Below are 72,089 nucleotides of genomic sequence, written 5' to 3' on the forward strand. Positions count from 1 at the left end.
ATACTACCCTATTGCAGCATTTTCCCTTGTATCCTCAACACCACAAGCCTCCAAATAGCACTATTTGTGATAGTGGTAAGTTGGCAGCGTAATTGCCTCATTGCCTTTCGATAGAATATCCACGGAGAGACTCGCTTGCTGCTTCTTCTCTTGTCAGCAGAACTAGCATCAATACAAGTGCTGCTCTCAATTGCCTATGCCACAACTACCCACACTAAGCCGCTCACGTACAACTTGCTGCCAAGTCACCATCGGAAGCCACCCCAATGAGCCTGTGCGCTCTCATCTTCGGCTGCACAACTACCTACCTGTACATTCTTGGTTGCCCTTGACTCCTGCTTCCCGGACTACCCACCAAACCTGCAACTCATGCCTCCCTAGGGTTTCGCTGAAAATCGGCTCTCAAGTTAAACTCTCCCACTTTACGCATCTAACTCGAAAATGATCAATTGAAGAGGGCGAAGTGTGCGAGGCTGCTGCAAGCAGTCCAAGACTCAACACTAAAAAGGGTTCAACGAGGGTTCAACCCGCCATCTTCAAGATTTTTTGATATGCAGCAATCTGAATTGATCAATTAGTGGGTTTCTCTTTAATATATTATTCTTTTATCCAAAGAACCTTTTAATTTTTTTGTCATCTCTATTGATGAGAAAGGGTTCTTACTGCAAAAAATCCCAAACCCCTATTGTGCTCTTCACTTAACCTTACCTGAGCATTGCTCAATGAGGAGTTGTAAATATTCTTCTTGCTTTTTCTTTTCTTTTCATCTTTGTATATCAATCGGGCATACTACCATAGAAGGGAGGATACCTCTATTGGTAAGAGCCCCAGCTTGCATCAAGCATCTCTTTTTAGTTTTCACATTTTGCATCGAATAATCATGAACGTGAATCTCTTCACACTCGACCAATTGGATTGAAGAATACCATGAAGACAAAGACAAAGATAAAGACGAACCGATGATAATGAAGCATTATGGAATTCAGACAGTCGATCCGTTTGAACGACATCAACTACACATGAATGAAAGAGCGACATAATAATTGTCTCTTTAGGACTACCTTGTGAGCCTAAGATGAGTACTATTGAACCATGAGTGATGAATCCATTATGAATCATGTACTACACCTAGATGTATCAGTAGTATTCTAGGAGTACACTACCCATGATAGCCATGAGCCATTATATCAAACATTGTAAAACTACCTAAGTTTGGCTTAAGGGAATGTTCGTTGGGGTTAAGCCCAACTTGATGAGTACAAGACTGCATGAAACCTCTCTAGTCATCTCGGATGGATGAAATGATTAGTTGGACCTATAGGAAAGTGATGCAATGCTTCTAGCGAAATGGATGTTAACTTCAAAGTCTATATATGAGGTTCACATGTATGGAAGTTTATATGAGATTTTATGAATGGAGTTATATTTGTATATTTTCATTTTCTCACCCTTTAAATTCCTACAAACATAATTCATGAAGATGACGTTGCTAGTGAGGGGATGTTGGAGAAAGATGTTGTGCTTGGCAATGCTATGGTTTATTTGTATGTCAACTTTAGTGCCCATTATAATGAGGATATGCGCATGCCATGCGTGCAAGAATGGTGGGTGTGTAAGAGAGACGTAAGACTTGTCAAAGGATGCACTTTTTACCTTAAAAAGGAGCCATTCTACTATAGTGATTGCGCTAGAGCTTATGAATTGAGAACTCATCGCTACAATAAACCCTACACCATCTATGCCAAGAACATAAAGCTAACTCTGCTTCTCTTGAAGTTAAATCTATATCCTGCATCTTTTATATTTGTGTTAACTCCTATTTTGTGTGTCACAAAAAGCACATATATTCACAAGGACGGACGTTTTGACTACACAACCACGAGTCCATCTTGACAATACTGCAAGGCCCATTATCTGAATCCAATTCCCCTTGCCTATGCAATTTCTTGGTCAACACATAAAGCCTACGAGGCAAGGTACAACTTCCGTTTCTTATAATTTTTGGAGAGACCATAGTGCCAAATCTCCACCATACTTTTGCATCACACCTCTGCATGACATGCACTATATATTTAGCATTTTCACTCTGTGACACTTCATTGTGAGAAAAAAATGTTTAACTATTTACATTGCTTTTATGTAGCTTGACGCAAATATTATCCTCCAGCTTACACATTAGACGACACTCGTACAAGATTATTAGGTCGCTAGTGCAGTTTAATGTTTATAGTATGTTGATGTTGTCTATATTTTTTGAGTTTGTCAATGCTTCCTTAAGTTAAGTTTAGCTATGTGTTTTCTTGAATATTACATGCTCAATCTCAATCATCATATCTATATATCAAATAGACGCACACTTCTTTTCTCACAGTCGGACAATTCAACTTATGTATTGTAGTACTCAATGCACTATGTACATGTTTATTTTATTTCTAGGTGGTTGATGTCAATCTACTAATGTTTTTGTTTGGCATTGCATCTTATGTATTATAGCAAAACGTTCTCCACTGCATAACCATTCTGTAGCATGAGGACAACCCTTTATCCTAGCGTTTTCCTCCTTAGATATGTTTTGCACCAGGTTCTGTGATCGACAACAAAAACTTCTTGCTCCCTCCAATTATGACAACACGTATCTCTCTCTCTCTCTCTCTCTCTCTTCTCTCTCTCTCTCTCTCTCTCTCTCAAGTTCTCCAAGAAATAAGTCAAAATTGACAACGCTTGATCTAGAGTAAGATGGATGCCTCAAAGATGGGTCCCGATCTAGAGACTAAATGACTGATATTACTAGGCTGAATGACAATCTACAAATAGACTACCAAAGTAGGCTAAAGAGTAGGGTTTGATAACAATGATTAAGTTGCAACCCTTCACTCGACCCCCTTTAGTAGCACTCTATTGTATAGTGAGCCCTACAGGACACAACTTGCTTCTTCCCAATGGTCATCAAGTCCCAATCTCAGATATTGCTGTTACCTATCAATTAGTTCTAGTCAGCCGCTCGTGTTCCACAACAAAAGCCGAGGCAAAAACAATCATAACCAACGAACCAAGTAACCAACCATGCTCCAAAATCTATTAGAACACGTACGACAAGAGCAGTGCCTTAGTCGCACTACTCAAACAATTGTAGAGAAAGCCAAGAAGTTGGACCATTTTACAGACAACTATAGAGGTAATCAGTTATCACTTATGTTTAATAAATACGCATACAATTCTTTTTTAAAAATTTGCCAATGCACTTTGTACTTGTTTACTTTAGTGCTAGATGCTTGGTGTCAATCTGGTAGGTATTGTTATGTTCTGTAGCAATGCCCACCAAGCAAGACTAGTTTTTACTTGGTAAGTCTAATGAGGTTTTTTGGTTTGTGGAGCCTAGAAGTGGCTACTTGCATGATTGAAGCCATTGCCCACGGCTTGAAGCGCATGGCCAGGAGGCCATGCACGCAAAGTTGAAAAATGTTGAAATAGCAACAACAACGTTGCTTTTCACTTGCAATATTTGTCGATTGAGATCCAGTAAACAACTCTATGCTTTTTTGATCGCCTGCATTAACTCAAACTTTTCAGTGGCACATGCTTTTGAAAGTGCAATGCTTAGCAACCTACAGACGGGTGACGATGCCTGCAAAGCTTTAGACTCTCATTTTGAAGGTCTGCACAGAAGTGGAAGCTAGCTTCACAATGAGAAGCTGATAATTGAAATGATGAAGGTATTTACAGATCCTAGAAGAAGTTTGGGAGTTGACCTCACGTGTTTTATGATACAACCAGCCTGTATCAAAGGACTTGTGGAGGCAAGCCAAAGACAAGCCGTTTCCATACGAGTTTAGAGAGATAATCTTAGGGAACATATACAAAATAAAGGGGCACGGATTTTAGTTGATGATACTCCAAATGGAATAATCTACACTTCGCAGACAGAGCCCTTGATAGATGATAATGTGGCAATGTTGTTGGAAGAAGCCAAAGTCATCAAGATTATTGGAGCTTACATGAGTACTTTGAAAGAAATTGCAAAAGATGTCCCGGATCTATATTTTGTTGAAAAGAAAAGTAGAAAAGAGGCTTGCATTTGGTGCCATTGAATCCCATAAGAAGATAAAGGCTTTGTTCAGGCCAACTATACAGTGACTCGTGAAATAATAAAGGATGTAATTGCTAGCATGAAGCGGTTGTCTCAGCAGGTTGAAGACCTACACGATGCCATATTGTTGAGATTGTGTGAGCTCGTCACTTTTGCAAACGAGGGAGAAGCAAACAAGCTCCTATGGATGTTTGTTTTGACAGAAGAGGAGGGGCGTGTCCATAGAGTGGTATGCGGAATGGTTCTTGGTCTTCACAAGTTGTGTCTTGAGCTTTTGAGCGAATGCCGTAATGAACGAGCCTACTTGGTGAATGGGCCAAGGTCTACATTCAAAGAGGCTGTCCTACTTGAGATGATTATTCTGCAGGTCAAGGTCTACATTCAAATAGGTTGTCCTACTCATCAACATGGAAAGAACATGACCCACAGGAGGCGAGAACATAGCATCGCCAAAAGGTAAAAAAGGGCCAAAAAACAACCATCATTGAAAAGCACAACACATTCCTTTATAATCACTAGCTGCAGTGTTGTTGTTGAGACCCTTCTCTGTATATGTCCCCTCGGCCACTACATATGGTAGACAACATCGTGGAAGTAGCGGTGATGGTAGACAAAACGTGACAATTGACACGATGGCAGAATTCATGGAAGGGGTGAAGATGGAGATTGCATTAGACATGATAGACACCATGACGAAGATGAACGTGAGACAAGGTAGGAAAGACGAAGAGACCATGCCAAAGAAGATCAATATAGAAGGGATTGTAGCCATAAAGATGGTGATTGAAGGATTCACGGAGAGCATGATGATTGCACGGATAGATACAAAAATATGCTGGGAGTGATGATGCAAAGGCCAGAGTAGGAGGAATTGAGATGATAGCTCTTCAAAAGGGCACCAATTACATGAACTTGAGCAAGATGTATTGATAGTTTAATAGTAAGTAATAACAACCTTTGGTCCTACTCCTACCTACAACAGGCTCAACCATGGATGCACTGCTCACCTGTTAACGACTCCAGCTTGACAACACTATAAGGTCCGTTATCTTTATCCAATTTCCCATGCATATGTGTTTGCTTGGTCCAACACATAAATCCTATGTCGCAAGACACATCTTTCATTTCTTATAGTTTTTGGAGAGACCTCAATGCCTCTTCACCATACTTTTGTATGGCACTTCTGCATCACGTGCACTGCATAATTAGCATTTTCACTCTGTGACGTTTCATTGCAAGGCGAAATGTTTAATTATTCACATTGCTTTTATGTAGTTTGACACAAACATTGTCCTCCGGCTTGCACAATTGGACGACACCTATACACAATTATCAGGTCGGTAGTGCAATACTTTCTGTATTTTTTGAGTTGTCAATGCTTCCTGAAGTTTAGTTTAGAATTGCACTCCAAAATCTATCAAAACACGTACGACAAAGAGCAGTAGTGCCTTGGTCTCACCTCTCAAACAGATGTAGAGAACGCCATGAAGTTGGACCATTTTAGAGATAGATATAAAGGTAATCATTCATCATGTATGTAATTCTATTTCAAATATTAGCCAATGCACTTTGTACTTGTTTACTTGAGTGCTAGATGCTCAATGTCAATCTGCATATGTTCTCTTATGTTCTATAGCAACACCCACCACCAGTTTAATAACGTCTCTCTCTCTCTCTCTCTCTCTCTCTCTCTCCGTGCAGGTTTACCTTGTCTAGCACTTCGTTCGTTCACAACTCACCTCCAAAAAAATATTTGAACTCTAAGAAACTTGCATTGCGCGAGGGAAATGGAGACATGGAGGACACCAGGAGAGCTTCTAGGGCGGTCGTCTCAGTATACTTCTGGTAGAGGAACTTACGTTTGGAACAACAAAATCTACTCTTCTGTTGTTGGCGTCGAGAGGGTCTCTCAGCCTCCCCCTTCTGCTCAGGAGAAGGTATCCCCTCAAGCTCTCCACTTTCATCTCTTCAATTTGCTCAGTTTCTTATCCCTTCAGTCCTGCAGACTCCTTCCATTGAGGTCATTGGAGAAAAACAGCATGGAGCCGTTCCAGAGCCCGGACTTGTGATTACCGGAAAGGTATTGTTAATAGCTTCACGAGAGAGAGAGAGAGAGAGAGAGAGAGAGAGTTTGGAGAGGGGTTGTTATGCGGATCGAGGATGCTATCTAAAAAAATGGGCACTATAACGACTATGGCGGCTGTGTGCTCTCTCTCTCTCTCTCTCTCTCACACACACACACACACTTTTTTGTAAATTTGCTTTGATTAATTTACAAGTGGGAAACCTCAAAGCGAGGAAAACCCAAGAAAAGAAAGGGATACAAAACGCGGAGCACTATGAGGCTCCGAAGGCTAGAAGTAAATCTTGTAGGTATCAAGAGTGATGTGCTTGACCAAGAGATAATTTGAAATAGGGAAAGGGGTCAACAAAAGTGCCTTGGAACATCAAGGAGTTCCTATGGTGCGAGATGGCCCACATAGTTCAAAATCTGACCCAGGTGAAGAACACCGCAAATTGAGATTGCAGTGACCGAAGCACCCCAAACATCCAAAATCGTCTGTGAAAAGAGCCGGAAGGAAAACGCGAAGAGCAATCGACACTTGCCGAATGAAGGCTATGGAGTGATGCCAAGTGTGGCAGGGTCTCCTCAGCTTCAGGCATCTGGGGCAGCGGGAAGGCGCAATATGCCGAGCATGCAACACACTGCCAACAGGTAGAGCTCCCACCAAGCACCGCCACAAGAAAACACGTTCCTTTAAAGGCAGACGACTGCCAAATGTGAGACAATGTGTGTTGCCACCACAAGGATGACTCAGGAAGCGACCACAGCTAATTACCCTGATGCACAATCCATACAAGGATGGCATAGACACTGGCGGCTGAGATGCAGTCCAATCTAGTAGAAGCCAGATTTCAATTAGAGAAGCGAGAGTCCACATCCATAGGAGGAATGGGTGAGTAAGCAGCAAGCATCCTTTGAGTCTCCCGCCAGAGAGGAGAATAGTGAAGGCCCAATCGAAAGCGGGAGACGACATCAGTGAAAGAAAGAACATAACCGGAGTCATCAATCACCTGATGCACCTGACAGATTTCTTTTTGGGAAAGAAAATATGCTTGGCGAGGAGACCGTTGAACCAAAGTCGAAGCGAAAACCCTGCTCTAATGTAGACTCTCCAAGCGAAGAGAGTTACCCCAGAGGATTGTCTACCATCCCAAGCCAAATGTGAAGTGACAACCTTCCAATCAACAATTAGAGAAGAAGTAAAGGGACATCCAGGAATTGTCCTTCAAGCTTCTCAAAAACAACATCCCAATAAGTCGGTTTCCAATGACCAAAAGAAGGGGTGACAATGTGCGTACACAAACGTGTGACCATGAGAGCCGAGGGTTGTTGCTGCTCCACCAAAACTAGCAACTACATAGCTTTCTGAGCCAGAAGATGAAGTCTCAAGTCCAAAATATTTAACCCTCCAAGCCACTTGGGAGAACACAGCTTGTCCATAGAAGCCGAAGGCCCCTCTTGCTAGACGAGGTCCGCCAAAAATGCTCTAAAATATTGGACATGAGGGACTGCAAGCGCAACCGAGGCAAGGATAACAAAGGCAAGTAAAACTGCACATAAACCCACAAGGATGCATTGGACAATCCTGAGACGCACATGAAGTGGCCACGTGGACAATTTCCAATATTCAACTTGGAATGCAGATGTTGGAGCACCCAATCCAGTTTTTGCATAGCCGAGACATTCCAACCCAGCGGATAAGCCAAATGGCGAACCAGAACATGTGGAGGAACAGTCTCCCCAGGCCACAATATCTTATGCCAGTCACACTCTTTCAGAGGCAATAGCTTGGATTTACAAAAGTGAACTTTGAGACGTGCTGCCAATCCAAACAAGTGAAGAGTATGCATAATTTGCTGTACATCATCATAGTTATTACGAGGCATGAACAAAGAGTCATCCGCATAAGCCTGACCAGCAAATTGCCGACCAAAAGGTAAAGTCAGACCATGTAGCCTACCAGTGGAAGTCGAGGAATCCAAATACATAAACAAGGGATGAGTAGCGATCGCATAAAGCAAAGCACTCAGAGGGCAGCCCTGCCTTACCGACCGTCCCAAAGGCCAAGATTTTGTGAGAGAACCATCCAGCAAGCCTGCAGAGGTATTGTGTGCATACAAGAAAAGCACGACACGGGATAACCTAGGCCCAAAGTCCAAATGTCGCATGGTATCCGCAATGTAATCCCAAAGAACAGTATCAAATGCCTTTTCAATGTTGATCTGCATGACCAAGACATCCTGTCGAGTATATTTTGCATATTTCATATCAATGATGACATTCGCGAGGTTATTAGTAACTTGACGTCGCGGAATAAAGCCGTATTGAGATTGATGCAAGCTTTCATGCAGAAAGCACTTGAGTTGGTTAGCAAGCATTTTTGCCATTAATTTATATGCCACATGCATGAGTGTAGTAGGCCGCCAATGTTTCACACAATGCATGCTTAGGTATCAGCTTGAGCAAACCTTCTTCCAAGAGGAGGGCAATTCTTGTTGTTCCCAAGCTGTATTCATCATGAACAATAGAGGCAACTTCAAATAATCCCAGAAAGACAAGAAAATTCGACAGAGAGACCATCCCAACCAGGAGCTCTCCATCGACCTAAATCAAGCAAGCTGGCATACAATTCTGACTCAGTGAAAACAACTTCCAAGTCTTGAGCCTGCCGCATCGAAAGAATGGGAGTAACATGCGATAGAAACATGTACGCGCTTGGCGAGCTTCTCTCGTGGGAGAAGAAGGGGCCTCACAAATCTTGCCATAATGAGAGTGTAGGACTAGTGCTAGCTCTCGGAAAGTGGAGGTCCACTCCCCTGACGGTAATTTAACTCTCCGTATAGCTTGAAACTACTTCGAGTGATGCAAATGTTGGAAGAATTGTTTCGAAGCACATCCTTTATCTGCAAAAGCCTGTTGACGAGCTTGAGTCTGCCATTTGGCCAATTTTTTCTCATCATTGTGCCTTAACATAGCGCGAGCAGAAAACAACTCAGTCATTTGAGCGTCAGTAAGAGAAGAATGATTAGCCAAGTGCATTAATTGGCTACAAGCATCCTTTGCCTGATTAACTTGTTCCCTTAATTGTGACAAATAATGCCTGCCATAATCTTGGATAATCGATTGAACACGCATAACAAAACGGAACCAGGCTATGTACATATCAACATATATCTGGGAGAGCAAAGGCGGGATGATATTCACAATCATAGCGCGAAAAGGCTCATGCTTGAGATAAGCATTATTGACATGCAAAAGTCTCTTCTTGGGTAGGTGATCATTGACATCAAAAGAGCAAAAACGAAGTTTCAAGCATACGGGAAAATGATCCGAGAGACACATAGCATAATTAATCCTCATCTCGCATACAAAGTCATCATTCTGTTGTACATGAAAAAGATACCAGCGATCCAGCCGAGCGCGATACATAGATTGAGCATTGTGTTGAAAAGTGAATCTTGGATCAGTCGCATGCAAAAAGGGCCACAAATCAAGCCTATTACAAGTCGACATAAATTCGTCCCATGATTGCCGTTTCATATGAAGCATGTGAGAATGGCCAGTAGTATTATCCGCAAGGTTTTGTGCATTATTAAAATCCCCGCAGAGAAAGGCATTGGAATGCCAACAATAAGAAGAGATAGCACTCCACAACCGTGCCCTATCTGCAGAAGTTGTGTATGCATATAATCCTCCAAATTCGAAAACTTCCCCATTAACAATACATTGGATGACCATCCATCTCCCGGCCGGGTCATTAAAAACCAAGGTCGGAAAGAGTTCATGTCACGTGACACATCCAACCCTATGTGTCCGTGGACAAGCTACTTCGATAATAAGGGTTCCGTTAGTCCAGTCAGTCTAGATTAGAAGTGATCTGGCACCTTTGTGATTCTATTCGTAGACCGTGCATGCCTAGTCACTTAGTGTAGATGCACATCCTGTGGTTGCACACAGCATGATCATAAGCATTCCCATCAGAATCCATCAAAATCCTTCAGGGAATTTTCCAGTGCATTTAGCCTATTTTACCTATTTTTGACATTTTTCAGTTATTATTTTGAAGTGACTTTTGTTGGAAAGTAGGTAGGGCAAATTGGGTAAGATAATATATAAGCAAACCAAGGTTAGCACTAATGGGCAGATGAGCAAGGAGAACAACAGGCTTCGGCGACAGGTTCCTTCTCTCTGAGCAAGACTCCCAACTCTTGGTGCTTCCATCAAGAAGGAGGCCTAGCGTTTTTCATCAAGTAAGCAATCTAGCGTTTTTTTCATCAAATCGCCTAGGCTCTCTCTCTCTCTCTCTCTCTCTCTCTCTCTCTCTCTCTCCCTTGCGCTTTCAGCAATGGCCTCACCGCCGGCAACCTGCAAACCTTAGCGTTTTCAGCCCCTTGCCATCGCCTCAGGTCCTCAGGCATAGTGTTTTTGATCCAAGCAAAGATAGCCACAGATTTCAGCCTTTGGACAATTTCAGCAGGTGATTTCAGCCCCTTTCCCATAGCCATTTCAGCCCCGACACAGCAGCAGATTTTCAGCCATAAAAGACCATCAAATCAGCGTTTTCCATTGCGTTTTGAAGTGGAGCAGAATTCAGTCAGCAGCGTTTTTTGACAGCAGATAAAAGGTTGTAGATTTCAGCCCTTAGGTCGGTCTCGCCATCCCCGTCGTCATCGCCGACATAGCCTCGAATTGCATCATCACATGCATCCACTTTGTACAAGTTTGTGCAATCAATAGTAGACCACTCTCGCCGACGAGAGTGGGGCCTTGGAGGAGGGTTTGACAACATCTCTGGTGTCGTATTCTCTTCTCTCTCTATCCCTCAGTCTCATGCACTTTCATGCACAGTGTCCATTCACTTTGTTTGTGTCCATTGCACTCTCTCATTAAGAACGGAATGCTCTCCCTTCCATAAGAACAAAAGGAACCTTGAGCACAGTTTGGAGCACTCATCTTGAGCAAAGTTCATTCATTCGGCTGCACCTTACAGTTCATGTCGAACAAGCATAAGCACTCCAGAATGGACAACTAATCCTGCATAAGCTATCCAGTAGCCCGCAAAGTAAGGAGTCTGTCCTGCAAATTGGTGCTGGTTATATTCTTGAAGAACCACAATGTCCGCTTTACATGTATGTACATAGTGCCAGGTAAGCCGCCACTTGTTGTGATTGCATAACCCACGCACATTATAGGAGATGCAATTCAAAGAACTATGCATTCTATATGGTATATACAGTGGGCGAGGAAACAAGAAAAAAAAGGGGGGAGAAAACTCAAGTACCAGTGTCCATCGACACATCCTCACCAGCTGTAGGTGCCTGAGAAGGTGGGTCAAGACTTGGACCTGGATGATTGAAAATAAAGGCACCTTGCGATGAAGAGGCTTCTCCTGTAACAACTTCCTTGTAAGAGCGAACCACCTTGTCCCAAGCTTCAGCCAAAGAAGTGTTGTCATTACAAGGGAGTTTTTTCTGAGCAACATTCTTCAAAGGAGGCACATAATTACGAGAAGATGCCGGAACACGAGCTGTAGCAGCTTTGGCGGGTTTCTTGGGCACTATCCAAGTTTGGGAGGTCGAAACCTATTCTTTTCCTTTGTCTTTAATATTTGGAGAATAAGAAAGTGCAGACAATTGTAATTGTTTCCCCTTGCCTTTAATCACCCCAGCTGTCGGGGAGGAGGTTGAAACTCCTTTGGTTTGAACCTCTATAAAAGATTTCGGAGGTGAGCAAGGTTGAGGAGCAATTGGCTGAAGGGGGTGGTTGCAGATTTGGTTCTGGACATTTGGACTGCATATGACCAAATTTGCCACATCGAAAGCAAGAATTTGCAAATTTGCCCCATTTAAGCTTAAATGGACGCTTTCCAACCACTACATCCCCAGAATCGATCGAAATACCTGCTGGTGTGGGGATATATGTGTCCCACAAAATACAAAAACGGTTTGTGTTTGCGTCCAGCTTAGGAGGGCAAATGACTTTGCCCAGCTGAGCAGCCAACAAAGGAAGAAAGTGACGCCAAGTGCGAGGAAAGTCGACCACCTCAACCCAGACGGGACACCTGCGAATGAGACTATGATAGTCCTTGGTAAGAGCCCAGGGCAGCACATGAGTCATTTGCGTGTTGAAAAAAAGGAGACATTTCAAGCAGAGCATCCCGAGCATCTATGACGGCCAGCAAGACTTCGTAGAACCCTCGCGCGCCAAAGTAAACCCCTCGAACTGGTTGCCGTTTGAATAGGAAATCAACCCATTGGCCTACATCTTGAGCCGTAGGCATTCTACCTGGGAAAAAAAGAATCACCGCGTTAAGTGCATATTGAGCAACAAGATCCATAAGCTCCTGTATAGGGATGCGTACTTCCATGACGGGAGCGGATCCTTCCCAGGCTTGACGTGCATCCTCGAAGTCCTCATGCAGGCATTCTTTGATAAGGCTTACAACATCCATATCCGAAGATTCCATGGCTTTCCGACGCTTATATATACACTGAGCAGTCGAGTCCATGTGAAGCTCGAACACACTTTTTTTTTTGGGAGGTTTTTGATATTTGACTGCTATAGACACAGACAGACACACAGAGGCTAGCTGTACAGAAACACTCACACCTCTCTCTCACACAAGACGACGGAAGGACTGCGTGCAGGCGAAATCAAACTTCAACCACCGGCGCGCTGTGAAGGGCCTGCACAGGGTAGATGTTGTGCAGAACAGAGTCGCGCGACAGACGAGTGGCAGAAGGATTCACCACACACCCAAATCCCCCACGAGCATACATGCACACACGCAGGTTGGCTGTACATAATTTCACCCTCACAAACACTGACACACCAACAACAACACACGAGCTGTACTTTGGTTGTACTTTGAATCGAGACTGACTGTGCAGGGGCAAAACGCCACACCAAGGGCTTACTGCTGCAAGGAGTTTGCGCAGAGCTCGTGCAGGTTAGGTCTTGCAGAGCACGCATGTAGGTCAGGTCGCGCAGGCTCGTGCAGGTCAATTCGCATAGAGCGCGTAGACAGACAGTTCGTGCACACACGCGCACACACACTCACACACCCCCGCGGGTGCAGGCACAGTGAGCGCAGCAGCGTTCAGGAGATTCCCGCGACCGAGCAGAAATTTCACTAATCACTCTCACACTCTCTCTCTCTCTCTCTCTCTCTCACACACACACACACACACACACACACACACACACACACACACACACACGACTAAACCGCCTCGCCTCCTTGGCTCGTGGGTTGCCTCCACCTACCGCCCTTGTATCAGGCCAAAGTCGACACTTGGCAATTCAAGACTTATCTTCGTTGGAGCTGGTTCCCACCAGCCACAACCCCTTGCTCCATTGTGTGTGGCCCCTTAAGAAACGTTGTTGTCCTCAAAAACGCAATTGGAAGGTTGTATGTTAAAAGTCCAAATAATGTTTACTCGCTTCCATGTTGAACTCTCTTCAACACAATCTTTCCACTTAACTAAACACTCTTTATAAATTGTATTTCTAGTTCTTTTTTTAATCTAGTGTCCAATATTTTCTCTTGTTCATGTGGAAGAGATTGAGTATTTATGAGTTTCACTGTCAGATCATCTTGAACAAGATTATCAGATTGCGTGAACTTCTTTTTGAGTCTGCTAACGGTGGAATATTGGGTGTATACCAATATTTTCTCTTGTTCATGTGGAAGAGATTGAGTATTTATGAGTTTCACTATCAGATCATCTTGAACAAGATTATCAGATTGCCCCAACTTCTTTTTGAGTCTGCTAACGTGGAATATTGGGTGTATACCATTTGTCTCTAGTAATAGGAGTTTATAAGCCATATCTCCAACCTTTTTAGTATTGTGAAAGGTCCACAATACCTTGGTGATAATTTTGGACATGGTTTCAGACTTTTCCCGACTTCATGGTTTCAGACTTTTCATGCACTTTTAAATAGACTTGTTTCCCTTCCTGAAAGGTAAGGGGCCTTCTATGCAAATTAATATATGCCTTTGCTCTATCTTGACTCTTTTTAATATCGTCTTTAGCTGCTTGAACTTTTCCTTTTTCAGTCCTACTCCATAAGGAGCAGGATTTGATTAACCCTTTCAGATTGACCATTTGTTTGAGGATGCTCAATCGTACTCATGCTTAGTTTAGTGTCCAAACTCTTAAATACAGCTCTCCAAAAATAGCTATTAAACTTCCTAAACTTCCTATCTCATTTTAACACAATGTCTGTTGGTAAACCATATAATCAATAGAGATTTTTGCAAATACTTTAGCTAATTCAAGAGTTTTAACATCGAATTTGGTTTGATTAAACCTAACCATTTTGGTTAATCCATCCACTATTACCCAGATAGAGTCATGTCCTTGCTGTGTTCTAGGTAAACTAATTATAAAGTTCATGGAGATACTCATCCATTTCCCTGACTAATGGATGGAGTAGTCCTCTCATCTTAAGCCTTTCAGCCTTATTGGTTTGTCATTTATTACATTTAACCACATGTTTTAGGACGTCCTTAATACATTTACGACCAATAAAACTGCCTCTTAACAAGACTACAAGTCTTGTTTATACCTAGGTGTTCCGCACTTGGACCATCATGACACATAGAGTATTTGGCGCTTAATCTCTTCATCTTTTGGGACACCTACCCTGCATTTGTAGAGTAAATGGTCATCATCTATGGCGAAATTCTTCCACTTGAATCCTTCGAAAGCACCCATAGATGCTTCATTCTCATTGAAAACCAACTGTTATGAATCCCCTTTTTGGATGGTTTTCTATTTTTTGGAATATGCAGGATCAACCTAACATTTTTCTCTTGATGATTCAAGCAGATCTCTATTGGATCGAGTAAAACTCAATTTATTTATCATAGGTATCTTGCTAAGTAAATTTGCTACTACATTATTTTTTCCTTTGCAATACCTACGCTAATAATCGAATTCTTGTAAGAGTTCAACCCATTTGGCCTTATGAATTTTCAATTTCGCTTGATTAGAAAGGCTTTCTTGATCAAACACTATCATAACTTTAGCACCATATAAATAGTGCTTCCATTTTTTCAATGCATTGACAATAGCATACAACTCCCTCTCATATATTGAGTAATTTTGGTGTGCATGGTATAACTTTTTACTTTCAAAAGGTATTGATCGACCCTCTTGAGTTAGAACCACATCTACAACAAAGTTACTAGCATCTGTCTCAACCACAAAGGGTTTATTGGGATTCACTATATATAAAATTGGGACTGCAGCTATTGCTACTTTTAATTTGATTTTCCCCCACTCAAAAGTTTTTACTTTTCCTTTGGGTTGGTCTGTCATGGGAATCGCTATCTTGGCATAATCTTTAATGAATCTACGATAAAATCGAGACATTCCTAAGAAGATTTGCAGCTCTTTTAGGTTCTTACGTTCAGGCCATTGCAAAATAGCTTGAACATTTTCGTGATTCATTCCGATTCTATGTTTAGAAATGATACGACCAAGGTATTTCACTTCTTCAACAAACAATTCACATTTGGATTCCTTTGCATAAAGGGAACTTTGTTTGAGCAATTGGAACACTTTTGATTTTCCCCCACTTAAAGTTTTTCCTTTTCCTTTTCCTTTGAGTTGGTCTGTCATAGGAATCGCTATCTTGGCATAATCTTTAATGAATCTACGATAAAATTGAGACATTTTTAAGAAGATTTGCAGCTCTTCTAGGTTCTTAGGTTCAGGCCATTGCAAAATAGCTTGAGCCTTTTTTCTGAATCCATCCCGATTCTATGTTTAGAAATGATACGACCAACATATTTCACTTCTTCAACAAACAATTTACATTTTGATTTCTTTGCATAAAGGGAACTTTGTTTGAGCATTGGAACACTTTTGTGAGATGTTCTTAATGCTCCTCCCGAGTACGACTATAGATGAGGATATCATCAAGAAAGACTACTATAAATTTGCCTAGATAGGGCTGTAGACTACTATTCATGAGCTTCATGAAGATAGCTGGTGCATTGGTAAGCTCAAAAGGCATTACCAAAAACTCATAATGCACATATCTAATTCTAAAGGCTGTTTTTGCAACGTCTTCAGCCTTTATTCTAATTTGATGATAGCTAATTATAAGTCGACCTTGGTAAAATACTTGGCTTCCTCTAACTAATCAAAAAGATCTTTAATTGTGAGATTGTTTAGTCCTCTATAGTCGACACGAAGTTGCATAAAACATCTTTTTTCTTCATTAATAAGATTGGCGAAGCCCATGGAGAATTTGTCATGGGACGAGCACCACGTGCCAACGGAAAAGAATAGATTGAACAGACTTTCAGCACTTCAATAACAACTGAACTGAAAGAAAGAAAGAGCACACGCAACACAGTGGCGTAATTCCACCTTAGAGAGTATTGGTCCCAAACCTTGGTTTATATTACTCGAACTCAGTACAATGTAGGTACTCACGCTCTGCACCTTCTCACCGAAGCGTGCCAGAGAATGAGCCCTTTGCACATATTTAAAGGCCCTTGGCCTTGAAAAGCAGTTACATGAATAGCAGTCAAACTCAAAAGCAACTGGTCCCAAAATCTGGTGTTGAAAATTGTCCAACGTAAATCACGAAAATCTGTATAGGCTGCCACGTCAACAGGTCAGCGTAATCCGTATAGGCTGTCACGTCAGCAGTCAGGGAAAAAATTCGGAAATCCGTACTGCTGTCATGTCATCAGCTTCTACGCAAATAAGCTCGTGTGTGTGTGTGTGTGTGTGTGTGTTGTTCCTGCTTTATTTTACATCTTTAGGTCACTTGGGTCCCATCGGACGGGGTCCCATAAGTTGGTGGGAACTCTTCTTTAAAAATAGGCCACTCGGCAAGACTTTGCAAGTTGGTAAAACTTCTTTTTCTGCTTCTGCTTCTTCACTTAGGGTTTAGGCTCCTCGGCTGGGAGTTGCAGGTTGGCTCCGTTCTTCAGTGGCTTGACATGTTAGCAGTTTGTGACAAAATTGCCGGGTAAAATAAAACCTTTATCTACATAGTCTTGCAATTGTTTTTCTACTTCTAGTGTTGTGCTTGGCCTATTCTATAAGGTGGTTTATAGACAAGCTTTGCATCTTTAACTAAATCAATAGCATAGTCTACTTCAGTTTTTTCAAGAGGTAAACCATTTGGCAAATCAATAAGAAAAACATCGTTAATTTCTTTTAGCAAGACTTTTAAATCACTTTCACAATCACTACGAGAAGGCAAAGCCCTAATCTTTCTTTTCCACATCAGAGTCCTTATTTACAACAGATCGACACCAAAACATATATATATATATATACATTACAAGATCTTTTATTTATAAGCTTTTGCAACACTAAGAGAACACATTAGAGGATTATTCTGCACATCATGTTCACCTTGTATAACAAACTTTTTACCTTCTTTCTTAGATTCTAGTGAGTTTTGCTGATAACTCCGTTTCAAAGAAGATCCTTGTCTCCATAACCATTTCCTTCCCAAAACCAAGTCCGCAGGATCCATATTCATAATCTGGAAGTGAAGTTGATCCTTGAGACCATCTAGAGTAGCAAGGAGAGTCTACAATTGTAGTTCTATGTTTTCTACCCTTTCTACCCTATGTACTATCAGACTTCAGTTCGTGCTGCTCACGGGATGGCACATCCCACTCTTCCCCTATGTCCTCAATCCCATACATAGTTTGGTCTTGATTGGTGTCGGTCTCAAATTGTTTCTGATTTTGGTCTTTTTTCATTTTTTAAGTTATAAAAGCAAAAACTTTGAAAAAGACGGTAAAGTATGCTAAGAAAGCTATGCACAAATGTACAAAACTTCACTGACATGGAGTCGTTACCGAAGACATGCGATTCTTCGTATCCTCGTTGATCAGTCGTGACCATTTCCCTTACTGCTTGGTTTTATTTCTTTAGCACCCTTTGTACTTTATGGAATGAGGATAATAGTACTTTATGGAAGTGATTGAGTGGGAGAGTTGGGTGGTTAGATAATTAACTAGATAAAAACTTCCATTGATAAACTATGGTTAGCCTTAGTGTGTAGCCGCCCCATAGAGGAAGCCGAAAGCTTGTGGGTAAGATGGCCTATTGACAGTGCTCCAAGGTGGAGTGTGAGCCGCCCCATAGAGGAAGCGGACGCAACCAATGTTAGGTAGCAGGCCTAGCTAACAAAGCATACTCTTGGTGCATCATTGTATCAAGATGGACGTCTTGTTGCGTTTGAACGTTGCAATGCTTTATTCAACATATGAAAAAGCGCTTTACGCCGTGGTCCACGCTTTGAGAAAGTGGCGACATTATTTGTATTGCTCTACCTTTGTTGCATGGACAAACCAAAACTCTTTGTGCTATGTCTGTGATCAGGGTGATCTTAGAGGCCGGAAGGCTAGATAGGTTGAACTTATGCAAGAGTTTGACTTAGGGATTCGCTACAGAAAAGGATTAACAAGGTCGAGGCAGGGTGTGACTCGCATACAGGCTTGGGTGATCGAAGACCCAAGCGAGTCATGTTGGAGAGATGAGACATAGACAATATTCCATTAAAGATGGACTATTGTTTAGAAATGGAAAAGTATGCATGCTGGAAATCGATGAGGTTCAAGAAAGGATTTTTGTTCAAATGCCATCATGTTCCTAGCGCTAGGCACCCAAGCATCCAAAGAGCTTTAGCATTGGCCAAACAATATTTCTATTGGCCAAGGATGTGCTTTTTACATAGAGAGCTATGTGACTCAGTGTCAAGTCAACAAGGCAAAGCGCCTTAGGAAAGTTAACCTACTACATCCATTGGAAATCCTTGATGCCAAGTGGTAGAGTATTTCTATGGATTTTATTGTTGGTTTGTTAAATACTAGTCGGGGCAACTAGGTTGTGGTTGATCGACTCACAAAAGTGACAAAATTTATACCAATGAAGTCAACAATAAAAAGCCATGAGTTGGCGGTTTTATTTGTCAATCAACGTTATAAGCTATATGGTTTGCCAGAGGATATTGGCAGTGATCGAGATACCAAGTTCATTGGGCGACTTTGGCGAGATGTGTTTACTCACCTTCGAACAAAGTTGAGTATGTCGTCCTCTTCGACAGACAAACTGAAAGGATGAATCTAACGATGGAGGACATGTTGAGGGCTTATGTCTCTCACAAGCAGTCTGATTGGGAAAGGTACATTCCACAATAAAGGGGCTATTCCTTCGGATATTAGTGTACATCCAATGTTTCATATCAATTGCCTTAAAGAAAAATTAGGTGAAGCTAACATTGTTGTGGCTATCGAGGCAAATGTACGGGAAGATATTTAAATTGAATATATTTCTCGAGAACCAGAGGCCGTTTTAGATCGCCGTACTCGTCATTCGCACCGAAGTGCTTATGATGAGTATTTAATTAAATGGAAGGGTCAATCTGAAAAGTTTGCTACTTGGGAATCAATTAGAGCTTTGAAAGCTCCGTATCCCCACTTCATTGATGAGGACATCAATGGTTCTTAAGAGGGAAAGTATGTTATGTCCCGCTCACAGCAGAGGGGATCTAGTCTATGACACTATCGTGATGGGTGTCCAGTGTTGAGGCGAACATAGTGTGAACCCGGCTAGTGTGGCCGATCACTTTTATAAAAGGAGGCTAAGGCTTTATTTGTAGTTACGGACCCCCGTTGGCAGAGTGCCAATGGTTAGCTCGTGAGGCTAGGAGTGCACGAGGTCACCTCAAGGAGGTGAGGCCAAGTGGTACGGGACGCTCCGTCTTACAGGTGCATGCCTACATCCTCCGATGATGGCCCAACACGGGGGAGTTGCCGGGATGGCGGCTATGGTTGGTGGGTAGTTCGTCCAAGCGTGTCCATAGGCGGTCTGTGTAGCCGAGAGATCCTCTCCACGTGTTCGTTTCAGGAGCGTAGTCTTGTCATCCTTCAAGAGTTGGCAGCCCGCTTGACTGCATCCCTTGACTGCGACCCAAGAGGAGGATAAGCGATTCCGGGGGGCATGGCTTTCTTATAGCGGATGTAAGAGCATCACCCATGTAGCCATTGCAACAGGCTCGATAGGAGCTGATCACCATTGAGGAGCAACGCCACAAGTTTGCCTTCCATCTTCAAGCATCTTAATGGACTCAAGTGGGAGACAGAGTTACTGGTCAGTTTTTTGAGATGCGTCCTCGTCATGCGCACATCAGTGTTTGCTAGTTGAGGAGACCGGATAGGTCTATGGCTACAGAGCCCAATGATATGCGTGTAGTTACTACTGACTTTTATCGTAAGTTGCTTTCAACCGAGCCATAGTCAAAGATCTGGGATGCATGCAGAGAGCAAGTGTGGGCTCAGATGCCTTGCTTAGTCATTGAGGAGATGTGCCAAAGACTTCAGAGCCCACTTAAGCCAAAGGAGCTATGTCGACGACGACGACGACGAGGTACTGCTGGGTTCTATGTTGACGACGATGTCGAGGGGTACTTGTACTACGGTGCTGCTGAGGTACTAATGGGGTATGCTAGAGATGCGACGACGACGACGATGACGAGGCTGTGGGCTGATCCCCTATCGCCAGGGATGGCAATGGGTTGAAAACTGAAAACGTTAAAGATGAAGATGGCTGAAATCTGAAAATGCGGGTGGTAATGTGGCAAGGATTGCAGCCGCGACGAGGCTATGCTGAAAATGCCAAGGGCTGAAATCTGATGGCGATCATAGGGCTGAAAATGCTGATGAAAAACGTTGGCTGATGGCTGATCTTGGAAAACACTGGAGGTGATGACATCCCCGGTGCTTGGTACTGCTTGGTTCTTGAGAGGCACCTTCACTGCTCCTTTGGTTTCTACTGGTGCACCAAGGGCTGGTTAAATACGTACAAATGCCTTGGTCGGGCAGCCATCCCAACCAGGGTAAATGAAAAGTCAATTATTAATAAAATGTACTCTAAGGGATGGTTCACGCGCAGATAATGCCTAAGTGCTAAAATGCAATCGTGTGCAAGAGAGGGTATGCAACTATGACTGGCCTAGATATGCACGTCCTGCTAGAGGCTCATAAAGGTGCTAGGCTAGGTTCTAAGCTAACGACTCATGCTAGACTTTAGCAAAAGCATGTCCACGTAGCACAAGTGAAGGTAGCGCAAGTGAAGTGCGCACGTGACGTCTCCCCGTTATAGGTGGGGCACAACTGCCGAACTTCGATCTTTGGATTCTTTCTGGACTTCTGATGTTGATTGCTTCTGATGCTTGTGGATGCACAAACCGATGAAAACTCCTTCAAACGGGTGGATATTGCGGATGTAGATCGGCCTCGATGTAAACACCGATCACACGAGTTACTAGGCAGGTGTCACGTGCACATCTAACCCTATGTGCATGTGGACAAGCTATCTCAGGTCCAGGGTTCAGGTTAGCCTAGGAAGTGTTCTGGCACCTTTGTGAGCCTGTGCGCAGGCCGTGCATGTCCAAGCACTTAGAGTAGTTGCATATCCTCTGATTGCACAACCCGGTATCAACCAGCATGTTCACTTTCCGGTCAAGGTACCCAAATTTGGGGCAGTACATTATTTGGTGATTTTATTATTAAATTTCCCATTTTATGAGGTCGTGGGGCTGTTGGGGAGACTGCTCGACCCAGCCTTGTCCAAGTATATAAGCGGGGGGGGGGGGCGCTCAATACAGGCAGAAGAGGCAGCAGAAGAAGCTTAGGCAACTTGCAGTGCACCTTCTCAGCAAGATTGGCGGAGAGCCTCAACGTTTTCAGTTATTGGTAGCCCAATCCAGCCACACAGTCTAGCGTTTTTAATATTCAGCCCTTAGATATTGCAGATTCAACTCTTAGCTTCGCAGATCTCACCTACCCGCAACAGATCCTCACCGTACCATTGGATCAGCCTGCTGAATTCAGATTTCAACATCTGCATTTTCAGCGCATCGTCATCGAGTCGTTGCCATCCTCATCCTCGCCGACACAATGTCAGTATTCAGCAACAAATCAGCGTTTTCCAGATTTCAGCATTTCAGCCCTAGCGTTTTCAGTTTTCAGCCCATCCTCATCGTCGTCATCATTGTTGTCGAAATCGCCAACACAGTGTCAGTATTCAGCAGCAGATCAGCGTTTTCCAGATTCCAGCATTTCAGCCCTAGCATTTTCAGTTTTCAGCCCGTCCTCATCGTCGTCATCATTGTTGTCAACATCGTCGGCAATCCATTGCATCTAGACCATTGTACCAGATTTGTGCAATCTATAACATAGACCTCTCTCGCCATAGAGGGGGGGGGCCCTTGGAGGAGGGTTTGAGAACCGTTTGGTGTCGTATTCTTCTTTCTCTCTCTCTCTCTCTCTCTCTCTCTCTCTCTCTCTCTCATTCTCAACACTCTCATTCACAGTAGCATTCACTTTGTTTGTGACCATTGCACTTGTACTCTCTTTCTAAGAACAACGGAAGGCTCTCCCTTCCATAAGTAAAAGGAACCCTTGAGCACAGTTCGGAGCACTCATCTTGAGCAATATCAACATTCACTTTCGCTGCACCTTACATTGGTATCAATTCTTTTTGGCAGTGTTCTGTATCACTCAAGGAAAGAACCACAATAATTTTTTTTGCTTGTTGTGGTCGCATGTAACCCAAGTCCACTTGGGCATGTCGATTTCTAATCGTGTTTTTGAAGAGTGACAGGTAACCCAAGAAAGAAGGGCTTGTTCAGCCTCCCCTTGCTCCTCTTATCACTCATTGAGAGCGGACCGTGCACTTAGCGGCAGGCCAATCGACATGAGGTGGGGAAAAGCAACTTTGGTGTGAGCGCAAGGTTGCCAAGGGGTGCACCCGCCGCAGGAAAGAGTCGAGCTCGGGTAAGAGAAAAGCCTTCTCAAACACCGATTGCAAGCTAAGAATCCAAGAACCTCAAGAACCCAAGAATCTCAAGATTCAGGTACCCAAGATCTCAGTGTATGGTCATAACCTGAAGCGGAATGGATACTTTGCGTGAAGGTGATGAGAGTGGAGTTGGAGAAGAAGAAGTTTCTACACCAGGAGGAGTGTTCCCTGATCCTCCCCTATCCCTATCTACGCCACTGATTGCACCAAATCCTACGGAGGCTTTGGTCAAGTCAATGGTGGACATGATGCTACAACAAGAGGTGCAACGCGTTGCCATGGATCGCAATCGCGAAGAAAGAAGGGCAGCTATGGAGCTTGAGCGCGCGAAGCTCAACGCATAGCGGCCGAAGAAAGAAAGGTAACCATGGAGCTCGAGTGCAAGCAAGCCCACGAAGCTCTACGCATAGCGGCCGAAGAAAAGCGAGCGGCTATGGCAGTAGAGCGTGAGGCGTGGAGAGACCAACGCATGCAAGAGTTGGTCCTACAGGTACTCACCTCGAAATCCGAGCCACTCAAGGACGTTGGCGGTTCATCAGATACTATAGGTAGAGATGCAGATTCCAAGAACCAAGTCATTGAGAAGTTGACGTTTAGTAAGTATGACGGTAAGATGGATGCTAATGTTATTCATTCTTGGTTGCACCAATTTAATGCTTACTTTGCGACAACTAAGAAAACAGGGAATAGCAAAGTTTTGTTGACCTTAGTCATGTATCTTGCCGGTGATGCCATTAATTGGTATCACGCATGGCAAGAGGCACAATTGGTCGCGCACCTAGAGGAAGTTGAGGAAGGCGTGCCCCTTTCTTTCAATTGGGCCGACTTCTAAGACAAGCTCAAGACGCGGTTTATGCCACCTCAGTACTTAGCGTGGTTGAAAGAAGATTGGCACAATCTCAAGCAAAATGGTATGCCGGTTATGTCTTTCTCTAACCGTGTTTTGCAGCTCGGCACCCAATTACGCAAATCGGATGATGAGCGCAAAGAGGCATTTCTTTTCGGGTTGGACGAGTATATCAAGTTCGATGTCGAAGTCCTTGATCCCATAGATCTCAACAAGGGGGTAGCGATCGCTCTCGCTTAGGAGATGAAGCACAACAAAGGAAAGCCTAAGGAGAACAAATATTCTTACAATACCTCTCAGACTTCTCAGAACCCACACAACGGTAAGAATGGTAACTCTTCTAGCCCATATTCCTCTACCCCTTCGGAAAAGAACTCTCAAAATGAATCTAAGGGTAAAGCTAAAACACCTGCTAAACCTAAGCTAACTACTAATGAAAAAGCTGCATAAGGAATTATAGGAGAATATATAACGCCAGAAGAACAAATCATTTATGCAAAGGAAGGTAGATGTTATCAATGTCACGTCAAGGGTCATATAAAGAAGGCATGTCCTAAGACAACACCACCTAAAGAACCCAAAGCACCAAGAACTACCACAAGCACTTTTGTGAACCAATCTGATTCTCCACATGTCTCTGACACACTCATTGACGAGTGACGAGTCTCTCTTTAAATGTTATGGTCATGTGAAGGGTCAGTGTTTTGTCATATTGTTTGATTCAGGTAGTATGTATGATGTGATTGGTGACTCTCTTGTAGAGAGAGCTCGCCTGGAGGTTAGCTAGACAACTCCTCTCGAGGTGTCGGGCTTCGCTCCCGGTATGGACTCTCTCATTACACAAGCGTGCCTTGATGCGTTATTCATTGTTCAGCAAGCTTCCTGCCATAGAAAATTTGTTGTGTCTTCTCTCCCAGGATGTGATATGATTTTGGGCATTAGATGGTTTCGTGAGCATAACCCTCTCTGCAAAACAGATAGAGGCCATAAACTATCTTAGTAGACACTGACTGTTAGTACCGACGCACTAGACACAACTCATTTAGCACTTGTACAAATTGAAAGTCACGTCACCGGACATCACATGACAAATCACTTACAAATTCATTCCAAATCTCAGACCATCATTAATCGGCAACGTATTTAGTAATCGCTTCTAGATCCATTCATGACCTCATAGATGCCAGATTAACTAATCCTTATTGCAATCATGTCTATAGAGATTTATGAGACTGAAATGTTGCAATCATTTCGTCTTTTAGTTCCTGCACTCAAATAAGTTAAGTACAAATCAATCATTTTTATTTTCGGGAATTCCTGTTCATAAAGTCAAACGGTAGAATACTGTCAGTCCATCAGTATCCCTGAAACCCAAAGGGACATCAGTGACTCTATTCAAAATTGGGGTAATCCGTTGACAAAGGAGCGGAGTGACTCCCCTCTTGTGCAAGCCCGCTGCACTAGAGTTCACCCATGCTGAAATCGGGGTTCTATTGGAGTAGACTATGCGAAACCGAATGCTTCAAGGTAAAGGTCCAAAATCTGAGGAGTATCTGCTAGGTCCTCTTGCTCCATCCACTTCGCATCCAATGCAAGATAGTTCTTGAATTTAACCAAGAACCGCCTAATCACTTTACCTTTAATCTTTCTATGCTTGTGTGCCAATATCTGTTCTGGAATGAGTATCTCCTCGTTTTTCTCCACTTTGGGTTGCTCATCTGGCTCCCCATCATCGGGCACATCGCCTTTAAAATGCTTCAATAGACTCACATGAAATGCATTGTGAATCTTCCAACTATCAGGAAGCTTGAGTCTAAAGGAAACATTATTTATCTTTTCTTTTATCTGGAAAGGGCCATAGTATCTCATGCTAAGCTTTGGAAAAAGCCGCTCCTTTCCCTTTTTCTTTCTTAGGCGTGCTTTCTCAAAATGTAAGAGCAGCCAATCGTCTTCCTTTAATTTCAAATCGCGACGGTGTCGATTTGCTCTCCTTGTGTCTTTCCTGAGATTTCGCTAAAGCCTCTCGAACCTTGGAAAAAGCAGTGTCCAAGTCCCTCGTGTACTGATCGGCTTCAAAAATCTTATCTTTCATGTGTTAAGTGCAACGGAATGAATGTTGTTCTTTCTCAAGATGAGTGATCCATATTTGCTCAAGGTTCCTTTTAGTTCTTATGCAAGGGAGAGCCTTCCGTTCTTAATGGAGAGTGCTATGATCACGAACAAAGTGAGTGGACACTGTGCGTGCAAGTGTATGAGACTGAGAGATAGAGAGAAGAGAGATACGACACCAGAGACGTAAAACCCTCCTCCGAAGGCCCCACTCTCGTCGGCGAGAGTGGTCTACTATTGATTGCACAAAGTGGTACAATGATGATGTATGGAAACTGATGCAACTTGGGACTATGAAGGTGACGACGACGGGGATGGCGACGACGACCTAAGGGCTGAAATCTGCAACCTTCTAACTGCTGAAAATCTGCTGAACTTGGGGCTGTTTTGGGTGGCTGAAAAACGCTGATCTGTTGTGCTGAGAAACGCTGATTTGCTGTTGTGCTTAGGGCTGAAAACACGGCCGGATCGGATGCTCTTCAAAGCTGAAAACGCTGCCTGTTTTGATGCCAAAAACGCAGCCTGATCTGGTACCAAAAAACGCTGGATTGGGCAGCTTTGATTGCGATAACTGAAAACGCTAGGTGCATGTGGCTGTCGCGGTCTATCCAATGCTGAAAACGCCAATGCAAGGGAAGTGCTGGCTATGCTACAAACGCTAGGGCTGAAGCTGTGGGAAAAACGCCAATGGCTGTGAGAGGGAACTCGCCAAGGCAAGGGAGGTTCTTGATGGTTCTTGCTGAGAAGGTGCCTGTTGAGCGTGGAACTCCTGCTGCCTCTTTTGCCATTTAGTGCTAACTTTGGTTTGCTTATATATTTTCTTACCCAAATTGCCCTATCTACTTTTGTTGGAAAGTCACTTACATTAATAAGTGAAAAATGTCAAAAATAAGGAAAATAGGCTAAATGCATTGGAAAATTCCCCTGACTGATTCTGATGGATTTTGATGGAAATGCTTATGATCATGCTGTGTGCAACGAGAGGATATGCATCTACACTAAGTGAGTGGGCATGCACGGTCTACGAATAGACTCACAAAAGTGCCATATCACTTCTAATCTAGACTGACTGGACTGACTGAACCCTGTTATGCTGTAGCTTGTCCACGGACACATAGGGTTGGATGTGTCACGTGACATCCCCTCCTTTTCTAAGTGAGGTATTGGTACCGAACTGTATGGTGTCGAGGGAGACGCCAATAACATCCGGAATCCTGGAAGGGACTCTTCGCCAGCCCACTCTGATGTGTGGGTCGTGCGGTACTTGAACTTCATAAAGGTCTGCAACGCTTGCTTCCTTGGGCCGCGCCGAAAGCGACACAAAGTCATCTTCAATGCTTCAACTTCATCGAGAGTCATGCTTCTTTCTTCTTCAAGAATCTCCATGGCTGAAAATTCTTGAAACCACTTCTAACACAAAAACATGAACATACCCATTCCATGTAAAGTGAGTGGAAAAAATCTTCTCTTCCTCAAAGACTGTGCATGCAATGTAGATGAACAATTAGACGGAGTGCCAAACCGTTCACCACACACATGCAAACAATGAGATCGAATCTTGTCTTTCTGATCTAAATCAATCAACTGTGGCAATTCACAACGGAAATGCCCATACTTGGTGCTCATACTGCCATGTGCTCTTTCTACAACTGTGTCATGCCAAGGAAGAGACATGGAATGTGACTTCCTTGAATGCATACTTTTCAGATTTTCATGAACAATCCGCATACATTCGTGCTCATTCATGAGTGAAACGTGCTCAACGTGCAATATGTCATGCCTAGGAAAAGGGATCACATAAAGATGCTGACTAAAATACAGGAAACGATCACGAATGAAACACTCGAACAATGCATGCGTATGAATCATGCGAACACATAATACTTCCTGGGGGGTTTCTGTGGACCTAAGCTCGAGAGCCAAGATCACTTCTTCGGGATCTATCGAATCTTGCTGTGGGGGATCTGTGGATCTCGACTCGAAAGCCAAGATCGATTCTTCGTGATTGATCGAATCTGCAACGAGGTTAGCTTCGCTAGAAAAAGCATCAACTAACTCATCCTCTTTGTGAACAATCACATCAACTTCATGCAACTCATCATGCTTGTGAGAAATCACATCTTGATCATGCCAATCATCATGCTCGTGAGAAATCACATCTTGATCATGCAAATCATCATGCTTGTCATTGGCATCCAAATCATCATGCTTAGCAATATCATTCAAATCAACATGCTTATCTTTGTCATCCAAATCATCATGCTTGTCATTCAAATCATCATGCTTATCATCATCATTCAAATCATCATGCTTCTCACAATCATGCAAATCGTGTGTGTCATGCTTTGGAGAAGAAGAGACTGAGAGAGTCTCCTTTCCCTAAATCTCCTGCATCTGTGCCTGAACTTGAGAATAGAGTCGTCAGAACTCTTTGTTTTGTCGGTCGCTCTGTTCTTGTATTGCTTTGGCTTCCTTCCTTGCTGCTTCTCTTTCTGCTCTTCTTTCTGCGTGTCTGCGTTCCATTTCTGCCATTCTTTCTGCATTTCTGCGATCCATTTCTGCTTTCCTTTTTGCATTTCTTGCTTCGCGTTTAACTTCCTTTCCATAAACATCTGGTCCAAAGCCTCCATAGGAGTTAGTGCAATCCTTGACGTAGATGGGGAAGGGGGAGGGTCGGAAAAACCTCCGAAAGATCTTCTCTTCACCCGAGTTCTACTCCTTTCCGCGGGCGCATCCCTTGGCGGCCTTGCGCTCACACCAAGGTTGCTTTTTCCCACCTCACGTCGATTGGCCGCCCGCTAAGTGCACGGTCCGCTCTCAATGAGTGAAAAGAGACACAAGGGGAGGTTGGACAAGCCCTTCTTTCCTGGGATTCTTGTCACTCTTCAAAAACACAATTAGGAATTGACACGCCCAAGCGAACTTGGGTTCGTGCGACCGCAACAAGCAAAAAAAAATTCTTGTGATTCTTGTGGTTCTTTCCTTGAGTGATACAGAACACTGCCAAAGCTCTGATACCAATGTAAGGTGCAGCGGAATGAGTGTCGTTCTTTCTCAAGATGAGTGATCCATATTTGCTCAAGGTTCCTTTTAGTTCTTATGGAAGAGAGAGCCTTCCGTTCTTAATGGAGAGTGCTATGATCACGAACAAAGTGAGTGGACATTGTGCGTGAAAGTGTATGAGATTGAGAGATAGAGAGAAGAGAGATACGACACCAGAGACGTTGTAAAACCCTCCTCCGAAGGCCCCACTCTCGTCGGCGAGAGTGGTCTACTATTGATTGCACAAAGTGGTACAATGATGATGCATGGAAACTGATGCAACTTGGGACTATGTCGGTACGACGGGGATGGCGACGACGACCTAAGGGCTGCAATCTGCAACCTTCTAACTGCCAAAAATCTGCTGAACTTGGGGCTGTTTTGGGTGGCTGAAAAATGCTGATATGTTGTGCTGAGAAACGCTGATTTGCTATTGTGCTTGGGCTGAAAACACGGCCGGATCAGATGCTCTTCAAAGCTGAAAACGCTGCCTGTTTTGATGCCAAAAACGCAGCCTGATCTGGTACCCAAAAACACAGCCTGATCTGCTCTCAAAACGCTGGATTGGGCAGCTTTGATGGCGATAACAGAAAACGCTAGGTGCATGTGGTTGTCGCGGTCTATCCAATGCTGAAAACGCCAATGCAAGGGAGGTGTTGGCGATGCTACAAACGCTAAGGCTGAAGCTGTGGGAAAAACGCCAATGGCTGTGAGAGGGAACTCGCCAAGGCAAGGGAGGTTCTTGATGGTTCTTGCTGAGAAGGTGTCTGTTGAGCGTGGAGCTCCTACTGCCTCTTCTGCCATTTAATGCTAACTTTGGTTTGCTTATGTATTTTCTTACCCAAATTGCCCTACCTACTTTTGTTGGAAAGTCACTTACATTAATAAGTGAAAAATGTCAAAAACAGGGAAAATAGGCTAAATGCACTGGAAAATTCCCCTGACTGATTCTGATGGAAATGCTTATGATCATGTTGTGTGCAACCAGAGGATATGCATCTACACTAAGTGACTGGGCATGTACAGTCTACGAATAGACTCACAAAAGTGCCAGATCACTTCTAATCTAGACTGACTGGACTGACTGAACCCTGTGATGCTGTAGCTTGTCCACGGACACATAGGGTTGGATGTGTCACGTGACATCATGCTAAGGAAGGGTGGAACCTTCGGAGCACCTTCAATGATCTCAAATGGTGCTTGCCCCGACGAAGAGTGGATCGTGTTATTGTAGGCAAATACCACCAAGGGCAAATTTTTCTCCCATTGAGTCTTCTGATAAGTAATGTAAGACTTCAATAAATTCAGTACGACTGAGTTTGCAATCTTTGATTGCTCATCTGTCTGCGGGTGGAAAGGTGACGAGAATTGCAACTGTGTGTCAATGTTCTTCCAATTAGCCTTCCAAAATAAACTCGTGAATCGGGGATCTCTGTCATAGACGATTGTCTCAGGCATGCCATGTAATCTGAAAATTTGTGCAATGAATAGTCTCGCTAAATGATCCGGCTTGACTGTTTTCTTCACTGGAATGAAGTGAGCTTGCTTGCTAAATCTGTCGATGATAGTCCAAATGCCATCATGCCCACTTTGCGTCTCCGGGAGATCAAAAATGAAATCCATAGCAATACTTTCCTAGGGGCAGTGAGAATGGGTAAAGGCTGTAACAATTCCTGTGCTTTATGCCTGCCAAACTTGACCTTTTGGCATACCAAGCAACTGCGTATAAAGTCGTCCACATCCTTCTTGAGTCTCGGCCAAAAGAAGTAACGCTCCACACTTTTCAAGGTGGTGTTGCCGCGGTGACCCGTAAAAGGTGGAGAATGGCATTCAGTCAGAATCTTTTCTCTCAACGGCTGTGTAACGCACAACATCGTTTTCTTCATCAAGTAGCCATCTCGTATGGAATATCTTGCTACTACCTCCCCATTCTGTATTTGAGTGAATACATCGGAAAAATCTGGATCTGTGGTGTACTGATCAACCATGTCCTCGAAGCTTCTATGATGTATTGCGGAAATAGCCAAGACTAACGGCTTCCGGGACAAAGCATCTTTGCCACCAAGTTCTTTTGTCCCTGAACATGGACAATATGGAAGTGAAACTGTGACAAGATCTTAGCCCACCGCATCTGCTTTTTTGAAAGCTGCTTCTGTGACAAGAAGTAGCGAAAACTCTGATGATCAGTGAAGACCGTAAAATCGGCTCCGAGTAGGTAATGTTGCCATTGAGTAAAAGCATGGAGAACCGCCAAAAATTCTTTCTGATAAATCTGTGCTGTCAATTCCGGCCTTGAAATCGGCTCTGATAGGCAATGACATGGTCGTTTTGCATAAAGACCGCTCCCAGACTACAATTACAAGCATCACAATACACTTCAAATGACTTTTGCAAATCCGACAAAGTCAATACTGGTCTCGTAGTCAATTTCTCTTTCAGTGTCTGAAAGACACTCACCTCTGTGGGTCCCCACGAGAAAGGTACCCCTTTCTGTGTCACTATGTGCAAAGGGAAAGCTACCTCTGCAAACTTTCGAATGAACCGCCGGTAGTAAGAACATAAGCCCAAGAAGCTTCTAACTTCATGAACATTCTTCAAATCGGGCCAAACATGTATAATCTCACTCTTGGCCGGGTCGGTTCATCTGTACTCCTGCTGTTGAGACTATGTGTTCCAAAAACTGTATCTTCGGCAAGAAAAATTCACTCTTTTTGGCATTGATAACTAACTTGTGATCTCGCAATGCCTGAAAGACCTGAAGCAGATGGTGTCTATGTTCTGCCTCATCCTGGGAGAAGACTATAATGTCATCAAAGAAAGTGCCGACAAACGATACTCTCTGAAAATCCTATCCATCATTCGGCTGAAAGTTGCTGGAGCATTGGTAAGGCCAAAAGGCATCACCAGAAATTCATACAAACCGAAGCTGCTCTGAAAGGCTATCTTGTAGATATCTCCCGGTGCAATTCTGATATGATGATATCCGCTTTTCAAATCAATCCTGCTGAAACAAGAGGATCCCTGTAGTCGGTCAAGAATATCGTCGATCCTTGGAATCGGAAATCTGTTCTTGATGGTGATTTTATTGAGAGCTCTGTAATCAATGCACTTTCTCCAAGATCCGTCTTTCTTTATCACCAACAACACCAGAGAGCAGTAGGGTGAAGTAATCGGCTGGATAAGACCCTTTTTCAAAAGGTCTTTCACTTGGTTCATAATCTCTTCATTCTGGGCTCGGCTAATACGGTAACGTGGCCGATGCGGTGGTGTGCTTCAAGGTATCAGATCAATGGTATGATCCTCCGGTCGAGATGTTGGCAACTGTTGGATTAAAGGCAAACTTCTTTATGTCTTGTATCCATCCTGTGTCACGTGACACATCCAACCCTATGTGTCCGTGGACAAGCTACAACATGATCAGGATTCAGTCAATCTAGTCAAGTCTAGATTAGAAGTGATCTAACACTTTTTGTGAGTCTATTCGTAGACCGTGCATGCCCAGTCACTTAGCATAGATGCATATCCTCTGGTTGCACACAACATGATCATAAGAATTCCCATCAGAATCCATCAGAATCAGTCAGGGGAATTTTCCAGTGATTTTAGCCTATTTTCCCTATTTTTGACATTTTTCACTTATTAATTTAAGTGATTTCCCAACAAAAGTAGGTAGGGCAATTTTGCTAAGTTAATATATAAGCAAACCCAAGTTGGCACTTTCTGGCAGAAGAGGCAGCAGGAGCTTCCCGCTCAACAGGCACCTTCTCAGCAGGAACCCCTATCAACACCCTTGGCGTTTTTGGTCTCCATCCTCGCCACAGATACCCCAGCGTTTTCCAGCTTGGATCATCGCCAACAGTACCAGATCATTGGCGTTTTTGCACCAGCATCTCCTTGCCATCACCAGCATCCCTAGCGTTTGCCTTATCAAGGGAAATCGCCAGCAGATTTACCAGGCAGCCTAGCGTTTTTACTAACGCTAGCAGATCAGTTCAGCGTTTTCATTTTCAGCCTGTTTTGAAGAAAATGCAGTTGCGTTTTCAGCCTTCAGATCGGTAGCAGATTCAGCCCTAGAAGCATTGCAAAAGACCCCCATTTTCAGCCCTCGAAAATGTAGCCAAAACAGTCATTTTTAGCCACCCAAAACAGCCCAAAGATTTGCAGATTTTCAGCAGCTAGAAGACCACAGATTTCAGCCCTAAAGTCGTCGTCGTCATCACTTTCGTTGTCATCGGCATAGTCCCAAGTTGCATCAGTCCATTGCATCTGCATTGTACCACTTTGTGCAATCATAAGTAGACCACTCTCGCCGACGAGAGTGGGGCCTTTGGAGGAGGGTTTTACAACGTCTCTGGTGTCGTATCTCTCTTCTCTCTCTATCTCTCAGTCTCATACACTTACACGCATAGTGTCCACTCACTTTGTTTGTGATCATAGCATTCTCTCATTAAGAACGGAAGGCTCTCCCTTCCATAAGAACAAAAGGAACCTTGAGCATAGTTCGGAGCACTCATCTTGAGCAAATCGCAAACAATCATTCCGCTGCACCTAATATTGGTATCAGAGCTTTGGCAGTGTTCTGTATCACTCAAGGAAAGAACCACAAGGATTTTTTTGCTTGTTGCGGTCACACGAACCCAAGTTCGCTTGGGCGTGTCGATTCCTAATCGTGTTTTGTTGCAGAGTGACATGAATCCCAAGAAAGAAGGGCTTGTCCAGCCTCCCCTTGTGTCTCTTTTCACTCATTGAGAGCGGACCGTGCACTTAGCGGCCGGCCAATCGACGTGAGGTGGGAAAAAGCAACCTTGGTGTGAGCGCAAGGCCGCCAAGGGGTGCGCCTGCAGAAAAGGGTAGAACTCGAGTGAAGAGAAGATCCTTCTCCAACGCGATTTGCAAGCGAAAGAAAACCTCAAGACCCTCAAGAACTCAAGAACCTCAAGAACCCAAGACTCTCAAGACTCAAGAACTTCAAGACCCTCAAGAACCCAAGTTCCTTGTGAACTTAAGAACCCGTGACCCCCAAGAACCCAAGTTCCTTGTGAACTTAAGAACCCACAAGAATCCACGATTGCAGAATGGTCATCACTCGAAGCGGAATGGATACTTCGCTTACAGGTGATGAGCATGAGAGAGGCGAAGAAGAATTTTCCCAACCAGGAGGTTTTTCCGACCATTGCGCTAACTCCTATGGAAGAGTTGGACCAAGAAAGAGAAGCAGAAAGAAAGGACTATGAAGAAGAAATGGTCGCCATAGATCGTGACTACGAAGAAGACATGGCAGCCATAGAACGTAAGTACGATTTGGTAGAAAAAGAAAGTCAAGCAAGATTTGATCGCGAGAACAAAGCAATAATGCAAGTGATGTTGCGACTCTTTTCCCAAGTTCAGGCATAGATGCAAGAGATTCAGGAGACGGAGACTCTCTCAATCTCTTCTTCTCCAAAGCCTGACACACAGGATTTGTATGATTGTGAGAAGCATGATGATGATTTGATTGACAATGATTTGCATGATGATCAGCATGATGGTTTGAATGATGATGATAAGCATGATGATTTGGATGCCAATGATAAGCATGATGCTTTGCATGATCAAGATGTGATTTCTCACAAGCATGATGAGTTGCATGAAGAAGATGTGATTGTTCACAAGGATGATGTGTTAGTGGATGCTTTTTCTAGCGAAGCTAACCTCGTTGCAGATTCAATCAATCACGAAGAAGCGATCTCGGCTCTCGAGCCTCGGTCTCAAGAACCCTCACAGGAAGTATTATGTGTTCGCATGATTGATACGCACGCATTGTTCCAGTGTTTCATTCGTGACGGTTTCATGTATTTTAGTCAGCATCGTTATGTGATCCCTTTTCCTAGGCATGACATATGTATGTTGAGCACATTTCTCTCATGGATAAGCACGAATGTATGCGGATTTTTCATGAAAAGCTGAAAAGTACGCATTCAAGGAAGTCCCATTCCATGTCTCTTCCTTGGCATGACACAGTTGTAGACAGAGCACATGAAAGTATGAGCACCAAGCATGGGCATTTCCGTTGTGAATTGCCACAGTGGATTGCTCTAGATCATAAGAGAAAGATTCGACCTCATTGTCTGCATGTGTTTGATGAACGGGTTGTCACTCTGTCTCTATGTTCATCTACCTTGCATACACAGTCTTTAGAGAAGACTATTTTTTCCATTCACTTTACATGGAATGGGTATGTTCATGGTTTTGTGTTGGAAATGGTTTTAGGAATTTTCAGCCATGGAGATTCTTGAAGAAGAAAGAAGCATGACTCTCGACGAAGTTGAAGCATCGAAGGAGCCACAGAAGACTCTGAGTCGCTTTCGGCGCGGCCCAAAGAAGAAAGCTTTGCAGACCTTTATGAAGTCCAAGTATCGCACGACCCACACATCAGAGTGGGCCTGCGAAGAGTCCCTTCCAGGATTCCGGATGCTATTGGCGATCTCCCTCGACGCCATATAGTTCGGTACCAGTACTCACTTTGAAAAGGAGGGGATGTCACGTGACACATCCAACCCTATGTGTCCGTGGACAAGCTACAGCATGATCAGGATTCAGTAAGTCCAGTCAAGTCTAGATTAGAAGTGATCTGACACTTTTTGTGAGTCTATTTGTAGACCGTGCATGCCCAATCACTTAGCATAGATGCATATCCTCAGGTTGCACACAACATTATCATAAGCATTCCCATCAGAATCCATCAGAATCAGTCAGGGGAATTTTCCAGTGATTTTAGCCTATTTTCCCTATTTTTGACATTTTTCACTTATTAATTTAAGTGATTTCCCAACAAAAGTAGGTAGGGCAATTTTGCTAAGTTAATATATAAGCAAACCCAAGTTGGTACTTTTTGGCAGAAGAGGCAGCAGGAGCTTCCCGCTCAACAGGCACCTTCTCAACAGGAACCCCCATCAGCACCCTTGGCGTTTTTGGTCTCCATCCTCGCCACAGATACCCCAGCGTTTTCCAGCTTGGATCATCGCCAACAGTACTAGATCATTGGCGTTTTTGCACCAGCATCTCCTTGCCATCACCAGCATCCCTAGCGTTTGCCTTATCAAGGGAAATCGCCAGCAGATTTACCAGGCAGCCTAGCGTTTTTACTAACGCTAGCAGATCAGTTCAGCGTTTTCATTTTCAGCCTGTTTTGAAGAAAATGCAGTTGCGTTTTCAGCCTTCAGATCGGTAGCAAATTCAGCCCTAGAAGCATTGCAAAAGACCCCCATTTTCAGCCCTCGAAAATGTAGCCAAAACAGTCATTTTTAGCCACCCAAAACAGCCCAAAGATTTGCAGATTTTCAGCAGCTAGAAGACCACAGATTTCAGCCCTAAAGTCGTCGTCGTCATCACTTTCGTTGTCATCGGCATAGTCCCAAGTTGCATCAGTCCATTGCATCTGCATTGTACCACTTTGTGCAATCATAAGTAGACCACTCTCGCCGACGAGAGTGGGGCCTTCGGAGGAAGGTTTTACAACGTCTCTGGTGTCGTATCTCTCTTCTCTCTCTATCTCATACACTTACACGCATAGTGTCCACTCACTTTGTTTGTGATCATGGCATTCTCTCATTAAGAACGGAAGGCTCTCCCTTCCATAAGAACAAAAGGAACCTTGAGCACAGTTCGGAGCACTCATCTTGAGCAAAGCGCAAACAATCATTCCGCTGCACCTAACATCTTGTGCTCGAGATCTTGCTTTTAAGTGTCTTTTGAACTTTTTTGTTTGCTTCCCATGCAATTGTAGGAAGTCGATGTGAGGGGTTTTGGCGCATCTTTATCATGTACTCCACAACCCTTTCCATGTCTATAACCTCAATCGGAAGAGATAGCGACTCAAGAAGTAGGAGCATATATGGTGTTTGTGTCTTAACTTGGAGAAAGTTTGTAAGAAAACGATTTTGGACATTCACAAACTCTTTCCAAGTAGACACATGTTCTCAAATGCCAAATATGCTCTCTTTCCCGCTTCCAAACAATGCATAACACATTCACGCCACTTGTGATTGGACGGAACCTCAAGGTCAAGGTACTTAAAGCTCTCAACAACTTGAAGTGTCTAATCATTGTACACAATGCATGGCTTCTCCTTATGGTTGGTTTTCACAAGCATAACCTTTGTTTTGGATTCATTCACAATCAGCCCACTATGCAAACAAAAGTTCTCAAGGACAACCATATGCTTTTGTGCATCTTCTAAAGTGTGTGCTAGAAGCACTACATCATCCGCATACAACAAAAGCATGATTACCGCATTGCAAATAGTGACCTCTTCAATGCATTCTTTTTGCATAAAGTGAAGTACTATTTGTTCCTATTGATCGATGCATAGACCAAAGAGAGTTGGTGACAACGAATATCCTTGTTTAACTCCAATAGTTCTTACAAAAAATTCTGAAATTTCTCTTCCCATGCGCAATTGACAAATCACCTTCTCATAAATTCGAGAAACCGCAAGCATAAACTCAATTGGCACTTAGAGTTCTTTCATCGTTCTCCACAAATTGTTACGTGTAATCGTATCAAAGGCTTTCTTAAAGTCCACAAAGCAACAATACAATCGCTTGCCTTTCAACCGACTTGCCTCCATGAGGACACCAAGAGTGACAAGATGATGAATGGTGCTATGGCATTGACAAAAACCCGCTTGCACGCTTGTCATTCTCTCTAGCTCAATCACTCAATTTCATATCCATTATGCACCAAAACAACTTTGCCATAAGAGACCCAATCATTATAGTTCGGTAGATGTTTACATTCTTTACATTGCCTCCTTTAAGCAAAAGCTTAACCCAATTAGTACTCCAATCATAAGGCATACCATGTTGAAGTGCAAGGTTGAACATATCACAAATCCACTCATGGGTAAAATCTCCCGTGTATTTGATCATCTCCTGCTTGATACCTTGAAGATCTCCCGCTTTGCGAGTGGCCAACTTTTCAAGCCCACCGCATACATTTGCAATAGTAAAAAAAGAGGGCATACATGGGAGTGAATAAAAAAATGACATTTTTTCAGTATTTGCTTGCTCATATAATTGCTTACAATGTGTGTGTATATCTACAAAACTCAAGTTACCAAAATTCTCAACCTGCTTGTCCCTTAAGTTTCTCCAAAATCTTCCACATGCATGTGCCTTTTCTTGGACTTGAAAAAGTTGTTGCTTTACTTTCCATCTTCTTCTCTTCTTTTGAATGCCTTGTATGTATGCAAATGACTTTGATAGTTTTCTTTGTCCATAGTTGCATCAAGCTTTATCAAGGACTTTCGAGCATCTTGACATTCTTTATCAAACCACTTTTTACGTGATCTATCTTTGTTGATACCATGGAGATGCTTTATGGCAAAACATTCTTCGGCTCAAGAACAATTAACTTTCTTGAAAGCTTCCCATTTAGTTTTCAACGGTGCGTTATATTAAAGCCTTTGTCATCCATAACTTTTGCTCAACCATTTCAATGTACATTGGTGCTCGTTTGAAATCCATACATAGTGATAATTTTTCTTTCCTTTGGCGAGATTATCATGCTTAGTTGCTTCTCCATATAAAAGATCAATATATAAGATCTGACGGTCGGATTTTGGGGTCCATTGGCCAAACATAAAACTCTTTATGCGATACATGATGGCTTCGAAGAGTAGTATATTGTCAATTACATTATCCCCATTATGTTTCTTACATGTAAATCCATTTGTTCCACTCCACAAAGATACACCATTGGCAATGAGCATATTCGTGCTATTACACATGTGTAAAAGTAACTTTCCATAGTGATCCGGCTCTTTCTATCTATTGAAGTACGATTATACTAGTGAACTTCCTCCAACTCCTTTGAAATGTATGACATATCAAATTGTTGAGTATCATGTTGCAATTTTTTTGTGCGAGTATTCATATCCCGAAATACAATAACATCACTTTCGTCTTTGAAATAAGCAATGTTCTCTTCTAAATCAAAAAATGATTGATCTCTATCGATGCAAGCATAAAAGAAGAAATCATAATGAGGAATGTAGCAACCGGCATAAATAAAAAGGTGCTCTTTTTTGGTGTCATAATTTTTAGCTATACATAACGTTTGTACTTGTCATCTTTCACAATTCATACAAAATCTTCGTGTCCATTCTTAATCATACATGCTAACCCTCCGTGCCCTCTTCGTTGCTTTGAGATTCTTTGACCATATCAATAAATGTACATTATAATCCTCTAACCCGTTGATCAGTTGTGTGTCATGCTCCGAAGTTCAACAAGAAGTACAAGTTCATGTATGCAAACCCTGACATTCGATGGGTATCCATTGCGATTTCAAAAGTATACTTTCAATTGTAACTTAGTCTCATAGGCCGCGCATCCCTATTTGCTCGAGGGACTTGCCTCCTCCTTGGGCATGTTTTTGGCCAAAAAAGAGAAGGCATCTCTATAGCCTTTGCCAAAAACATGCCCAAGGAGGAGGCGAATCCCTCGAGCAAATAGGGATGCACGGCCTATGAGGTCAAGTTACAATTGAAAGTATAGTTTTGCAATCACAATGGATACCCATCGAATGTGAGGGGTTGCATACATGAACTTGTACTTCTTGTTGAAACTTGGAAGCATGACACACGACTGATCAACGGGTTGGAGGATTACAATGTACATTTATTGATATGGTCAAAGAATCTCAAGCACGGATGGTTAGCACGTATGATTAAGAATGGACACGAAGATTTTGTATGAATTGTGAAAGATGACAAGTACAAACGTTATGTATAGCTAAAAATTATGACACCAAAAAGAGCACCTTTTTATTTATGCCGGTTGCTATATTCCTCATTATGATTTCTTCTTTTATGCTTGCATGGATAAAGATCAATCATTTTTTGATTTAGAAGAGGACATTGCTTATTTCAAAGTCGAAGGTGATGTTATTGTATTTATGGATATGAATTGTAACATGATATTCAACAATTTGATATGCCATACATTTTAAGGGAGTTGGAAGAAAATCACTTGTATGATTGTATTTCAATAGATGAGAAAGAGCCGGATCACTATGGAAAGTTACTTTTACACATGTGTAATAGCACGAGTATGCTCATTGCCAATATTGTATCTTTGTGGAGTGGAACAAATGGATTTACATGTAGGAAACATAATGGGGATAGTGTGATTGACTATATGTTACTCTTTGAAGCCATCATGTATCGCATAAAGAGTTTTATGTTTGGCCAATGGACCCCAAAATCCGACCGTCGGATCTTATGTATTGACCTTTCATATGGAGAAGCAACTAAGCATGATAATCTCGCCAAAGGAAAGAAAAATTATCACTATGTATGGATTTCAAACGAGCACCAATGTACATTGAAATGGTTGAGCAAAAGTTATGGATGACAAAGGCTTTAATATGACGCACCATTGAAAACTAAAAGGGAAGCTTTCAAAAAAGTTATTTGTTCTTGTGCCGAAGAATGCTTTGCCATAAAGCATCTCCATGGTATCAACAAAGATAGATCACGCAAAAAGTGGTTTGATAAAGAATGTCAAGATGCTCGAAAGTCCTTGATAAATCTTGATGCAACTATGGACAAAGACAACTATCAAAGTCATTTGCATACATACAAGGCATTGATTCAAAAGAAGAGAAGAAGATGGGAAGTAAATCAACAACTTTTGAAAAGGCACACGCATGTGGAAGATTTTGGAGAAACTTGAGGGACAAGCGGGTTGAGAATTTTGGTAACTTGAGTTTTGTAGATATACACACACATTGTAAGCAATTATATGAGCAAGCAAATGCTGAAAAAAATGCCATTTTATAATTCACTCCCATGTATGTCCTCTTTTTTTACTATTGAGGATGTATGCGGTGGGCTTGAAAAGTTGGCCACTCGCAAAGCGGGAGATCTTCAAGGTATCAAGCCGGAGATGATCAAATGAACGGGAGATTTTACCCATGAGTGGATTTGTGATATGTTCAACCTTGCACTTCAACATGGTATGCCTTATGATTGGAGTACTAATTGGGTTAAGCCTTTGCGTAAAGGAGGCAATGTAAAGAATCTAAACATCTACCGAACTATAATGATTGGGTCTCTTATGGCAAAGTTGTTTGGGTGCTTAATGGATATGAAATTGAGTGATTGGGCTGAAGAGAATGACAAGCGTGCAAAAGGACAAGCGGGTTTTTGTCGATGCCATAGCACCATTGATCATCTTGTCACTCTTCGTGTCCTCATGGAGGCAAGACGGTTGAAAGGCAAGCGATTGTATTGTTGTTTTGTGGACTTTAAGAAAGCCTTTGATATGATTCTACGTAACAATTTGTGGAGAAGGATGAAAGAACTCCAAGTGCCAAGTGAGTTTATGCTTGCGGTTTCTCGAATTTAAGAGAAGGTGATTTGTCAATTGCGCATGAGAAGAGAAATTTTAGAATTTTTGTAAGAACTATTGGTGTTAAACAAGGATGTCCGTTGTCACCAACTCTCTTTGGTCTATGCATCGATCAATAGGAACAAATGGTACTTCACTTTATGCAAAAAGAAGGCATTGAAGAGGTCACTATTTGCAATGCGGTAATCATGCTTTTGTTGTATGCGGATGATGTAGTGCTTCTAGCACACACTTTAGAAGATGCACAAAAGCTTATGGTTGTCCTTGAGAACTTTTGCTTGAAGCGTTTTCTTATAAACTTTCTCCAAGTTAAGACACAAACACCATATATACTGCTACTTCTTGAGTCAGGATCTTTTTCAATTGAGGTTATGGACATGGAAAGGGTTGTGGAGTACATGATAAAGATGCGTCAAAACCCCTCACATCCACTTCCTACAATTGCATGGGAAGCAAGTAAAAAGGTTCAAAAGACGCATAAAAGCAAGATCTTGAGCACGGGATGGATGCAAGACATAAATAAGTGGTTTGGGAGATGGGATGCATTACACTTGCTACATGATACTTCAATTGACTCCCAAGTGAATGAAGCTTTTTTACAATGCCAATGTATACGGCTTGGGAGAAATCTGGTGGGTCACGCTTTTTACATTACACCACCTATATGGCTCCCAACTACAAAACCATGTTCTTCGTTGAAAGAGGAAACCGTACTCACACTTACATGCTTGAGCCTATCCCCTTGTCAGCGATACACACTATCGTAGTCATTCGGCTTAGGTCCCGTTTCCTTCGATGCGAGACAAGGCATTGCGGCAACGGAGAAGAGTCAAATCGACTGTGCACATTATGTTCACTGCAAGTTCGAGAGTCTGAGTACACACACTACTAGAGTGCTCAGCTTTTGGTCACATCCGTACTTGCTTCTCTCACATTTTCAGCCATGACTTAGACCTGCATACTTTCCTCTCTCAGCCACAGTGTGGTCTCTCCATTGCGACTCTCATCACCACAATTTTGGGGCATCGAGAGTCACTCATCTGCCATACACATACTACATCAGATGTAACTTTGGTCCCATAGGTCATATTTGACCTCCGAGGACGATAATAAAATCTCTCTCTCTCTCTCTCTCTCTCTCTCCCCAAAGATCTGGAGTCTCTGCCCTCAGTGCCGGGATGTGAGCGGATGTGCAGGCAGCAGAGGGTCTATGTGAGGGGCTTGTTATCAAATTAAAATGGTGGTGGTCTTTTCTGCTTTCAGAGGCAAGCCTCGTGATTTTATCAGTTCTGGATTTTGTAAGCTCAAGAAGCGATTGTTGCAGGTTTCTACCTGCCCCTCTTCAATGCAAGAGCGGAACTAGCTACAATACTCCAGCGGAATGAATGTTGTATTTTCTCAAGATTAGTGATCTTTATTGCTCAAGGTTCCTTTTAGTTCTTAGGAAAAGAGAGCTTTCCGTCTTATGGAGAGTGCTATGATCACGAACAAAGTGGGTGGTTATTGTGCGTGCAAGTGAATGAGACTAAGAGAAGGAGAGAGAAGAGATACGACACCCGAGAGGTTGTAAAACCCTCCTCCGAAGGCCCCACTCTTGTCGGCGAGAGTGGTCTAACTTTGATTGCACAAAGGTGTACAATGCGAATGCAATGGACTGATGCAATGGGACTATGTCGATGACGACGACGACTTCGTGGCTGAAATCTGAGGTCTTCTATCTGCTGATTTTCGGGACTGTTTCGGTGGCTGAAAATGACTGTTTTGGCTGCGTTTTTATGGCTAATAATGGGGGAACATCTGCAACCATCTTGGGGCTGATCTACTGCTGTGTCATAGGCTGAAAACTACGAGTATCTGCTGCTGGTTTGGGCTGAGAATTAAAAACGCTGATGCTGCCTCTCTCTTGCCAAAAACGCTACTGTTGATCTGCTGCAAAAACGCCACCAAGGCTGATGGCTGCTAGCGTTAGTGCTGGGCTGAAAACGTTGGACAGGGCAGCATTGTCTGGCGTTAGTAAAACGCTCAGGCTGAGGTTGTGGATCGTGGGAAAAACGTCAGAGAAGGACACTGCTGACGAGGATTTGCTGTGGAGGATAAAACGTTAGGGAAGTGGAGTGGGTGGCGATGGTCTAATGCTGCGGGGGGGGGGTATACTGCTGAGAAGTTGCCTGTTGAGCGGGAAACTCCTGCTGCCTCTTCTGCCAAAAAGTGCTAACGTGGGTTTGCTTATATATTAACTTAGCAAAATTGCCCTACCTACTTTTGTTGGAAAGTCACTTAAATTAATAAGTGAAAAATGTCAAAAATAGGGAAAATAGGCTAAATGCACTGGAAAATTCTCCTAACTGATGCTAATGGATTCTGATGGGAATTCCGATGATCATGCTGTGTGCAAGCGGAGGATATGCATCTATGCTAAGTGACTCGGCATGCACGGTCTACGAATAGACTCACAAAAGTGCCATATCACTGCTAATCTAGACTTGACTAAACTGACTGAACCCTGCTGTGGTATAGCTTGTCCACGGACACATAGGGTTGGGATATGTCACGTGACAACACTTCTAAAACATTATTCATTTTTAAGCCAAAGCTTTCTCAACTTCCAGTAATTGTTACTCGAATCTCATGTATTTGAGTTTTTGAGAGAATAGCTTTATGCTGTTATGCTTGTGCAGTCGAATAATGCATGTGTTACTCAGCTTAATTACACTTGTATTTGTGTGGTAATATGATTGCAAGAGCATTTATTTATTGTTTGTAAGCTTCTATGGCCTAATTTATATGAGTTTCACAAGTTCAACAAAGTGGCAACATGTACAGTTGATGTGTGACACAGGCCAAGCAACGATTGTAGTTGCGAACATGAGAACGAGAGAGGAAGACCCCGATCCCTAAGAGAGAAGAGAGTCTAGACAGAGTCATGCCTGGAAAATGAAAAGTTGTTCCAATCGTCATTGTGTTAGCTTTTTTGGTAAACTTCCTCTTGAGCAGTGCTCGAAAAAAATGTTTATCCAAAAACTTGCAAACTATATATGAGAAACATAGAGGTAAATTGACTAAATTTGAAGGTTTTCAAGCCAAATTAAACTAGTTTTTGGAAACACTCATTGTGTTCTCTCTCTCTCTCTCTCTCTCTTTGGAAAATGAAAAGTTGTTCCAATTGTCATTGTGTTAGCTTTTTTGGTAAACTTCCTCTTGAGCAGTGCTCGAAAAAAATGTTTATCCAAAAACTTGGCAAACTATATATGAGAAACATAGAGGTAAATTGACTAAATTTGAAGGTTTTCAAGCCAAATTAAACTAGTTTTTGGAAACACTCATTGTGTTCTCTCTCTCTCTCTCTCTCTCTCTCTCTCTCTCTCCTCAATATCCATTGCGTCAGTCTTGCATTCTCTTCTAGTTTTGAGAGAGAGAGAGAGAGAGAGAGAGAGAGCACAACAATGTAGCTGTTGGTGCCCCTTTCATGCATTACAAACACAAAAGAGACCTATAAGCTAGAGTTGTCGAGGGCTTCAATTCCAGCCTTCATGCCAGAGTGTACCGCAGCAAGAGCAAGCAAGCGGGTGAGATCTAGATACTCCTTCTTAGGTTGTAGGAAGCTCTCTTTAACGACAAGGGCCCATTGTTGCATCCACACACATCTGCCCAAGATGAAGAGAGAAAGCAAGAGTGCTTTTGCTACTTTTTAATTTGCAATGGTGGTCTTTTCACCTTCCACCCTTTCTCTCAAGGGCAGGTTTTGTGATTTAATCACTTGTTTTCATGAGAGATCTCCTTGTTTTTTCTTATTTGTATCCTCATATGGCTTGCGACGCACATTTTGCTGCTTAATAGTGCGATCTTCACATACAAAACATTTTGTATCCCTCAAGTAAATCCAGCTATTATCAAGTATAATCTTTCATTTGGTCTCATCTGGCATGGTGCATACAATTGGCCATTTTGCGGAGCAAGGAGCTCCTTGCTTACCCACTTTATGTGCCATGTAGACCATAACTCCTGACATGTCAAAGTGGGTTTTGAAGATATCTTCGATAACAATGGGGAGAGAGAGAGAGAGAGAGAGAGAGAGAGAGAGAGAGAGCTTGCTTCAAACTTTCTTCCTTATTTCAGGTTGGTAAAGTCATGGCAAAATCTGCTTTGATTGATATTGTTTGCGTTGGCTCAAGGGCTGTCAAGGAGAAGTTTTCTGGAATAGTGAGGTGGGTGCTTTTTCTTTCTTTGACCCTATATGGGATTTCACTTCACCCATCATTCTAGAACGTTAGTAATTTATGCTCTTTTGCATGTGTCGATAACTTTTCCTCATGCAAGTACTTGTTTATGCGTTTTTTGTAGAGCTCTCCTTGTTCTTCAAAGGATTTGAGAGGCAAAGCCTTGTTACAACAAAGCTTAGTGTCTGCTGGTTATTTCAATTATGTGGATTTTGATATTGTGTTCCCTTTGTTAATGAGGCAGTGTGCGATACTTGTTTTATCTTGATGCCCTTCCTTTCTGCTGAATAAAACAACCATCAAGGCCTTGTGCATGCCAAAATGGAAATGCAAATAGAATTGGAAAATCTGTGAAATATCAAGGCAAGTAGGTAGGGGGAGCTTTTAGACTTGGAGAATAAAAGCAATGCTAGTCTTTCTTTGATGACCTGCCACTATCTGACTATGAAATTACTAGACCAAGACAGAGGGAGATAGAGCAGGCCTTCTTAGACCCTGCTGCTATACTGTGGGGACTCTTTACTTTTCACCCACCTATGCATGCCATACTATACCCCCAGTTTGGTACTGGATGGAGCTAGCTAGCCCTTTGCATGTCATGGTTTTACTCCCCTAAACATATAGCTCGACATCCATTAGAGTTGAGAGTCTTATCCCTGTCATCACTCATATACTTGCACCCATGCACCTTGTGTTGGTTTATTTTGTTTTGTTGCAGGTTTATTTTCAGCAATTTCATCCCTTTTGCTGGATACCTAGAGGACACACACATGTATGCAGTTGTTAATTCTGCCTCTCTCTCTCTCTCTCTCTCTCTCTCTCTCTCTCTCTCTCTCTCTAGATATGCCTGCTCTCTTGTCTTGCATTTTTATTTGTGCAGGGCAGGAGCGACCCCACATCGGGCTGGCTGCTGTGGTCTGTGTCTTTGCGGTTCTCATTGTGTTGTCGGTGTTGCCCTAGAGGGAGATCTATGACTTCTGAGGACAGTCCATGCGATCCAAGCTGTTTTAATGCCACTAGTATGGCTAATTGCAGAGGTCACCACCCAGGGAAAGGCCGATGCAGCAGACAAATTCCAAATACTAGGTTGGCATTGGATCTAGAAACGAAGGTTTGGGTTCAGTTCACCCAGCATATGATCATACAGGACATGATAGTGGTCCCTTGTATTGGGCATGAGTACTGGATCGGACGATTTCACATCGGTTTCCGAATGGGTCGTCCAGATGGCAGTCATGCTTGGCAGTGCAGTGACATGAAGATTTTATACTTTGGTGTCAATGGCTGATTTTGCTGTTTGTTAAGACTCACAATTTCTCACTACATTTAGCTTTGCTGTATTTTGGCCAATACTTTACTGCATGTTTAACATACAGACAGTTATGTGTGTGTGAGATATTCATAATTTAAGGTCGTTTTATTACATTGTAAGCCTGAACTCTCTCAGCTGGAAAATATTAATATCTTGATTGTTGAAGTTTACCTCACAATGTTTCCTTAATGGAAATATTCATTGGCGCAGTTCAGACAACAAGATGTTCGGGCTACAGAAATTGACAAAGTTGAGATGTACAACTGTTTTCGACCGGGAGACATAATCAAGGCAGAAGTAGTAAGTGATTTAATTTTTGCTGGTATTCCCATATAGATGACCTTCTATGATGACAAACAGAGATGCTTTGTTGGGAGCATTTTTGTGTTTAAATGTTGAATTCATGTTTTGACAAGGTAGTGTTACTGACATTTTGTATGAGCCTCCTGCTTTTTGTAGCTGTCCCTTGGAGATGCACGATCTTATTATCTAACTACTGCCAAGAACGAGCTTGGAGTTGTTTCTGCAACCAGTGTAGCTGGTGCGGTTTTTATGCAAAACATGTTGGAAATCTGTTTCACAAATGGTCGATCATTGTTTGTTTTGTTTGCACGGTTGGCATTATATTGTAAAATAGTTGTTCCATGGCTTATATGTGAAGATATTATAGTCATGGAATTTCATGCAAGTTCCTAAGACTAGCCATCTGTTCTTTTTTAAACAGGAGCAAAGATGGTTCCGGTCAGTTGGCAAGAGATGATGTGTCCTTTAACAAACCAAAACGAGCCTCGCAAAGTTGCCAAAGTAGTATAAAGTGTAATATTTAGCATCTTTCAGATCTTTCATACAGAATTTTACAGAGCCTGCTCGACATTTTTTGTAACCAAGTGCCCCATAGTAAATCAAATTTTAAAGCTTACCTGGGCATCACTGTTGTTGAGTTGTGTTACTTGAAAGGAAAAAGGGAAAGCCTTCATTTCAAACTGCCAGAGTACTAAGTACTATATCAACTGTTGTTTTGGCTGTTTTTATGGAGTTGAGAGGATCTAGCAGCATTGGTCGAAACACTCGTCATTGAGCTAAGTTACTTTCAAGTGATTCTTGAACCTCATTAGAGTCACCTTCAACATTGTTTGGTGGTCTACGTAAGCAATAATGTCCGGTCCTTACAGACGGTGTTGGCATAGAGCAGTTAAGTTAAAGCTTTAGTTTCTAGGTTCTTCTTGTATTCCACTGTGTGCTGACTTAAAATGGCATTTTTGTTATGTTTCATGGATATTCTAATTAGTTTTTCAGCTCAATGTTGGACAAGTAAATTTTGCAATTTGTAAGCAAGGGGTACCCAGCTTTTAGAAATGGAAAAGTACTTATAGTAGTATATATAGTGACTTGATGTCATTTGTGTCAATAAAATCCTGTTCTCCACCCACGATTTTTGTTATTTCTTCCAGCCAGTACCCCCTACACCTTGCCTTCAATGCGGAAAACAATCTAGTAGTGTCAAATAAGGTGCTCTCTCCTTTTGGCAAAACCAAAAGGAGTTGAACTGCAATAATTACCAATAAAAGCATAAGGTTCACCTTTGTTTAAATGCAACATCTTATTAGACGAAAAATCAAAGCAACCCATGCTATGTTATTTATATTGCTATCCCAATGTATCAGTTAGATTAAGCACATTAGGTTGTCCTCTTGGCATCAATTATAAAGTGATTTTGATTAATTCGGATCTTTAGGGTCCAGGGACAATGCTACTAAACCTCAACTCCAAGCTAGTTCAAGAGAGATTTCATGAGTACCACCATTATGTGGGGTGCCACAATGAAAACTCAAATTCTATCCTTTCTCAAGTGAGAGCAAATCATTTGTTGTTTTTATGTTGTGTCATCTAATAGTGAAAGGGTTTGAGAGTACTTTTGAGGGCTCATATTAGTAGAAAGATCTACAACTTGTGATTTTGGTAAAGGGCCACCTTTAACTTTCTAAACTCTTCGTGTCTTTAACCCTTTTTAGCCTTTTTTGAAGGAATGTAGTCCGTCCTTTCCCATTATCAACTTCCACTATGTTGTTGCTTAAATCTAACTTGAGATGTCAAAAATATTATCACAGAGGCCCTTCTTCTCTATAAAATTTTCTTATGCAATGCTTGTTCTATTAATGGATTTCCACAATTCTTGATCAAGAGCTTGAAGCATGCAAAAAAGGAATGCTATGCTTTTCGGGATAGAGCCTCTTATAATAAGGATCTTCTTAACTAAATCAAGAACTTGAGCTTGATGTCTAGTTACCCACATAGAACTGCATTGGTTCTTCAATGGAAGATGATACATGTTATGCCTTCTTCCACTTTGGGCTCATTCCGATTTTCAAGTAGAATTGCATTGTTTCTTCAATGGACGATGATACATGTAATGCCTTCTTCCACTTTGGGCTCATTGCGATTTTCAAGTAGCACATAATATTATGGAGCATCACACTAGGTTTGCAAACTGTTGTTCCTAACTTGATGTTTGCATGTTTAGTATTTGATAATAATTGTCATTCTCATTCACTAATTTATTTGAGTGCTTGCAAAAATATTCAAAGTTTTTAGAAGTGTAGGACTTTAGGTAAAGAGTGAGCACCTAGCTCATGAAATATGTACATACAAACTTGGACAAGGATGCTAAGGGAGGGACTTGAAACCCTAAGATTTAGTAGGATTTCTTTTGTTTTCAAAAAACACTGGCGAGTTACAAAAGCTTAAAAGACACGTTTCAATAAGGTGCAAAACTTGCAAAAAGACAAATGCTGCCAAAAATATGTGGATTATGTTTGTAGTAGAATCCTTTCAAATGCGATATTATAGGGTTTTAGTGCATAGAAAACCCAACCTTTCAACACCTCTAGCGAGATGATACCTCGACTAATCCTTTGTGGTCTCCAATTTATACATAAACTCTTCTTTTAGAACTACCGGTCCACTCATTAACATCTCATCTAGTTTTCTTTGTTAGTTAAAATAACAATATGTTGTTGTTGATAGAGAGTCTCTCTCTCTCTCTCTCTCTCACACACACACACACACACACACTTTGATGGTGTGAAGCAAAGTACTCCATCTCCTTCTCCAAGCTTGAGAAGTCGAGAGCCTACACCAACAACTCTTGGCTAGGAATGCAAATCCAACCAAGAGCCAAGCTTCAATGGTATGCTCACCTTCTCTACCATCTATATTACTATGCTAAGCTCAGAAACAAGAGTAATATATGGTGAGGAAGGTACTTCTTTCTCGTATGTTACTTCTACTTCCTCTTCCCTACCCTCATTCCCTACTAGCTCTCTCCACATTTGAAGATGTTTGAGGCCTTGGGATTGAGGCCGGGGACAAGTTAATGCTTTCATTAAGTTGATTAAGGGCATAATTTGATGCATGAAGCTTCATCTTCATTGCATCGATTAGGTCTTAACGAACACAAAGCTTGTATTGCACCAAGTGTCTCGTTATGGGAGAATCTATAATACAAAAGTCTTTTGGAGGGGGGACCGCAAGTAGATCCGGTCCTCAACTGTTGTCAACTTCTCTAATTCTCTCTCTTGCAGAGTATTTTTCATGCCAAGCTAATTAGGTATAATGAATATGTTTCTATCTATTATCAAGTCTTCTCTTTATGCTCTTGAAGAATTCTCTTAAAAATGATCACTATAGTTCGAATTCCGCTACTTTCCATGTTATAAGTCCAATTTTGTTACATCTTTCTTTCTTTCTAAAAATCGTAGGTTCATGTTAAAGAATGTAGTCATATTCTAGACCACCTTCACGTGTGTTTAAAAAATATGTATCAAGGACTCCTATATTATGCCACCTCTTACTAAGTTGTTAAAGACAACAAAAATGTCCTTTGGGAAGAAGTGAGAAGTCATTTTTTTAAGGGCTTAAGGGAGCTTGACACTATCCCCAAATTACTTGAATTTGAGGAAGTCGTTAATATATGCAACTTAATGATTGTAGGTTTTATCCAAAAAGAAGGGAGACTTATAGCTTAAAGCTATAAGCTTCAAGCTAAAGGGGCACTATCTAATTTCTCAAAAATGTGTGCTCAAGACCCAATTCCTAATGTCTAAAGTGCAATTTAACCAATCTTCATCTAAATATAAGTCAAAGAAGCCAAATATGAACCTCAAAATATATGAATTCAAAATCTATGACACCAAGGGAAATTAAAATCTTGTGGCATCTGTCTTAAGGAGGAAGTCCTCTCTCTCTCTCTCTCTCATAAGGATGCCCAAATCAGCTCCCCTCTCATGCTTGGTTACCCCCGCCCCCCCCCCCCCCCCCCCCCCCCCCCCCCCCCCCTTCTCTCTCTCTCTCTCTCTCTCTCGTATTATTTGGTTATATCATTTGGACAAGTGTCCTCTTTTCCCTCTTTGAGAGAAAGAGCTTAATTATTTAATTAAATGCATCTAAATTCTCATTGGAACCCTTTAAAGTCTATCCAATAATCTAGTTACAAGTCCAATTCCGTTACATTAGTATCAGAGCTATTGGTTTCTCTTTTCTTGCTTAAGAACAGAGGTCCTTAAATTGTCCATGAAAGGTTGGACTTGTTAATTGCAAGAGGGTAAGTGGGACAAGGATCTATTTTCTTGGTGGGAAAAACTTAGTTTGAGGTACACCGTTGAGAACTATAGAGTTAATAATGGAGTCTTTTGAGACTTTTAACCATTATTGAGCTAATAGCAAACTCGACAGGAACCATAATCCATAGGGCACTGTTAGACCCTCTCAACTACTCTTTGCAATCAACAATCTCTAAACCATGGGTGTGGTTGCTTGAGAGACAATTTCCAAGAGTCAAGAAGGGTAGCAACTACGGTTTTGAGGGTACCAAAGCACAAAGTACTACATACATAAGTTTAATTAGCATGGCTGATGATAACCAAGAGAGTAGAATGAACATTGATAACTTTGATTTTGCATGTGAAGATGCTAATGATAATGCCTCCATGTTTTTTAATTAGTTTGTTACTAGGTTACATCAAGCTATGGGCAACCCTGCTTTGCAAGCCGAAGTTACCCAAAAATGACGTGCTTATGGGATTTTCCTTCCTCTCCAAGAGGAGAGAGAGTTTAGGAGGCCTCTTGATGAGACTCCAAAAAGAAGATTCTCTCCCATAAGGGATGAGGAATTCAAAGAACAAGAAAGAAGCAAATCCCTAAGTTCCTCTGAAGATATGGCTCCACGAAAACGGTAGTCTAGATGGTCGCTAACTCCTCCCAAGAGGAAACGGTCAACCCATAGTCCTTCTCCTCGTCACTCCAAAAGGGAAGAGAGGGAAAAAAGAAGAAAAAGGCAAGAAAGAGGTCACCCTCTTCTCCTTCTTCTTCACCTTCCTTCTCTTCTGACGAAAGCAATAGTTATTCTCCTAGAGAATATAAGAGGAGAGGACATCACAAATCTTACCTTGCATGGCGAATGTCCCAAAAGCTCAAGAAGTTCAAAGAGGGAGGAAAGAGTATCTCTTTTCTCACCTATGATGGCACCTTTGGTGCTACCAACAAAGTATTGGCATTCATCCAGCAATTCGATGTGGCATTTGGAGATGAGGGCTTCACAGAGTCCTCTAAGATACATCATGTAGCTATGCACTCCCAAAAGTCTGCTCGTCAATGGTGGGCTAGCCTTCGTGGCAACAATGATGCCCCAAAGACATGGAAAACTCTACGAGTTTCCATCATGAAGCAATTCCTTGCAAGCGATGCAAAGGACAAAGTGCTTACCGAATGGTGGAGCTTGAAGCTACTCTCCAACGAGTCTATTGTCTCAAGGCTATTGTCTTTCAAAAGATAGACTTCACCGAGAAAAAGCAACAAATTTGTGCGGGATTACCTAAAGAGATGGCCGAGTACGTCAACTCCCAACGGCCTGGTTCCATTTTGAAGTAATTCACCACACTATGGTTGCTTCCTGCATCAATTTCCAACAAGGGGCTAGAAGGGATGTCAAGCCCATGGAAAGCAAAGACAAAAGTGATGCAAAGGGTAAAAACAATGCTCAAAATTCCTCCCAAGGCCTTTTCAACAACAACAACAACAACAATCGGTCCAAGGAGAAGGGAGTTTACAAAGGTAAAAATAAACTCTCTCCGAAAGAGCTTGAAGCTTTTCATAAGGACCACAAATGTTTTAAGTGTGGGGAGCAAGGACATAGATATCGTTCTTGTCCCAAGAAAAATGCCTGCAATGAGACTCGTAGAGCTTCCACAATTGAAGCTCCAAAAGAGGATGCTCATTGCAAAGGATCACCTCTCTCCTATGCTTGGGAAAAAGTAAGGAAGAATAATGCCTTCATCTTGTTTGACCCTGGCTCTACTCACACCTTCATATCAACGGAGTTGGCCACTAAGTTGGACATTCAAGCTTTTGAGATGGGAGATATTGTAACTGTCGATGGAGCTTTCAAGGGACAACAAGCCTCTATTACTCCCTTGATTGGGAAGTTGAGGCTTCATGTCCAAAGCTATGTCGACAAAGAAGATTTATTCATCTCCCCTATCCAACATGAAGATGCTATCCTAGGGGTACCATGGTTCAACCGCATGGCTGCCAACATAAAGTTCCCTGAAAGGAGAATCTACTTCACCTACACGGAAAAGAGCATGTATATAGATGCTAATAAGTCTGGTCGTACTATGACACTTGTAAATTCACATGCTTTTGATAATTCAATGAAAAGCTCGGTCTTTGCGTACATGATTTTTGTGAAAGAATCCACTAATGACCCTTATGTTTTAGGTAAAGATGATAGGAATCAAGAGGAATTAGAGTTTTCTAATTTCTTAAATGCATTCCAAGATGTTTTTATCGAAGACATCCCTGGAGAGCTACCTCCAAAACGAGGGGATGATGACCATAACATAGAGCTTCTACCTAGGAGCTCACAACCTAAAAAACCTCCTTATAGAGTTTCTCAAGCTCAACACGAGGAGATTATGAGGCAAGTGCATGAACTGGTAGCTAAAGGGATGGAGACGCCTAGTTCCTCTCCCTTTTTTTCACCAGTCCTTCTAGTGCAAAAGAAAGATGGCACATACCGCATGTGTGTGGACTATCGAGCATTAAATTGTATCACTATCAAAAACAGATTTCCTATGCCATGGGTAGAAGATCTATTCGATAAGCTACAAGGCTTGACCTACCTCAGTTGAATTGACCTTAAAAGTAGCTATCATCAAAGAAGGATAGTGAATGAAGATATCCTAAAGACCGCGTTTTGCACAATGTTTGGTCTTTATGAATATCTGGGTATGCCTTTTTTTAGCTTGAAAAATGCTCCTGCCACGTTGAACCGCCCTACAAGCCGAAGTTACCCATCAACTTCGCATCTATGGCCTCCTTCAAACTCCCAAAGACAAGAGAGAGCGTAGGAAGCCTCTTACTGAGACTTCCAAAAGAAGACTCTCTCCGGTGCAGGAAGAAGAAGAGGAAACCACTGAAAGAGAAAGAAGTGATTTGGAGGATGTGGCTCCACAAAGACGGTGGTCTCAACAATTACCAACTTCTCCTAAGAGGAAACAACCACCACATAGTCCTTCTCCTTGTCATTTTGACAAGGAAGGGAGGAACCAAAGGAAGAAAAAGACGAGAAAAAGGTCACCCTCTTCTCCATCATCATCATGTTCCTCCTCTCCCGATGAAAGTAGCGGTTATTCTCCTAAAGAATACAAGAGGAGAGGACATCACAAGTCCCATGCTGCTTGGAAAAGGTCTTACAAGCTAAACAAGTTCAAGGAGGGAGGAAATAGCATCTTTCTTCTCACCTATGATGGCACCTTTGGTGCTAAAGACAAAGTAAGTTTTGGCCTTTATCCAACAGTTTGATGCCACCTTTGGAGATGATGGCTTCACAGAGTCTTCCAAGCTACGTCATGTATCTATGCACTTACAAAAGTCTGCTTGTCAATGGTGGGCTAGTCTCCATGGGAATGGCGAAGCCCCAATAACATGGAAAACTCTACGAGTTTCCATATTAAAGCAATTCCTTTGCAAGCGATGCCAAGGACAAAGTGCTCAGTGAATAATGAAGTTTGAAGCTACTCTTCAACAAGTCTATCCGCAAATATGTAGACAAGTTTTGGGATTTACATCTTAAAGCTATAGTCTTTCAAAAAATAAAGTTTGCCAAACAAAAGCAACAATTTTGTGCGGGAATACCTGAAGAAATGGCCAAGTATGTCAACTCACAACGCCTAGGACTATCACCAAAGTCATCCGCAAATATGTAGACAAGTTTTGGGATTTACATCTTAAAGCTATAGTCTTTCAAAAAATAAAGTTTGCCAAACAAAAGCAACAATTTTGTGCGGGAATACCTGAAGAAATGGCCAAGTATGTCAACTCACGACGCCTAGGACTATCACCAAAGTCATCCGCCATACTATGGTTGCTTCAAGGATCAATTTTCAACAAGGGGCGAGAAGAAATTTCAAGCTCATGGAAAACAAGTATTGAAATGAAGCTAAAGGGAAGAGCAATGCTCAAAACTCTTCCCAAGGGTACAACAGCACCAACAACAACAAGATCAAGGAAAAAGGAGCTTACAAAGTTAAAAATAGGCTCTCTTCCGAATTAGAGGCCTTTCATAAAGACCATAAATGCTTTAAGAGTGGGGAGCAAGGACACGGTTATCGATCTTGCCCCAAAAGGAATGTACGCAATGACACTTCTAGAGCTTCCATGGTTGAAGCTCCAAAAGAGGATTCTCATTGCAAAGGATCACCTCTCTCCTATGCTTGGGAAGAATTAAGGGAGCATGATTCCTCCATCTTGTTTGACCCTGGCACTACTCACAACTTCATATCAACGGAGTTGGCCACTAATTTGGGTATACCAGCTTTTGCAATGGGAGATACGGTCACTGCTGCTGGCTGTTGATGGAGATTTCAAGGGACAACAAGCCTCCATCACGCCCTTAATTGGGAAGTTGAGGCTTCATGTCCAAAGCTATGCCGACAAAGAAGATTTCTTAATCTCCCCTCTCCAACATGAGGATGCTATCCTAGGGGTGCCATGGTTCAACCGCATGGCTACCAACATAAAGTTCCCTGAAAGAAGAATCTACTTCACCTACATGAAAAAGAGCATGTATATAGATGCTAATAAGTTTGGTCGTACTATGCCACTTGTAAATTCACCTGCTTTTGATAAGTTAATGAAAAGCTCGATTTTCGTGTACACGATTTTTGTCAAAGAATCCACTAATGACCCTTATGTTTTATGTAAAGATGATAGGAATCAAGAGGAATTAGAGTTTTCCAATTTCTTAAATGGATTCCAAGATGTTTTTATTGAAGACATCCCTGGAGAGCTACCTCCAAAACAAGGGGATGATGACCATAACATAGAGCTTCTACCTGGGGAGCTCACCACCTAATAAGCCTCATTATAGAGTTTCTCAAGCTCAACAAGAGGAGAATATGAGGCAAGTGCATGAACTAGTAGATAAAGGGATGGTGAGGCTTAGTTCCTCTCCCTTTTTTTCACCAATCCTTCTAGTGCATAAGAAAGATGGCACATACCGCATGTGTGTGGACTATCAAGCACTAAACCGTATCACTATCAAAAACAGATTTCCTGTACCATGGGTAGAAGATCTGTTCGACAAGATACAAGGTTCATCCTACTTCACTTGGATTGACCTTAAAAGTGGCTATCATCAAATAAGGATAGTGGATGAAGATATCATAAAGACCGCGTTTCGTACAACGTTTGGTCTTTATGAATATCTTGTCATGCCTTTTAGCTTGACAAATGCTCCTGCCACGTTCAACCGTCCTAAAAGCCAAAGTTACCCAACAACTTCGCAGCTATGGCCTCCTTCAAACTCCACAAGATGAGAGAGAGATCAGGAAACCTCTTAATAAGACTTCCAAAAAAAGACTCTCTCCGGTGTGGGAAGAAGAAGAGGAAACCATTGAAAGAGAAAGAAGTGATTTGGAGGATGTGGCTCCACGAAGACGGCGGTCTCAATAATTACTAACTCCTCCTAAGAGGAAACGATCGCCGCATAGTCCTTCTTCTCGTCATTTTGACAAGGAATGGAGGAACCAAAGGAAGAAATAGACAAGAAAGAGGTCACCCTCTTCTCCATCTTCATCATCTTCCTCCTCTCTCGATAAAAGTAGTGGCTATTCTCCTGAAGAATACAAGAGGAGAGGACATCGCAAGTACCATGCTGCTTGGAAAATGTGTGACAAGCTAAAGAAGTTTAAGGATGGAGGAACGAGCATTTCTTTTCTCACCTATGATGGAACCTTTGGTGCTATAGAGAAATTTTTGACCGTCATCCAACAGTTCAATGCGGCCATCATGTAGCTATGCACTTTCAAAAGTCTGCCCGTCAATGGTGGGCTAGTCTCCGTGGGAATGGCGAAGCCCCAAGAACATGGAAAACTCTACGAGTTTCCATAATGAAGCAATTCCCTGCAAGCAATGCCAAAAACAAAGTGCTCACCGAATGGAAAAGTTTAAAGCTACTCTTCAGCGAGTCTATCCACAAATATATAGAAAAGTTTTGGAACTTACATCTCAAAGCTACAGTCTTTCAAAGGATAGACTTCGCCAAACAAAAGCAACAAGTTTGTGCGGGATTACCTAAAGAAATGGCCGTATGTCAAGTCACAACAGCCTAGCACTATCACCGAAGTCATCCACCACACTATGGTTGCTTCAAGGATCAATTTCCAACAAGGTGTGAGAAGAAATTTCAAGCCCATGGAAAACAAAGATGGAAATGAAGTTAAAGGGAAGAGAGCAATGCTCAAAACTCTGCCCAAGGCTACACCAACACCAACAACAACAACAACAATACCAAGGAGAAAGGAGCTTCCAAAGGTAAAAATAAGCTCTCTCCCAAAGAATTAGAGGCCTTTCGTAAAGACCATAATTGCTTTAAGTGTGGGGAGCAAGGACATGGTTATTGTTCTTGCCCCAAAAGAAATGTACTCAATGACACTCCTAGAGCTTCCATGGTTGAAGCTCCAAAAGAGGATGCTCATTACAAAGGATTACCTCTCTCCTATGCTTGGGGAAAAGTAAGGGAGCATGATGCCTTCATCTTGTTTGACCCTAGCTCTACTCACAGTTTCATATAAACGGAGTTGGCCACTAAGTTGGGCATACAAGCTTTCAAGGTGGGAGATACGGTCACTGCTCATGGTGCTTTCAAGGGACAACAAGCCTCCATCACGTCCTTTATTGGGAAGTTGAGGCTTCATGTCCAAAGCTATGTCGACAAACTTAAGATTTCTTCATCTCCCATCTCCAACATGAGGATGCTATCCTAGGGGTACAATGGTTCAACCGCATGGCTACCAACATAAAGTTCCTTGAAAGGAGAATCTATTTCACCTACATGCAAAAGAGCATGTATATAGATGCTAATAAGTCTGGTCATAATATACCACTTGTAAATTCACCTGCTTTTGATAAGTCGATGAAAAGCTAAATTTCTATGTACATGATTATTGTCAAAGAATCCATTAATGACCCTTATGTTTTAGGTAAAGATTATATGAATAAAGAGGAATTAGAGTTTTTTAATTTCTTAAATGGATTCCAAGATGTTTTTATCGAAGATATCTCTGGATAGCTACCTCCAAAACGAGGGGATGATGACCATAACATAGAGCTTCTACCTGGGAGCTCACCACCTAATAAGCCTCATTATACAGTTTCTCAAACTCAACAAGAGGAGAATATGAGGCAAGTGCATGAACTGGTAGATAAAGGCATGGTGAGGCCTAGTTCCTCTCCCTTTTGTTCACCAGTCCTTCTAGTGCAAAAGAAAGATGGCATATACCATGTGTGTGTGGACTATCGAGCATTAAACCATATCACTATCAAAAACAGATTTCCTATACCACGGGTAGAATATCTATTCGCAAGGCTCGACTACTTCAGTCGGATTGACCTTAAAAGTGGCTATCATCAAATAAGGATAGTGAATGAAGATATCATAAAGATTGCGTTTTGCACAACATTGGTCTTTATGAATATCTTGTCATGCCTTTTGGCTTGACAAATGCTCCTTCCACGTGCAACCACCTAATGGAGAAAATATTTGGACCCTATTGTATGTTTATTAGAGTGTTCTGTGATGATATCATCATCTACTCCAAATCCATTCAGCAACATAAGCAACACCTCCAGGTAATTTTTCAAGCTTTGAGGAAGAATAAACTTTTCATTAATCCAAAGAAGAGTGAATTTTTCCTTCAAGAGATTCAATACTTAGGTCGCATTATCTCTCAAGATGGTATCCGTAGGGATCCAACAACGTTGGATCCCTACATTGGAGGTAATAAAAGGATGCTTGTGGAGATTGCCTTAGAGCAGTCTTGCTTCAAGAAGGGCATGCCATAGCATATGAGAGTCGAAGACTCAATTTCGATGAGCGTGTCTCGGACATCTACGAAAAGGAGCTACTAGTTGTCCTACATGCCCTTGATACATGGAAACACTACCTTTTGGGGACTCCATTCATCCTTCAAAAGGATCACCAAAGTCTTAAGTACTTCATGACGCAAATCAAACTCTTCGACAAACAAATGAGGTGGGAAAATTTTCTTTTACAATTCAATTTTCATATTGCTCACATTGTTGGCAAGCACAATCAAGTAGCTAATGCACTATCACGACAGCCAAGGGCCAATGGGGTGTCCATAACAACTCACAATGATCTATCTTCCATGATAGATGAGTATGCTACTGACCCTGATTTTAAAGATGTAATTTCAGTCCTTGCCTTAGGGAAGAAAGAAGAACCATTTACTTTTTAGGATGGTTAAATTCTCAATGGTAATAGGCTTTGTGTTACTCACTCCCTTCGTGAGAAATTCATGTATGAATCCCATGCTCCTCCCTATGTGGGGCATAGATACATTCAACCTACTCTTCAAAAAGTAGAGAAATACTTCTATTGGCCTACCATGAACATGGGCATACAAGAGAATGTTTCAAAATGTGTGGTATCCCAAATGACTAATTATGATAGAGGGAAGCAACCTGGATTACTCTAGCCATTGCCAATCCCTAATTCACCATGGAAGAGTATATACATGAATCTTATCTTTGGATTACCCAAGTTTATCCTTGGGAATATGGGAATATGGACAATCATTGACAGGTTTAGCAAGCAAGCACACTTTATTCTTGTGAAAAAAACTATTAAGGCACACCAAATGGAAACTCTCTTCATATCTCAAATTTTCAAACACAATCGATTACCAACATCCATCGTGTCAGCAGACGGAGATCCTAGAATGACCTGTAATTTTTGGAAAGGTCTCTTTGAAAATAGATACAATAATGGATTTCTCTTCGGCCTACCATCCACAAACAGATGGCCAAAGTGAGATAGTCAATCTTATGATACTCGATCTACTAAAGACTTATGTTACAGAAGTAGATCAATGCTCACAATGGGAGAAGTACTTACCCCTTGTAGAGTATGCATACAATAATAATGTCCATACTACTATGGGAAAAGCGCCTTTTGAGATCATAGAGGGAAGACCTAAAAGTCCCTTGCTACTTGAAGTACATGGGAAGATCCTCGTTGCTGATGAGTATAGCCGTAATCTACAAGAATCTACTTCAAAAGATTAAGGAGGCTATATCCATCGCTCAATGAAGGCAAAAAGCTGTTTTTGGCAAGCACAAAAAGAGCCTTAACATTCAAAGAATGTGATTGGGTCTTATAAGGCTCGATTGAGACAAACTACGGGAAAAAATCCTACGGGCCATCAAAAGTATTATGCTAAACTAACAAAAAGATACTATGGTCCTTTTCAAATCTTGAAGCCAATCAATGACATGGCTTATCAACTCAAGTTGCCCAACCATTGGCTCATACATAATGCTTTTCATGTGAGCCTACTTAAGCCCTACAAAGGAGAGCCACCAAGAGAACCAATTATTGAAGACCCTTTAGAAATTGAAGACCAAGAAGAGGTGCTACAACCTGATGCTATCCTTTGGCATGAAGACAAGGAACTACGACATGGTAAGATTATCCGACTGTATCTTATTAAGTTCAAAAATTATCCTTTTGAAGATGCTAGATGGATGCAAGGAATACAACTTAAGGATAGTATGAACCTTGTCAATGCTTACAATGCTACATTAGAGTAAGAAAATGTACATGTTTCTTCTAAATGATCAATTTTTTTGTCTTATTAGACTAATTCTCTTTTTATTGTGCACAAATTTAAATAGTATGCATGCTTAAAATCATGTTTGTGATTACGACGTCTCTCAAACACCAAGTAGCTGGGGTTGACCTTGAGGTGGGAACCCTACCCAAGCTTGAGGTGCTTGTCGTGCTTGCTGACTAAAGTGCTTAAGGTGTTTGTGGGAACCTTGTCGAAGCTTGAGGTGCTTGTCATGCTTAAATGACTAAGGTGCTTGAAGTGTTCAATTCAAACATGATATCTAAAGAGGCATAAAAGATTGTCATGCTTAATTGACTAAGGTGCTTGAAGTGTTCAATTCAAACATGATCTCTTAAGAAGCATAAAAGACACATGTCAAGCTCCTCCCCATTTTGCCCCTCATGATGTGCTTGAATCCTATTGGATAGGCTTAAAGGAGTCCAATGAGAATTTAGATGCATTTAAATAATAATTAAGCTCTTTCTCTTAAAGGTGGTAAAAGAGGACACTTGTCCAAAGGATATAATTAAATAATAGAAAAGAGAGAGATAGAGAGAGGGGGGGGGGGGGTGACCAAGCATGAGAGGGGGATTGATTTGGGCATCCTTATGCTCTCCCACTCTCTCTCTCTCTCTCTCTCTCTCATTGTGTGAACTGCAAAGTGCAAGAGCTCCATCTCCTTCTCAAAGCTTGTTGAGAAGTTGAGAGCCTACACCAACACTCTTGGCTATGGAATGCAAATCTAAGCAAGAGCCATGCTTCAATGCTTAAGCTTGCCATCTTCTTCATCTTCATTACTATGCTATTATGCTATGCTAAGCAAGAAGAGTGATGATAAGTGAGGAACTATTTCTTTCTCCTATTGAATGCTTCTTCTTCCTCTTCCCTACCCTCATTCCCTGCTAGCTCTCTCCACCTTTGAAGGTGTTTGATGCCTTGGGACTGAGGTTGGGGATGGTTAATGCTTTTAAAAATTTTATATTATGCTCGTGATGCATGAAGCTTTCCATCTTCATTGCATCACCTAGGTCACAAGGAACACAAAGATTGTATTGTACCAAGTCTCCCTTGACGGCCGGAGAATATATAATACAAAAGCCTATTGAAGGGGGGACCAGCTCCACATACATTTGGTCATCAACTATTGCCAAGTTCTCTAAACTCTTGCTCTTGCAAAAATATTGTTCCGCTATTCTCAAAGTTCATTTTGTTTGACCCTGGCTCTACTCACAACTTCATAGCAACGGAGTTGGCCACTAAGGTGGGCATTCAATCTTTTGAGATGGGAGATATTGTAACTACCGATAGAGCTTTCAACGGACGACAAGCCTCCGTTATTCCCTTGATTGGGAAGTTGAGGTTCAAAGCTACATCGACAAAGAAGACTTTTTTATGTCTCCTCTCCAACATGAGGATATTATCCTAGGGGCACCACGGTTCAACCGCATGGCTGCCAACATCAATTTCCTTGAAAGGAGAATTTACTTCACCTACAGGGAAAAGTGCATGTATATAGATGTTAGTGATTCCGGTCATACTACGCCACTTGTAAATTCACCTGCTTTTGATAAGTCAATGAAAAGCTCAATTTTTGCGTACATGATTTTTTGTCAAATAGTCTCTACAGGATTCTAATGTTTTAACAAAGAAAAGTGTAAGGAATCAAGAAGAGTTAGGCTTGTCTAATTTTCTAAATGGATTCCAAGATGTGTTCATCAATGATATCCCTATGGACTTACCTCCAAAATAAGGGGATGATGACCATCAAATTGAGCTCCTACCATGAAGCCTACTGCCTAACTAGCCTCATTATCCAGTTTCCCAAGCTCAACAAAAGGAGATTATAGAGCAAGTACAAGAATTGGTAGACAAAGGGATGGTGAGGCCTAGATCCTCTCCCTTTTGTTCTCCAAGCCTTTTAGTGCAAAAGAAAGATGTTACATATCGCATGTGTGTGTACTATTGAGCGCTAAACCATACCACTATCAAAACTAGATTTTCCGTAGCACGTATAGAAGGTGTGTTTGATAAGCTACAAGGTTTAATCTACTTCAGTAGGATTGAGCTTAAAAGTGGCTATCATTAAATAAGGATAGTGAATGAAGATATTGTGAAGACCGCGTTTTGTACAACGTTTGATTTGTATGAATATCTAATCATGCCTTTTGGCTTGACTAATGCACCAACCACATTCAATCATTTGATGGAGAAAATATTTAGACACTACCGCAAGTTCACTGAAGTGTTCTTTGATGATATCATCATCTACTCCAAGTCCTTGGAGGAGCACAAGAAACATCTCCAAGTTATTTTTCAAGCTTTGAGGGAGAATAAGCTTTTTATCAATCAAAAGAAGAGCAAATTTTTCATTCAAGAGATTCAATACTTAGGTCACATTAACTCTCAAGATGGTATCCATATGGATCCATCAAAGTTGGAGGTAATAAAAGCATTGCCTAATCTTAGGAATCTACATGAGGTAAGAAGCTTTATTTGCATGTGTGCATGCTATAGATGCTTCATAGAAAAATTCTCTCAAATAGTAGGACCATTGCATGACTTAACAAAGGAGAACGTTAAGTACTCATGTACTGCTAAAGAACAAAATGCTTTTTACAATCTCAAAGAGAAGCTTACTAGTCCTTATGCTTCCAAATCTCGCACAGCCATTGAGGTCCAATGTGATGCTTGTGGTGATTGCCTTGAAGCAGTTTTTCTTCAAGAAGGGTATGCCATAGCATATGAGAGCCAAAGGCTCAATGCCGATGCACGGGTCTTGGGCATATACGAAAAAGATCTTTTAGTTTCTCTACATGCCCTAGACACATGGAAGCAGTATGGTGATCTTCTCTATGGCAATAGGCTATGTGTTACCCACTCCCTTCGTGTGAGAAAGTCATGTATGAATCCCATTCTCCTCCCTATGTGGGGCATAGAGGCATTCAACCTACTCTTCGAGGAGTAGAGACATACTTCTATTGGCCTACCATGAAAGTGGACATACAAGAATATTTCAAGTGTGTGGTATGCCAAAAGACTAAGTATGATAGAGGGAAGAAACTTGGATTACTCCAACCATTGCCAATCCCTAATTCACCATAGGAGAGTATATCCATGGATTTTATCTTTGTATTACCCAAGTCTATCCATGCAAATATGGAAATATGGATACTAGTAGACAGGTTTAGCAAGCAAGCACACTTTATTCCTGTCAAAGAGACTATTAAGGCACACAAAATGGCAACTCTCTTCATATCTCAGATTTTCAAACACCATGGATTGCCAACATCCATCATGTTAGATAGAGATCTTAGAATGACCAATAATTTTTGGAAAGGTCTCTTTAAAAATCTAGGTACAAGAATGAATTTCTCTTCGGCCTATCACCCACAAACGGATGGCCAAAGTGAGATAGCCAATCTTATGATACTTGATCTACTAAAGACTTATGTCACAGAAGCAGATCAACGCTCACAATGGGAGAAGTACTTACCCCTTGTAGAGTATGCGTAGAATAATACTATCCATACTACTACGAGAAAAACACCTATTGAGATCATACATGGAATACCTCAAAGTTCCTTGCTACTTAAAGTAAATGGGAAGATCTTTGCTGCTAATGAGTATAGCCATGACCTAAAAGAATCTTTTCAAAGGATTAAGGAGGCTATATCCATCTCTCAACAAAGGCAAAAAGTTGCTGCTGACAAGTACAAAAGGGCCTTAACGTTCAAAGAAAATGATTGGGTCTTACTTAAGTTTTCCAAGGCTCGATGTTTGGAGGTGATAACAACATACAAGTGTCCACCTAGCCAAGGCGCCGTTGAGTCATCCGGCCAAAGTTTTGATGCGGTCACATTATTTTTCCGATGTTTAATACATCAAACCCTGTAAAAGCCTAATATCAATCGTCTATGTCAAATCTGAGTCAAAGATGTAATTTTTCCAGTGATGTATGTAAAGGTCCATGAGAAGTTGGCCGCCGGCCACTTTAGAAAGCCCTAGGTATATAATACACTAAGGTTAGTGGGAAAAGGGGAGATCATTTTTTGAAGATAAGGGACTACTGCGTTACGTACAGAGAGCTACCTCTTTGCTCCAACTTGTAATCATCGCTTCTGTGGCTACGGTAATCCAAATTCAGTTTTGTTTCTTGCATTGTGTTCCTCTTACTCTTCTCTTTCATTCAAGTGTAAGCATTCAAGATTCGGTGAAGGTTTCAGACGCATCCGTTTAGGCCTTAATTCGCTGTTTTGAGTGTTTATATGCGTATGTTATGTTGTTTTGACCCTAGGAGAGGCTTTAGGGACCTAAAAACGACCCTTTAGGATCATTCATTTACTGTTTTTGCGTATTGTGGGACGAACGATCGCGATCGTTGTACCTCTCCAAAATGCCGTGACAATGATAGGATACGTTCCTGATAGTCCCCTGTAGCTTCCCTTCAAGTTTCGTGCGATTCCGATATGATTTGCATGGTGAGCGGGCGTGATGACTGTAGAGCTGTGTAGAAGGACATAGGTAGATTACTTGGCTTTAGTGCGTTTGATTTTCTTGTAGAGTTAGTAGTTGCATCTCTTTGAGTTCACTTCATTAGGATTGACACCCTAGTGAGTTTCCATGCCTCATCCGAGTTGCTTCCCCTGTATCGATAATTTTATGTTGATGCTTGAGAGCTATGCTATGGACGTCCGTCGCGGCGACCCACAAACATTGGCGGCGTTGCCGGGGAATGAATCTTAGGTGATGAGTGAACGAGTGCGTATTCAAAGTTTTCTTATTGTTCCAAAAGATAATTTCCATTCCATTTACATTTCAGTGAAGCATCTAGATAAGGGTTTAGTGCTTAGTGGAGTCTAGGGTCGGTGGACTGGCTAGATCTACTCTTGAGAGATATAGGGAGTTGTGAGTGAGGTTGCTTTAAGCATTTTTTCTCTTCAAATTTCTTTGTATTGATTGAGTACTGATCCGTCATCTGTTTTTTATCCTGTTTGTTTTGTTTGATTCATTTTCTTATGTTCTTTCATTTCTGTACTTAGGAGTAGGATAAGTAAATCACATTCTAGTCAGATTTGGGGTAAAAGTTAGAGTCGAGAAACCAGAAAACCATAACTTTGGCAAAAAGGCCATAAGACTCTGAAATTTTGAAAATCTGACCAAACAGAGCTGAAATTGATTCAAATCACAAATTGGTAGCACCAAACAATGGGAAACACTTGTCAGAGGGAGCAGACAAAATTTCATCAGATTTGGCCTCTGTACTACGATCGCGATTGGTGTACCTCAGTGCCAGAATTGGACAAGATTTGACATGTGCATTCCTGATAAGATTCTAAACAAGTTTGTCTAAAGCAACCACACCCAAAAACATCAAAAATCAAGGAAATCAGGCCACTTGGGTAAAACTAGCCTGACAGACCCAAAAACTGCAAAATCTTGACTTTTTGTGATCCAAACGCAAAAAGACTTGGGGGATAGCTCTAAAACATCAGTGTCTACAAGCATGCCAAATTTGGTCTAATTTGGGCTCCAAACTACGATCGCGATCGGTGTACCTAAGTGCCAGATTTTGACTAGATTTCATCTATGGGATCCTCAGGTGTATACAAACATAAAAGTCTAAAGGACCTAGGGTCAAAAACCACAAAAAAATGGTCAAAACCACTGAATACAGATCCAAGTCAAAAACTGCTAAACTGGCATAGAAATTGACTTTCAGCAGACCAAAACACATCAAAACTGAGAAGAAAGCATACAGAGGGATAGCCTGTACACAAGACAATCCCAAATAGCTTTCATTTCCCAAAACAAACACCAAAATCAAGTCAAACTGATAAAATTGGGAAAACAAGCACTTCCAACCAAGAAATGGTAGAAACTTGACTTTTTTGAGTCCAAATTCAAAAAGATTTGGCAGGTAGTCTTAAAATAGCCTAGTGAACAAGCTGGTGAAGTTTCATCCAATTTGGGCTCAAAAGTACGATCGCGATCGGTGTACCTCAGTGCCAGATTTTGACCAGACTTTACCCACACATACACCTAGGTTATATAAGATAGCATGAGTTTTCAAAATTCAAAAAAATCACCAAAATAGTCAAAAACAGCAGACAGTCAAGAAACCACTGCAGCAGACCAAGATCTGCTGAAAACATGACTTTTTCTTGTCCAAATTCAAAAATATTTGGGGAGTAGACTATACACATAATTGTCTACCATATCCACAAGTTTCATCCAATTTGGGCTCAAAAGTACGATCGCGATCGGTGTACCATACTGACATTTTGAGTTGAGACTTGGTGAGTAGGTAGCTGATGACTAGACAAACAAATTTCTCAAAAGAACCAGGGTCAAAAAACCAAAAGACAGTTGTCAAATAGGGCAAACACTGATCACTGATCCTTCAGACCAAACTTTTGAGAAAATTCAAGTTTTTGTGATCCAAATGCAAAGTGGGTTTGGAAATAAACTAATCATACCCATGTCTATCAACTCCTAAAATTTCATGCAAAAAGGAGCTAGAACTACGATCGCGATCGGTGTACCACAGTGACATTTTGGACTGAAAATTTTTGAGTAGGTAGCTGACATCTAGTGCAACATATTTTCCAAAAGGAGCAAGGTCAAAAAAGCAAAAGAAAGTGGTCAAAAGTCCCAGTTACACAATCAGGCCAATAACCGCAGAACCACCGGGGATTTGGGTTTTCATTGGTCAAAACATCTCCAAATTCAAAAATACAAAGACACTTGGTATCAAGACATCAAGGACTAGCTACTGTGCAAAAATCTTCCAAATCTGTGACATGGGGTCAACGATCGCGATCGGTGTACCTCTACACAGTGGGGCGATCTGACTTCATAAGTTTGTAGACCTACTTGAGTACATCCCAAATCTCAAGTTTGAGTAAAAAATACCCTCTGGAAGCCAAGATACAAGCCAAAGTTCCAGTGTTCTAGTCTTGAGACTGTTCTGAGTGCTGTTTCAGGAGCAGTTCACCAAAAGTGCTCTAACTTTTGATAGACAACTCCAAACTGAGTCAGGTATACTTAGGAAGAAAGCTGAATTTTACTAGGTTTCATAAATCCAAACTTTTAGGGTACCCAGAACCAATTTCCAGAGACCAAAAAGTCATAAATTCCTGACTTTTTAGAGACTTGACCAGGGGCAAAAAGGCATTGTGTGCACTAAGTCAAGGTGTTCTTATCAAGGACCATGTTGAGAGTATTGAGTGAGGCTTAATCATGACAACTCATCCATCATTAGGGTTTCCCACTCAACTTAGAGCTATGCCACCTACACAAATAGCCAGAAATACTGCAACACCTATAACAAGAGGGTTGAGACAAAACCATGAGGCTTATCAATCATATCAAGCCAAACCTCAAGGCATGGCTCATGGATATTTGTCAAGTGATCATGTAGCTCACTGGAAGCCAAACCAATCAACTAAAATGCGGGAGTTTGGAAGAGCAAAAGTGGAAATTGCTGGAGACTTAGAGGAGAAGCATCCTCTAATCAACAAACCCAACGTGAGGTTCATCAAAACCAATGAAGCCACGAGAGTTCTAACGGATTACACTTATGATGGCCTTTATAGGTTACCTATTGGGGATCAAAACAACTTCTATAGATGTTTAAATTCCATCATTGAAGAGTTGACAGACTACAAGAACCTCTATGCCTTCACATACACAGATGACCAGGGAGTGCAAGTTCTAATGGTAGATAAGTATGGACGAGAGTACAAAATTATCAGCCCAATTGAGCTAAAAAGATATACATACATGGGTACTCCAATCTCTGCTTACTACTTTCAACCGAGTGTAAGCGTACCAGGGTTTTTTGAGAATGATTGGCAAGAAGCTAACATTGAAACTATGGAATCAAATGGACCTCAAACGTCCATAATAGCTATTTACGGGAGTGTAGCTCCTACCTCATTGAGTGGAACCAAGAGACCACCAATTAGACCTATAAATCCATCAACATTTCCAAAACATGTCTCAAACGGGATTCCACCAGGATTTGCTCCAAGAAGAGAAGAAGGAACGAGGGATGTCTTTGTGAGAGACCCCAACACGCTAAGATACATGGTTGAACTAGAACCAATGAGACCATATCAATTGGCCAAATGTGTCAAGAAGAAGTATGATGGATTAAGGGATCCATACGTACATGCATCCTTGTTCAAACAAGTGTTAAGAGCTCAACAAGTATTTTATTTTCATACACAGTATGAGGGATTTGGCTTAACCTTGGAAGGGATAGCATTGAATTGGTTCCAACCGTTGGACAAAAATGCCTCCTCAAACGTTGAACAACTGTTGCAAGAATTTGTTGTGGAGTTCTCTAAAAGGGGAATCAAGCATAACACAGTGTCCCAAATCTATGCATTCAATCAAAAAGAAGATGAGAGAGTGAAGGAAGCATCGCTACGCTTCAAACAATATATAGAGAGATGTCCGGAACGTGAGTTACCACAGGATAAAAGATTATCAATTCTCTTCATAGAGGGTTTGAAAAATGAAACTCTCAAGAAAGATTTGCACTTAAAAGGATGCACTTCCTTTGAACAAGTCACGAGAGAAGCGTTATACCTAGTTGACAATTGTAAAGCCTATGGGGAGGACATTGGTGATACAAAGATCACTATGGATAATGCTCTTTTAGCATATAGTGAAACCAACACAAGGCAATTGGTTATGTCTCAATTAATGACCAACCTAGATGAGCTAGCAGTGCAAGTAGCACAACGAATAAAATGGTGTGCAATTAAGCAAAAATGGACCAATCATGAGATGAGTGAGTGCTACTATAATCAAACCTACACGAGGGGGATACTATTTGGACGTCAAATAGAAAAACAAATTCCACTATCAAATCATCCATTATTTCAAAATAGGGTTGTATCAAGGGCTTTACAAAGAGCTGAGGTATCACAACCTAGGCTAGGGCAAGAACCTATGAGAAAACTCTATTCATTGAATGAGGACACTCTGATGTTCATAGCCAATCACGACAGTAGACCAGAGACCATTATGGCTAAGCAAGAACAACCATCAATTGTGCCACCAGTGACTCAACAAGATGGACCATGCTACAAGTGTGGAGGTAATCATTGGGCCAAGAATTGTTCTCATGTTGAGATAATTGGATATTGTGTGGAGTGTGCCATTACACACATTGTTCCAAATTGTCCAAAACACCCAAACAAACAGGGGAAAACAACAATGAATGTTGTGGGAGTGTTACCTTCTCCAAGTGGATCAGAGACAGAACCCAAAATTCCTGTGAAGGTAGTGACGAGAGCCCAAGCAAAAGAAAATGCTTAGGACTAAACTAATGAGGAGAAAGATCAACAACCCAAACAAGGGGAAGCAACTAGTGTGTCAGTGAGGATTGGGAGAAAATCCTGGAAAACCAAAAGAGACAGAATTAAAGCAAAAACAATTACAAATCAAACTGCACTACAAACAGAATTACAAGAGACAAAGGAGCTGTTAAAACAAGAACGGGAAAACAAAACAGTGGTGAGCTATAAGAAACCAAGGAAGGCGTCTTTCGGAGGATCTGTGTTGGTAGAAAAAGTCCTAGAGCCGTTAGATGCTGCACTGGAAGCATATGAGGCTAGATTGAAACCCAACCAAACCCTAGAGCAATGAGTGATGAAATATCCTCATGCTGAGGTAGAGACTGAGAGGTTGAAAATGTATAAGGAATTGGTAAAAACTGCACAGGCAATGATGGAGCCTGAAGCACCAATTTCACCTCCAGAAACAAAACCAAAAAGTGTTGAATTTGAAATGCCTAAGGCAAAGGTTGTTGAAACATTAACTCAAAGAAACATTGAGCTAGAATCACAAAAGGATATCCAAGCAAAGACTGCAACACAAGAAACCAACAACCTAGAAATTCAACTAGATGATCGAGTAGTGGCCAACACCACTAATGATGCAAGGTCAAAATCACAATTTATGGCACCTATCCCAGAGATAGATGAGCCATGGCCAAATGAATTGTGGGAAGCAATTAGAAGTGCAAAAGATGGAAGTGAGACTTTCCAATCTGCACCCATAATTGAGGTCAATACAGGGAATGAAGTCTATCAGGGAGACATTCAATCTCTAAACGGAGATGCAGGGACGGAAGTTTCAATTGAAAGCAAACCATAGTCCTTGAAGACCTTACCCTCATACATAGGAGAACATGAGGCAGACTCAGAGACTAGGGTGGTGCCATCTCAGAGAAAAGCCATATCCAAGATGATGGATACAAAGAGTATGCAAGAGTTGATGTCTGCTCCAATACAGTGCACCATTACTCTATCTGAACTGCTTAAGATTAGACCACATGTGTGGGATGAAGTAGGCAACAATTCGGGGAAGATGGGATTAAAGATACCTCTTCAAGATCTACCTTCAAATGAACAATCAAACAAAACTCAACAAGAAAGTGCAAACACTAAACCTGTGCCAATAAACAAGGTGGGGGAATATTGCGAAGGAGAAGAAGGAAACACCACCTTACCTGTGGAATACAAAGGAGTTAAAACATTGGCTATACTTGATAGTGGGGCTGGAGTAGCCATAGCCACAAAAGACATTTGGGAAAAATGGGGTAGACCAGCGCTTAGGAAAACTAGAATGAAGCTGCAACTTGCAGATAGATATACGGAAAAAAATATGGGTATCTTAGAGCAAATTATTGTGACTTCTTGTGGAATTGAATATGAACATACGTTTGCAATAGTAGATTTTGGAAAAGGGAACAATTTTGATATCATTTTAGGAAGGCCTTTCATGCGTCAACTTAAGATGGTTCAAGATTAGGGCTATGACTATATCTACTTGAGACATAAAAAGATCACCACAAAAATAAGCATAAAAGACCATAGCTATAGAGATGTGAATAGAACTCCGTTAGAAGAAATTGACTCTTCTATAGTGAATGGGAAAGAGATACCTACGTGGCT

The 72,089-nt window shown here is 41.8% G+C and overlaps 1 protein-coding gene across 1 annotated transcript; it reads left to right on the forward strand.

Moving 5' to 3' along the window:
* The first annotated feature begins 5,746 nt into the window (after nt 1-5,746).
* On the forward strand, nt 5,747-47,910 carry LOC147437524 (Nucleic acid-binding, OB-fold-like protein). The gene is made up of 6 exons (XM_086485958.1): nt 5,747-6,024; nt 6,093-6,167; nt 45,515-45,603; nt 47,143-47,227; nt 47,387-47,468; nt 47,652-47,910. Exons 1-6 carry the CDS (start codon nt 5,875-5,877, stop codon nt 47,738-47,740), a joined length of 570 nt encoding a protein of 189 aa, XP_086342084.1. The 5' UTR covers nt 5,747-5,874; the 3' UTR covers nt 47,741-47,910.
* The last annotated feature ends 24,179 nt before the right edge of the window (nt 47,911-72,089 follow it).

This window comes from Adiantum capillus-veneris, chromosome 17 (assembly GCF_014529385.1).
Source record: "Adiantum capillus-veneris isolate H3 chromosome 17, ASM1452938v2, whole genome shotgun sequence".
NCBI classification, from domain to species: Eukaryota; Viridiplantae; Streptophyta; class Polypodiopsida; order Polypodiales; family Pteridaceae; genus Adiantum; species Adiantum capillus-veneris.

What these genes read in the sequence shown, in the direction of transcription:
- LOC147437524 (XM_086485958.1), top strand. Translation starts at nt 5,875, where the DNA reads ATGGAGACATGGAGGACACCAGGAGAGCTTCTAGGGCGGTCGTCTCAG. An exon ending in GACTTGTGATTACCGGAAAG is followed by an intron (nt 6,168 to 45,514) that starts GTATTGTTAATA and finishes TCCTTATTTCAG; the next exon opens with GTTGGTAAAGTCATGGCAAA. An exon ending in ACATAATCAAGGCAGAAGTA is followed by an intron (nt 47,228 to 47,386) that starts GTAAGTGATTTA and finishes TGCTTTTTGTAG; the next exon opens with CTGTCCCTTGGAGATGCACG.